The sequence below is a fragment of the Haliaeetus leucocephalus genome, unplaced genomic scaffold, assembly GCF_000737465.1.
Source record: "Haliaeetus leucocephalus isolate CR32 unplaced genomic scaffold, Haliaeetus_leucocephalus-4.0 Scaffold162, whole genome shotgun sequence".
Lineage (NCBI taxonomy): Eukaryota > Metazoa > Chordata > Aves > Accipitriformes > Accipitridae > Haliaeetus > Haliaeetus leucocephalus.
In genome coordinates, this window is record NW_010972598.1 from 7,487,314 (window position 1) to 7,559,402 (window position 72,089).

The 72,089-nt window shown below is 43.2% G+C and overlaps 1 protein-coding gene across 1 annotated transcript; it reads right to left on the bottom strand.

Moving 5' to 3' along the window:
* Positions 1-8,847: 8,847 nt before the first annotated feature.
* On the bottom strand, positions 8,848-44,758 carry PGBD5 (piggyBac transposable element derived 5). Its single transcript, XM_010562671.1, has 6 exons — positions 44,336-44,758; positions 35,619-35,753; positions 23,916-24,096; positions 16,911-17,108; positions 10,872-10,977; positions 8,848-9,353 (listed from the first exon to the last, which is right to left on the bottom strand). Exons 1-6 carry the CDS (start codon positions 44,747-44,749, stop codon positions 9,158-9,160), a joined length of 1,230 nt encoding a protein of 409 aa, XP_010560973.1. The 5' UTR covers positions 44,750-44,758; the 3' UTR covers positions 8,848-9,157.
* Positions 44,759-72,089: the final 27,331 nt, after the last annotated feature.

The following is a 72,089-nucleotide window of genomic DNA, read 5'->3' on the forward strand; positions in this document are numbered from 1 at the left end:
ACTGGCCAAAGGAATATTCCATACCATGGGATGTCATGCCCAGTGTATAAACTAGGGGGGGTTGGCCGGGGGGTGGATCACTGCTTGGGAACTAACTGGGCATCAGTCGGTGGGTGGTGAGCAATTGCATTGTGCATCACTTGTTTTGTATATTCCAATCCTTTTATTATTATTATTGTCATTTTATTATCATCTTTATTATTTTCTTCCTTTCTGTCCTATTAAACTGTTCTTATCTCAACCCACAAGTTTCCCACCCTCTCCCCAATTCTCTTCCCCATCCCACGGCGTTGGGGAGAAGTGAGTGAGTGGCTGCAAGGTGCTTAGTTGCCAGCTGGGGTTAAACCAGGACAGGTGTCAATTCAGCTACCTACATGTTGAAAAGATTTCTGAGATCTTGGCTGTGTTGAACATGCCAGATCTTCCTGCCCTCCCCTTTTTTTGATACTAGCTGAGCAACTTAAGATAAATAGTCACCTCCTAGAGACTGGGTCCATGGAGATATTAAATAGGTCAAGGGACTCGCTGCTGGTTGCTTTTCTTCATGTTTTATTTTCCCTGAAAAGCTGGATTTTTCTCTGGACAACTTAGATGTAAACTAAATTTCTTCCTGTGGAAAACACAAATTACTACAAAGAAACACCCTGAGCAAATTAGACTGAGATCGCACAGCAAGAGGTCAGTGTTGAGCCACACCAGCACATACCTGGAGGATGCTCTGCAGCCTGGTCCCCGGCAGACGGCTCTGCGGCCACAGGAAGGCATGGGGGACATCTTTATTGTGTTGTTGGCAAAGACCCACTGTAACCCCACTTACGTTTTCTCCTGCAAGGTTTCTGCTCCCTTTGTGGATTAAGGTTTAAACCAGGCCGTAGTAACTTGTTGACTCGGAGCTGTGAAACAGCCGTCATCTGGAGGTGATGCGTGTCTGGTTTTGCCTGCAAATGCCACCTATTTGGCATGCAGGTCATGGTTTTGGTGGGTACCACCGATAGCACAGACAAACCTTGCAAGGAAGAGTCAGAGCAGTGAGGACAAAGGGCCGGTACCGTTCAGCAGAGAGAATCTCTGAGAGCTGGGACAGACGCCTGCGTCCTTGTGTCCACCCCTCCCTGCCCCGAGATGGCTGGGAAGCATCGCTTGTGCGTGTCGGGGGGGGGGGGGGGGGGAGCTGTCCCCTTTCCTAGACCACATTGAAACGCTTTTTAAACTCAGTTCTTGCTAAAGAAAATGCTTTTGTACTCAGTGGCTGGATAAAGATGTCAGGTTTTTGCCTCTAATGGTCTTAGAGTGAGAACCTGTAATTTCTCTAGCAGCATTTTCTCCATGTCCTTTCACCTACACATGCAGAGGACAACCAAACATCTTCCCCAACCTATTCCAGAAAAGAACGAGACAGAAAAGCAACCAGTAATATATCTGACTGTATTTCAAAGTTGTTGATTGTAAACAAACTTTGTTGAAGAAATAAAATCACATGACAAGATATCAGAGTGATACTATAAATCCATTTTGTTATTGTTGCCACACTTCACATTTTTGGAACTCGGAATTTAGCTCATGGTGTACAAAACTTGTAAAAATTTATTGCAAGCGTGCCTTTGTGTAGAACAAAACTGGTGTCACAAAAGTAGTTCCCTGTCCCACCCAGAAACACAGTTGTGTATCTCTTACCATGAAGAGGTCACACACCTGCATTTCCTGAAAGACTTGGCTGTTACAAAATTGCTCTGAGAAGTTTTTTAAAAAAAAAAAAAAAAGGAAAAAAAAAAAGCAATTGCAGCGTATGCTTTACCTCTGGAATTTACACTTCCAATGGAAATCTTTAGAATTATAAAGAACATGGAACTTTGCAACAGAACTGCAGTCGCTGACGTTGTGAGCACAGCCCAATGGAGTCGTCCCGAAAGCACGCGGCCAGCGAAGGCCCGTCGCTGCGTTTGGTACCGTCGCTGCATTTGATGGAATGTAAGTTGCACATATTGGAAAATAAATGAAAATTAATCCCCACTGTTCCTGTTTCTACTGTGGCACTTCCTCAGACTGTCGCTTCCATGCTGTGCCGACATGCAGCAGTGCTTTGACTCCAAGGTTGGTGACTACTGAACATGTATAGTATAAGGAAAGGCATGGAGTGAGGCTGGTGATGTAGCTAAAGCAGGATTTATGTTGCTAAAGCAGCTGTGCAGACTGGTTGTGTTAAACATCAGCCTTTTCTTTTTAATTCAAAGGCAGCAGGGAGCGGGGTACACATGCTGGGAAGATGAGAGTTAGGAGGGATCGCCTGGCTCCTCTCCCTCTGCATGCCCAACCTCCGAACTTTCCTCTGCCTCCTTAAACCTGCTGTTCCCCTTCAACTCCTCATTGTATCAGACCTCACCTATGTGGGATCAGATCAATATCTGGCTTAAATCTGAGTTTTACTATCTTTAATCTCACGCCAGACCATGGGGTCAAGTTATTTTTAATTTCAGTACTGAAATGCCAGGCAAAGACTTGGCTTACAAGCAGCAGAAAAAGCCAGCTTGCAAAAGTAAGTCCAAGAGACCTGGGATTTGTTTTCCATCAAAGGAGTAACTCTGTTTCATAGAGACATGTGAATTGTTCAGCAGTCACATTTTGCATACACCTTGACACAGATTAATTGGAGAACAAGACCACAAAGTTACTTTGACACCAAGCGGGCTGGGGTTCTGGACAGATGAACCTAGTGTATTGGGCTTTGCTTTTTGACTTCTAGGCTTTTTTTTTTTTGTAACTAGTGAAAATAGGACAACATGCTCTGTTTGAAGTCCAGAGCACACTGTAAATACTTGAAGAGGGAAAGCATTTGCCAGCTTCTTTATCTCAGACATGGAGTTGCCAGGGCTGGGAGCAAACTGTGTGGGCCTGCCATCTTCCCTTCCCCAGTAAGACGGATGAGACTAGCTTGACTATGAAGTCTGTTTGTTCGAGGAGCTTGGATCCCACACTGCACTTGTCTGTCCCCCTCTTTGTTTATTCAGTCAGGTCCTGCACACCATGGCCCTGCAGGACGGGGTTATGGTCCTTTCCCACTAGGTTCTTCAGCCAGGTCCCCCACACATTCAGGGGTTGTTACAGTTACATCAAATGAGCACTTTTGCAGAGTGATGTTTTCATGGATAAGATTTTTGCACTACACATCGTGTGGACCACCTTGACATCTAATACAAGCAATTATTACTTCAGAAGAGGGATACAAAAGGGATTTACCACTTAAGGCCTTTTCGTGATAACTAACAGCTGTTCACCAGACCCATCAGAGTGGAAGGGTTTAAAAAAAACCCAAAACACCAAAAAACCTCCCCAGACCACGTCAAAGGCCCCTCTTTGACAGCGATCCAGAGCTGAGAAACGTTACAGCCATTCCGATGGGAGCAGTGGGTGTGGTGATGCCGACACCCGTTTTGGGTCCGTACGAACCTGACGGGCAGCACTAATGGGGCAAAGCGGGCAACACCGTCACAGTGACTGCCATTAGTGTAGGCTTCAGAAACAATACCCTGTTTCATCTAAGATCTGTGAAATAGCAGAAAGGATCAGCAAAGTAATACCATAGAAGTAAACTGAAAGGCCAACTCTGTGTTGTCACCTCTTCCAGACTGACCAAGAACCTGCGGGCTGATTTGCATGTGCTCTAAATCCACGGAATGAGGGAAGCAAAGGAAAGCGTAGGGCAGGAACCTTCTCCAGGGCTAGATTTCTGAAGACACAGAGCTCTCTCTCAAAAGAAGAGGAAGAGACCCTTTTTGTACAAAGCACAGATATTCTCAGCTGTTCCGCAACAGTGAGATGATGGCACGGGGGCTTTTCCAGTGCCAGTTCATAATGCTTCTGGAAACAAAGGTAGGTTTGGGAAGAACTGTTACAAGGAGGAACATATATCAAGTAGCACTGGTGATAGGCTTGGATTTGAGCAGATGATGATGTGATCTGTCTGTGCAAAATATCCCAGTTAATGAGAGGCCAAATATATACATGTTTTGAGCTTAGAATTCCTTGCCTTTGTAAAGTGTTGCTAACAGTCCTTTGACACTTGAATGTTCTCAACCAGATTGAGATGAGCTCTTGTTTTACAAACAACTAATCTTACATCAGTTCTAGCAACAAGAAAGTGCCATGGCAAACTCCAACAGAGATGGATGGAAGACTTCATATTCCATCTGAGCCTCAGTGACTTTTCTCAAGTCAGTCTTAGTAATTATTTGACTGAATTTCACATTGATTACTGGACTATAGTGGAGGTTCAGATTCTCCATTTTATCTCTTCTAGGCAGGTTGGGCTGCTATGTTTTATCCAGTTTTCTCTTGCCTTCAGTGCAACTTGGTTTTGACTCATAGCAAAGAGAACCTGTGCTGACAAAGTCCCACAGACCTTACTTCAGGGTGGAAAAACGTTCAGCATGCTTTCACTTCTAGTTTGGAAAAGTGCATTTGAACAAGAACTAAGTCACTGAAAATGCAGAACTTAGACTTAAATCAGCAGGAGTGCAAACTCCACTTTACAGTTTCATCACCCCCTTACCTGTGCTGTGCCTTGGTGTCTGATTAGGAAAGGGGAAGCTCCTATTTGAGGAGCTAATGATGTCTCATGAGTGTCAAGGTTGTTAAAGCACTTTGCCATCCTTGCATGGAAAGTAGCACAGATGTGCAGAATTATCATCACCCCACTCATCACTAAAATCAGCTCCAGAACTAGGGGACTAAGACATGTAAGACTGAGATATTGGAGGCTTCTTTCACTACTCGCCAGCTCAAGACAGACTACTAAATAAATTTTGGAAGGAAAAAAACCTCTTCAGCCAAAAAAAAAAAAAAAAAAAGCCACAGAAGTGTAGCTGGAGGAAAAGAATGGGAATGCTGTTTTGAGTTGCTGTCCTTAATGTCAGTCTGGAAACAGCTAAATGTATTTCTCTCTAGAAATTGTCTGAAGAAAACAACATTGTACCCATTAGGGACACTGAGACTTCTATAAATTGGGATTCTCGGACTACCTTGTAAATGTAGAAGGGTTGGGGCTAAAGAATAGAAATGGAAAACAGAGATGAGATTTCTTTAAATTGTGCCCTAGTGTCAAGTGCACAAATGGACTGAAGTAAAAAGTGGCAGTTTCTGCAAGCCCTTGAAGCATTTTTCAACTGAGATAACAGCAGTGGAAACCATTTCACAGTGGCTTCTAAGCTCTAGTGAGTGTTCTATTACACACCGGGAAAAGAAATGTTTTCCAAGAATAGGTCGTGGCACGACAGACATTTCTTGAAAGCAGTACTGTGCATAGAAGGTGGTCAGTATGTCCTACTGATGGTCTCAGTTCTTTGAAACAAAGTTTGCATACCATAAAGAAGTAATTTTCAGTTTTCAGAAGGTTTTTTTTGTCTGGAAAAATTTAGAGATGTGACCTCTGTGACCTGGTTGGCATTTCCACTGCACTTCAGCTACTGCTGAACTTTAAGATCTCTTACCCAGATTGTCTCAAGGCTACAACCCCCCAAACAACCCAAACTTGCTATCATTTCACAAGCCATTGCACAATTAACACACACGTGCACACTATAACTAGCATCCTTGCACTACTTTGAGACTAACCCACCCCCCCCACACCCCTTTTTTTTTTTCCCCTTTAACTAGGGGGAAGCCTTAATGTTACAAGCAGGTAGGGAAACAAATCTGAGTAAGCCAGTTTGCAGTAAAGGAAATGCTACAGAAGCTGAGCTGCAGTTAACAAACTTTTGCCTTTTAAAAATTATTCAATTTCTTCCTTAATTACTTTGCCTCATTTGTATTAACATAAAGAAAGTGCAAGATGCTTTTTCAACAAGGAGAAATCTTAACTTTCCCCAACCCTATCCAAATGGAGAAGATGAGGTGGTATAGTCATCTATGGATACAGACTACGCTTTGGTGGCTTTTGCTTGTTGGCTTCGAGAGCCAAAATTCAGGCATTTTGTACATATAAATATATATAAATATTTTTGCTTACTTATGGAATGTTTGTGCATGTTTAGGGCACCAGTTCAAAATGATGAGGGATGGTTAAGGCTAAGAAAATGAAATTCATTGCAAAGCTATAATTTTGTCTCCATTTTTCTCCTTTACAAAGGAGACTAAAGCATCTTCCCTGTAATAGTTAGCCACTGTGTAATCCCCCGTTAATACCAATTCTAGGGAAAACTACTCAGGACCCAGTCCCTGAGGCAAAAAGCTAGGACCTCATGATTTTAGCTCAAGTAATCCATATAAATAACAGCATACATTAGTGGAAAATTAAACATTCCAAGGCCTTGGACCTACTGTCACCTGAAAAAGAAAAGGCATTTTCTGTACGGGATGGCCTAGATCCAAGCCTTTAAGCATATATAGTAATGTAACAATTGGCCAAGGACTCCAGATCTATCTCGGGGGGCTACGACAGAGCTGGAGAGTGCTGTGCTCACTCCTCAGAAGAGCCAAGTGGCTCCGAGGACGTCCTGCAAACCTCCCCATCTCTGCTGGGGGTATGTGCACCTTGGAAATGCTCCACCACGGCAGGGCAATGCAAGGAAGCTGGGCTCCCAGCAGCTACTGTTCATTCAAGCCATCCCACCAGCAAAGTTCCAGCCAGACCTTTCCTTTCTGCCCCAATTTTGACTACTGTATAAATTCACAGGACGTAATGAACTTGTAGCTACTCTTCCTATTGCAATATAGGCTGGCATTGTCTGAAGCAAGGAGCAATAAGAACGCCACATGCCTTCAGGTACCTCTGTGGAATTCCCTAAAAAAAGGAAACTGTGGGCTTATATTGCAGAACATTTGTTTTTCATGCCTCATGCTAGCTCCTCTCCCCCTTTGAATACTTACAAGACTGACAAGACCCAGCTACCCCACATGCTCAGTCTGAAGAGGGGTGGTCTCCATCCTCTGCAGTGCCAAGAAGTTTTGAACTCATCCTTGGGCTCCTATGCAGCTTGGCATTGCCAAGGACTAGAGTGGTACAAACTCTCCTTCCTTTTGAGGCTAGGAGGTCTCGGTGCACAAGGTTATGTCCTTTCTGCCACGTTTCCTGGGTGGAGACCTTGTGGACTGAGAAGTGAAAAGGGATGCTTAGGAAACCCACTGCTGTACACTGTGCAGCTGGCAGGCAGAGCAGGCCATGGGGGAAACAATGCCCAGGGAGAGAAAGGTATGAAGTTGGCCGTCCCCTTACTCTTCCCCGAAACCAGGTGGGATCTGCTTCTAAGGCTATGCCAAAAAAGTAAGACTTTGGTGGAAATAGAAAGATGGCAGCGCAAGGATGCTCTTTGGGCTAGTCAGTCATTTACTAACCTCTGCTGGATTCTTCCTCTGGTGTGATTTACATGCTATGCATTTGCATATCACATAATGATGAAATCTGGGGAGTTCTCAAATTTGTATTGGTTAGCCTTTATTGCCTCTTGCCAGACAGACACCTATAACCTGGTGAGGTTTACACTGATAAAGAAATCAAGCAATCAATCACTCCGTTCCTCTTGAATCAATCAACCTAAGTCATTCTTAGGTAAAACTTTTCAGGCTTGGGGACCTAAAACCAGCTGGTCCTCTAAGCAAGATGGTTTCTGTCCTGTAAGTTAATGCAATTCTGTTTGTGTCCATCACTGCTAACCTTTAGAATACAGAGGGTTTTGCTGATTGAGTTGTAGACTGAAATCAATAATGTGTAGAGGGCAGGTTAGTATTTTACCTCAGTGTTGATTCTCCCCTGTTTCAATCATACCTCTCTCTCTCAGCATTGTTTTCCAAAGCTTCAGCGACCTTCAGATTCCACCAGCACCAAAACATGGCATTTCAGCCATGGACCCCAGCTCAATGACGATGCTTGGCCTCTACAGTGTTACTCAGAACAGGAGAACTCTTTGGGATTGCTCTGGTTTTGTGAGCTTTAAGGGCTGGTTGCAACTGGACTTCTTTCTTGTTGTAAAACACAATGCTATGTTATTTTGCTAAACATGTAATCTGCTTAATTACAACTACTGTGACAAGCCCCGAACTCTAACAAGAAGAATTCCTACAGAACACCCTGCAGTGATAATGGGAAACACACTGCTATTAGTGACTTATTTTTTTCCTGCCAACTGTGTGCCAAATGAAGTTCTAAAATGGACCAAACAAGTCTTGACAGTTACAAAAGGAAAAAGAAAGAAATTGTTGTTCCTAAGAACTTAACAGTCCATTACATTAGATTTTTAAGCAACATTTAAGATACAGTTGAAATCAAGAAAAAATATCATTGTTATACTCTGATTTCTCACGTGTACGCTGACTGTGGCAGTTAAGAAGTCAGGCAGTATTACTTACTCGTTTACTCACTGTTAATACTTACAGTATTATTCACTGTTTGTTTGCGTACAAAATGTTCTGTCCTGGTTAAAAAAGAAAACCAATGTAATATATTTCCATTTTAAATTCACTAATGTATTTGCTTTCTCCTAATTTTGCTGTGTTCTAACTGGGATCAAATTGCTTTACATTACATTAATCAAAACAAAGAAAAGAAAAAAAAAAAGACAGAAAGAAAAAGTCTTAACTGGTCCTCAGTTCCTGGCTGCCTGCCTGCGAAGGTTTTGTTTGTCAATACGCTTGCTTCAGTGTTCGTGTATCTGAACTGCTTCGTTTAGCACACTGGGAGGACAGCAGCGAGGCCGTACAGGATGGCAGGCACTCTCACCCACAGCCCACGGTGTAGACTTACGTTGTTTGTCCCAGGATTGAATAACTCCAAGTAAGGTACGGAGTTTTCTCTAACACCCGCCTAGGACTGCTGAGCTACGTCAGCTTATGACAAGCTCTTAGCCCAAGAAGAACTTTACAAGATGACCCTGTTGAACAGATAGTATTGAGATGATGACTAACTTGAGTCTGTTTCTGGTGTACAGATTCCCACAGGGCATTCACATATGCAATTCTGTGTCAGCTTTTCCAGTGGCACTTTCTGCAGGACATGTATACATCCAGCTGCTACTAGGAACAAAGTTTCCACCTCTCTAGTGGCATCACTTGGCATTTTTGGATAAGGACAGCACTGGTGGTGTCACAAGTTCCTTGCTTTGCCGTTCCAGGTGTGGTATCTTCTTCTGCTTACCCTCCGCTCCCTGCCTACGCCACCAAGAACAATGCATCAATGGGAGGGTGAGGTGTCTTCCAAGCCCAGAAGCTCCTTTACAAGTCTTTCACCAAACTGTGCGCGGCTATACCTTGTCACATGGTAGGCCTCTGACATTTTGTAGAGGATGTAGGCATTGTTTATAGCGATGCTGATGGCAAACCAGAATACTTGTTGCCAGGTCTTGTTTGGTTTGTGAGAAATGAAATACCTAAAAAGTCAAGAGAGAAGGGGAGGTAGAAGCACTGTTCAGCCAAACACTTGCAGCTGGGATGGAAGAAATAATCCCAGACAAAGATTCTGCGGTCACAAAGGGGAAGCAGGCCCAGGACTTAACACCTAGTGCAAGCATCATCTTAAGAAATTTTGTACAATGTATTGGACAGTCATTTACAGTTAAGTTGCTTAAATTTGGAAATTTCTAGTAGTCTCTAAAAGAACAGACTTCCTTGCTCTCAGAAGCAAAACCTCAGCAACACTCTCACCTCTGTACCACTCCACGTAAGTAAGACTACCAATACAGAGTCCTTGAGCTTACCCATGACAAACATCCACATGATGGGAGCTGTGGGTCTGAATCCCTTCAATTTTTAACTAAAAAAAAAGCCTCAGGCACGTTATGTTATGGTTTAGGGAAGATTGCTGATGCTTCTCCTCTTGTTTATCTCTACTGCGAGCAAAGAATGATTTCTGCTGCTGTCAACAGTAGGTGGGAGGATGTGGGGGTAGAGCCAGAGCGTGCAGGGCTGGTATGTGGAGCACCTCTCCATAAGGCAGAACTAGGAAGGACTGACATCCTTATATTTAGGTACTGACAAATTCTAGGACTGCCAGAATATTCACTCCTCGGTCATAAGATTTCCCACTTTCCTACTTTCACTTTTTTAGTAACCATTTACATCTACTACCTTACCTCTTTTTCTTATTGATTTCCTCAGACCAGATCCCGGCATCGGTCTCCAGCAACCACCTCCTCCTCTTTCATCTCTCTACTGAATTCTTGCTGCCTTGCCCAGAACTGGCTTGAAAAATCCGTGCTGCTTTTTCTCTCTCCTCAATTTTAATGCTCAAAATTTTCTGCACCTCATTGCTATTCCTACAGCCAAGCTTCACCACTGCTATTCTTACTCGTTTCTGTTTCTCCCTGCTACATTAAGAGCTAACACTGAGGACTCTAACTGGAATTCAGAAGCCAAAAGATCTACATTCTGCTCTCCCAGATCATCTAGATCAGCTTTACATCCACAACTGAACCATCCTTTTCTTCTGGCTCCAGGTGACACGAATATCACAGGACAGATAATCACCTAAACACCACCTGCTGATAGAGGTGGAGAGCTGAGCTAGCTTGCGAGATTTGTGGGGCTGGTAGACCCTTGTTGAATTCTCTATTTAGCCTTAATTTGATGCGGCCAAGAACATCAGCCTGCTGGCTCAACTTCCCAACACTTCTTAAAAGTCATTTACAAGATAAGAACATAAGTCCCAATTTTTTTTTGACTTGTGGATGGGTAGATAGAGCCAAAACAACTCTAGCAATACAGCTCCTGCCCTTGTGCAGAGCCAGCTTCAGATCTTTGACTGAAACAGGAGTTTTGTCAGAAATTAATTCCATGAAAGCAGGATTGGGCCCTCAGCTGCAGCTCAACATGGAGAACTCAAACATTGTAGCAACAGAGAAGGAGTGAAAGAAATACAAACGCACAGGCACGCTCATATTCTTACTTACTTGCTGTATTTGTCATCGTATTTGCAGATATAGCTAAGGTGAGCAGCAAAGGCTTCAACTGCCAACGGGCATGGAATTTCTCCGCTTTTTCTCTTAATTATAACTCCTGCATCAATTAGAAACATAACAGTTTTAAATCCACATCATAGGTCTAGCAATTAGAAGATACAGTTTCTATATATGGTTTATTATAAAATAAACCTTATTGACAGTTTCTGCCCTAAAACTGGGAAGTTATCTGTAACAGAGATGCTAGTTTCATTATTTTTTTTCATTGGTTGTACATTGAGCAAGTGGAAGGGGAAGAAGAGGGATGATTTTTCAGCTGGAAATGAAAAGCGTTAGACACAAACACTTTTACCATCTGTTCAGAAAAAAACCATACATTGCCATAGTCCCCCAGCAGCCCCCTGCAGCCAGGATTAGTCTCTCCTCTGTTGGTTCACAAGGAGTTGTGGTCACCTCTAGAGCTGTGACTTGCTATTTTATGCTTTGAGTTCCGAAGGTCCCGAACGAGTCCTCTGAAATTAAATCCTTTGCTTATCTCCACCCATGGGGGCCAAGAGCAACAGTACCTCCACTCTATTGGGTGCAAATTGACAAAGAAAAGAAAATACAGTAAGAAGGAGCCAACTGGCTAAACCCAGTCAAGACAGCGGTGATGCTGGTGGGTGAGTTGAAAGAGCCACAACCACAATATCTTTGAAATGAGAAACAGGCTGATTTGCTGCAGTAGAGAGCCAGAGCTCAGATGTACGCTTAGGTTGCTCAGTGGAGCTAAGCACACATTTCTCTGCCTGCAAGTGATGTTTCCTGCCCTGCCTGGTCAGCTGGCTAGGTAATTCAGCTCACCACGGGGGATGATCATCCTGCCTACTGCAGAAATCTCTGGTAAAAGGCAACAAGTTCCCTGCAGCTACCTGCCAACCACTCTTGGCACAAAGATGTGGTGCCTAGAGCAGGTTACTCCAAGAACGGGCCCCATTCCCTCACGTGGTGCATCTTTGACCTTGCCTTCTCCAACACTACAGCAGTATTTACGAGTCCAACGCTCTCTCAAGAAACTCCCCTAGCTCTTCTCTGATTTATTGCTCCCGTCCTCCACGTTTTCCCTAGCTGGGGCGGGGGGAGCTCCTTGTAGGAGGGAAGGATGAGTAAAACAAACTTATAGCATAGGAGTCTGTTCCCTAACTTTTGACTTTATGTCCCTGCAGGGTTTGATGGTCAGCTCTCCAGGGTATGGACCACCTCTTGCTCCACGTCTATGGCACACTGTCTAGTGAGGATCCCTGCTCTCTCCCAGGCACAATGCTATTTTTCTCCGGGTCTAGAGAAGCACAGACTTGGTCGCATCCTTTCTCAGCATTGTTTCAGTACAGGTACAATTCTGGGCTTTCTCATTTCTCAAGCCTTCAAACTCTCATTGCCTTCCTTCTGCTAACTCTTTTACAGTCATCCCTAAAATGCTCCTCACGTTTTGATTACAGACTTCACCATTTCATTCCTTCAGCTGGAAGTCTCATTCCATCCATTATCTCTGTCAAGCCCCCTGTGCTTTCCTAGCTGGCAGGCTCTATTTTGAAGCAAGACTTATGACACATACTAAATGTCATGTTACAGCTGAGCCATGCAGCAATTTATTTGGGGTCTTTAAAGTCTGATTTTTCAAGAGTCCAAAATGATATCACCTCTAAATTGTTCAATACACTCTCCTTTCACCTCTGCCTACCCAAGCTGAGTGTAACTGTAGCCCAAGGGGAGGGGAAAAAAACCAATCAAATAAATAAATCCTTCATTACATTCACATACTTATTATAATGCTTTTTTTATCCTTTTAATGAGTCCTAGAAAAATCTGGCCAGCATGAGGTAAAAAGGGCTGATATACCACCAGCCTGCTGCATCAGTGCTGCAAAATCATTTGCTGTCCCACCTGGGCAGGTCAGGAAGGGTAAGGATGTTCCTGGTGCCAGCATTTTACAACAAAATCCCCTTCTTTCTCCTCTTTCTCTCCTCTCTTCCCCTTCCCTTCCTTTGGAGGATTTATATTTCCTTTGCATTTGCTTTGTATTCACAATCCTTAAAAAAAAGCATTGCGGTAGCAGCCATGTGGGTACCCTCTCATTTTCTATCGTATTCCACGTAACATTCCTCTCTTTTGAGAATATAAATTGCTTTATAGGCAGATTATTTTTACAGCCTTTCCTAGGCTTGTTTCATAGCCATAGGCCACCTCTCCAGGGAAGACAACTGCCAGAGCCGGGTCGTTCCTAGCTGCGGGTCTCTGTGGCAAGCGGTCCCAAGCCAGCTGACTCACCGGCACCATCCGATGAGCTATTTCCCCTCCTGGTCCTCCCCCAGCATCGCTCTGTTCCCATCCCTGGCAGCACTCCAGGGAACACACCGCCTGCGCTGCAGCCGCGGCCTGCCTTTGCCTGCGTGCTGGAAGGGGTGCTGGCTGCCGGCCTCCATGCTGCCACTGTGGATGGGCATCAGCTTTTGGGTTTGGGGTTTTTTTTACCATTTTTTTGTAGTTTTTAAGCTGTATGCTCGTCAAGCAAAGCTTGGGAAATACCACCCCAAATGAAACAAGCAGAAAGATAAAGGGGTATATTAGTTTGTTTCCCCAAAACCCTTATTATAAGCCAATCTGTGATTTTTAGGAGCTAGAATCATGTTTTTTAAAAAATGGAGCCTCAGTAATACTAGCACCTTGGCAAACACTGAGATTGCATAACATAATATAACCGAGGGGGCACTGCATGTTCCAAGTGCTATATGGCTTTTCATCAGGACTTAGATTTGTTACAGTTCTTTATCAGAATTGCAGACAGTCAGCACTGTACAAAGTCTAATGTTCCAGGTCTTCCCATCAGAGTCCTCTGGCCCCATCCCCATTCTCACCATACTTGGACACAACCCCCTGAACGTAAGGGTCACAAAGGACACATGGTTAAAACCCTAAGCTTCCCTGTCCTAAAACATACTTTATAACATTATACTTCTTTCCCCAGTCTTTCCAGTCCTGGGCCAATCTCACAAGCTGATTTTTTCAGGAAACTAGACTGTCACTGGACACTCCTCACTCCAGCTTCTCCTGGGCTAAGAACTACACAGGGACTTACACAACTGCTTCATACACCTGTGATGCCACCACAACATCTCCCATCTTCTCCCAACTCACTTGTGAGATGCCGACAAGGCATTTGCAGCTCTTTAGTCCTTGCATATGTGACCCAAGCTTTGTTTTCCATCCTTAGCTATTGTACATTTAGCTTTTAAGTAGAGCTGGTTGGTGAAGAGCAGCTGTGAAAGCTCTTCTCAGAAAGCAGCTACTTCTTAAAAAAATCTTGGGTTCAACAAGTTTTTGCTAAAGATGTCATTCTGGTCATCCTGCTGTGCAGCAAGTGAGGTTGCTGCCTGCTCCATCCTGCTTCATGTGGAATATAGAAAAGATTGTAGTTATTTCTAGAATATATTAATGGAGATGCTGGGAAAGTGGGCACCAGATCTAGAGTGGAAAACCAAAAACGCAGCCTTGTCCCACAGATGGGGAGTACATACATAACCTGCTTTAGAATCAGGGTAACTTTTTACTTTCTGGGGGTCCCAATCTCTTTTGGCTTCTCAGTTCTTCTGTAATACAGGCACAAGGAAAAATTAAACTCAAGTTAAAGCTTATGGGAAATTAAAAACCCCAATGAATTTTGTTCTAGGCAGAAACTTCATACTGGATAGCAGAGTAAGCAGGACATTTTTGCAAGACTAAAGGAATAAGACTCATGCTTTAACATCTGAGATGATGTATTATGGCATGTTGGTTCAAAACATCCATAATAAATAACCTGCTGCACCTAAGAATAGTATTCATAGATCAGCTCTGACAAGTGTACTGCCCTCCTGGTGCCTCTGGCTTGGGTGGGATTTGCACTCCTAGTACAGGCAAGATCTACCTTCTCGACTTTCCTTTAAATTGCAATAGCTCATTATTAGCTACATCCACCTCTTTTCTCATCCTAAGTTTTGTTTGGACCATCTCTTGCTTTCTGTTTTTAAGGTTTTCTCTTCACAGCCTCCTCCACCCCCGTCAACATTTACGCTCAACCAAGTGCAAACACCCACCATGCATTGCCAGGCAATCCCACTGGTACCAGTCTCTGTCCAACTACCCGGCGTGGGTTTTATTCCCCTTTGTCCCTACCTCCTCTCCCATCTAAGACATATGCTCAGCAGCTCTGTGCTACAGGCTTGCCTCAAGGAGCATGGATTCCTCCTCTTCCTCCTCTATATTTGCATGCCTTAGAGGAGACTTTGGTGGTCCAGCTTCAAGTTGGTTTAAACCAGCTTTGCTGCACTGCCTTCAGAGATGCCAAATTAGAGGCAGGCAATCTGGTCTTCTGCCTTCCTACCGAGTCTCCATCTGTTCCCAGCTCTCTACTAGAGACTCTCTTTTCCCCTAGCACCACTCTTTAAAAAGCTGGTCTCTGTTTTCTGCTCTGATTCACGGTGAACTATGATGTCAACTGTCCCAGCCAGCATTTGGTGAGCAATGTGTTGGGCAGGTCTTGCCCATCACACAAAGGTCCTCATCACTGGACGTTAAGTTACCTCACACAGGCAACCCACAATCCCATCTATGCCAAAACAGACCCAAGGTCAATCACAAGCACAACAGCTCACAGCTCCGTGTGCTGCTTGTAAAGGACGCTGCCAGGGCAGAATCTGCTTTCTCTCCTTCTTTTAACGGGGCTGTTAACACTGATGTTTACAAACAGTATTTTTCTAGTAATACTTATGAATTATAACCAAATCGTCCAAGCTAGCCTATAAAACCCAGGTGACATGCAGTGATAACTCTCGTCCAGTTAGTGCAGTCGAATAATCTAAATCCAGCAAAGCGCACAAGGGGAACAGCACAAATCCTGACGGTGAAGGCCCCTCATGGGGAGCAACACTGCTCCAGGGACTGGCTTCAGCAGGGTCCCCAAAGTGTCCTATCTCCTTCACGTACATATTTTCAGCATTTGTGCTCAGACACCAGTCCACCTGAGTCACCAAGTCTTCGTTCTGCTGGTGTGCCCAGCAGAATTCTTTGGGATCAGCCATGCTTTGCTAAGGTAATGAGCCTTCTGGCAAAGCATTGAACAACACACAAAGTCAACTTCTCAGCTTACCATACAGTAATTCAAGGCCTTAACTTTGCTTCTGTAGCCTGTACACATGAGAGAGTCACTCAGGATTCAGGACATGAGTGTACCAAGATGCCTTTGAATTGGTGGCTTTACATTTAAAGGTTTAGGTTATTCTTATTTGTCTCAGGCAGCTATACATAAATCTGAATAATAAAAATGAAAAGAAACTGAAACAATTTTTTCACTTGAGGACGAATTTCAAAGAGCCAGTTAATCATACTGCATCTTACAAAAGTTTCCAAACCTTCCTAAAACTATCTGTATACTTTCAAAAAGGAAAAGATTTCAGTATCAAGAAGGTCTTGCAATTATTTGAACTATCCAAGTTATTTGTTTTGGTTTCTTTTCATCAACTGCTAAAACCAATTTAACATACAGCAGGAAGCCTTAATCGTATTCACTTCTGGCAAAAAGACATTTGTTTGTGACTAAGTTTTTACTGGATAAGATAAATTAATTGTAGGATCTGCTCAGAGTTCTAAGTACACCATGACATTTATTAATTTTTCTGTAGCAGCAATCCTACAAGATGCTTTGCAAATGGGTTATACAACAACCATCTTCCCTGCTCTGACCATCAGTAAAGATATAATCTTTATACCTAAAAGGATACTGCCTCCACCAGCTCAGGCAAAGGAGGCTGCATTAGCAGTAGGCTTTTAACCTTTGTATGGGAAAAAAGAATAGCTGTAGGAGGACACAAAAGGGAAGTAATCACTACTGCTACTGTTTATCTAGGATATTATGATCAAGCTCTTTGTTCAGGCTTATTATCAAACTCTGACTCATTTTGCCTTGTCACATAAAGCACATGCACTTTTGAGATGAGCAGTAGGAATGTCGCTTACCTTGTTGAACCGGTGAATAGGCATTGGTCAGAAAACGAAAGTGCCCTTTATTGTACCAGCAGATCAAGGACATGTTTCCCTTCATTCTTATTCTGTACTGTCCTCTGGACTGGGGAGTTTCAGGGTTGTTCAGCATGGATGGAGGTAGGCCTGTGCAGTCACTCTTCCTGGTGCTCAGCAACCCACAGCAGTAAATCTCTGCATGTGAACAAAAACATTCCCTATCAGCGAGCCATTGCACGGACCCAGAAAGCAAGAGTAGTGGAGCAAGTCTGAATGACCTGACTAGAGGAAGAGCTTGTCCTACAACTTTCTCATCCAACAGATACATTAGCCAACTGTCCTCCTGTAATACCAAAGATTCGTGTCCTACATGAATGTGTCTGGAAACTGAGACAAGTGCAGAAAGCCTGCTCTCTTGGTGAAAGGTACTGACACCTCCTGCACAGTCCTGATGAAATGACAGGGAAAAGAATTCAGGGTATCTTGCTAACAATAACATCTATAATCTGTGTAATGGTCTTCACAAGCTTAAAATTGGACTGAAAAAACCCACTGACAGTGATATGTATTATGGAACAAATCAGAATTTATGATGCAAGAGAGTCTTGATGTTTAACAAAGAGAATAAATCGTGGAGGGAGCGGGGAGGTAGGGAAAGCTATAGCATCTTAGATGTTAGCTGAAATAAATTCTCCTACATGACTCCCATGATGCTTTTAATCACACTATACATAGCTGACAAACTCTGGTTTAATCTACTGCTTCACTGTGCTGCCCAGTTCTTGAGTTTCACCTCACTGCTCCTTGCACCTGCATCATCTGGTTAGTTAAGGAAATGCTGCTTAAGCAATTAAGAACCACTGAAACCACTAGTTGATTTAAAAAACGCATGTGCCCGAAGGATGGAGAAGATGGAAATACAAGTTCAATGAAAACAGATTTTAGGAAAAGGAGATAAACCAAACAGTGCCCTAGCTGAGTGAGCACTGATCTTGTCCTGCACAGACATCAGAGGCTCCACAGGCAACACATTCTGCTGTTCACAGCTTCTTGGCCTTTTCGTACATGAAAGAGGCAATGAATAAAATCTAACACCACAAAAAATGCCTCAATGCAGCCAGGTGGGCACAAACATTAATAACGACAATGCTTGAATTTGTCATTAGACTGTGAAATAAGAATGGCCTGTTTCTGTTAGTCCAAGAGAAGATCTTCTTGATCAAATTAATTGAACTCAAGGAAATCTTGGATGGAAAGTTCCTCGGTCTCCCCAGGTTAACCCACCTGAGTGGAAAACAACGATGGGCATGGAAGCAGGTGACATCTGTGCACATCTTTCATATGAGGCTGGTGGTAGTTGAGAGCTCATCTGTCAGCTAAGTCTGATCAAATTTTTCATTGTGCTGAATTTCGCACATTGCATAACTGGATATCCTTACAGGGGAAATGCTAAGTCAGACTACAGCGTCTGGCTTCCCCTGAGCGCGTTACCTCTGTTCTTGGGTTTCCATTTATGTGGCTCTTCTGCCTCTGTCTTTCTGGAATGACCGAAGCTTTTAAGTGTAGGTGCAGCCTTTGTCCTTGGTTCTCATAGCGCCTGGCATGGTGACCATCCCCTCAACAGCTCACAGATACTACAGGAATACTAATATGATAATTGCTAATACTATAGATTGGTCCAGTTGCTATGGGTGGGTCTACAGGGAGGTAAGGCTCTTTCATCAGAAATTTAAGACACTTATGTCAGAAGAAGGTCAACCAACACAGCAATAGGGCAACTTCATTCTGAAGGAGTAAATCTGCACTCCATCAGTTATTTCTAATTCATATATCAGTCCCTGGAAATCTGTACATTCCTTCCACAAAAGACAATGAGAAAAGCCTGATGGCAACAGGCTTACAATCAATATAGGAGAAACTGCACCTCCAGTGGAAGGCTTTTTTTAAATCTTTTCTTGCTAAGAGGAACACAAACAGTGTAGGTCACATACCTGCAAACTTTGGCATTAACATAGCAAACTTTTAGAAAGCTTTTTTCTAGCCAATATTAAGATCTTCCTGCTCTGATAACAAACAAGCCTGAGAAGAATTTCCTTAGCTGTCTAAAGTTTATGACTCACTGAAGGGTGATACTTACTCTCTCCAGGAGACTGCAATGGTTTAAAACCAAGCTAATAACTACATTATTGTGCTAGAGCTTCAAAATAGCAACAGCTATCTCTGAGATCCCTTAATAATTAATTGTAGCCTTTCCTTTAGCTCAGGCGATAAGCCTGCAGAAAGCTTCCAGCAGATGCTTCACTCCTCATACAGAATAATGGGAACCATTTCCTCTCTCAGGAACACACTGTGTAACGTTCCTGCTGTATAGCCTAGAAAAGTGCAGCACTTCTGCAGATTTACTAGCATCTCTCATCATGGATGATGCCCTTAATCTGTAAAGTTTTTTAAAACCACCCAGTTACTATAGCAATAGACGCAATAAAAATTATGCCCATCTGGCTCAATGAAGTTTTTGTGTGTAATTAAATCGGAATCACAACAGGTGTTTGCCACATATACAGGAATTGGTGGAGACAGGTTGTCCTCCCCTGGCCTTCTTAAACTCTAACTGCAATATAAATGCCTGCACCTAAACTAGCTTAGCAAAGATGAGGAAATGTGGTGTAGTCACCCAAGATTCATTCCCAGGGTCTCCAGGTCCTGCAGAGCTTCTGCTGAAGCCTGCTTCACCACGTATTCATTTGCAAAGGCAGCCACGCTCGAGCTAGTTCAGGCAAAAATACACATTCTGCAATCATTTATCCTGGATGCAATGCTGGGTCAAGTCAGAGCTAGGGCAACGGGGGATCCTGTTGTGGGAAGGAGATGAGAGCTTGCTTTAGTCCATGTGCTGGAGTTGCAGGATCCTGCAAAGCTTGTGGGAGTGCCATGGTTGCCCAGGCTGGCAACTCCTGCAGCTTTGCCAACCCCTGTGGCTTTGCCAACCCCTGTGGCTTTGCCAACCTCTGCGGCTTTGCGGGACAGAGCCAGCTGATCCAACTGGTTCAAGAAAGCACAAAAGGGACTTTCGGGGATCATATGTTTAAGGGAAGCATGGGACACAGGGCTTTAGGAGGTGCTGTCCTCTGTAATGGAAAACACTAATGCTTAGAGGAGGAAAAAGGGATATGCACTATGAATGAATGTCACAGCAAATAATGACAGCTGTCTGCTGGCAGAACAGAGAATTTGGGACATTTCAGTGCAGGTTTCCAGTTCTATTCAGAGGCCAGAGAAAGAAACGCTTTGTATGTCCCCTGAAAAATAAAAAAGAGGTCTATTCAGGTTTTGGGTTTTGAAAAAGATCAAAGTGACTTGTCTTATTTTCTGAAGTTTTCTCAGCTCTGGGTATCTTCACAGATCTTAGAATTATGTTCACCAGCATCCCTTTATATTACTAGGCACTTATTCTTTCCTGTGGTACAGTGAAGGTGCTACACAGCAGGCTTTCAATAAAGAACACTGTGGGTTTTGCAGTAATGCCTGTGTGGGTTAGGGTTAGGAAAAGCAAACGATAGTTAAGGTTCCACGAAAGTCTTCACAGGATCACAGGATCCTATAGATTAAAGGATAATTCAGGTTAGAATGCAACTCAGGAGGTCTCTAGTCCCATCCCTGCTCAGAGTAGGGTCAGCTCTGAGGTCAGAGCGCTGCTCAGGGCTTTATCTTGTCTGGTTTTGAAAACCTCCAAGGACAGAGACTGCACAACCTGTCTGGGCACCTTGCTCCACTGCCCTCAGGAAAAACCTTACATCTAGTCTGAACTTCTTTTGTTTCAGCTTATGTCTGTTGTATTTCGTCCTTCCATGATGCACCACCGTGAAGAGCCAGCTCCATTCTCTCGATAACCTCCCTAGGGTAGCGTAAGGCTGCTGTTGGGTCCCCCCAAAGCCTTCTCTTCCCAGGCTGAACAAGCACAGTTCCCTCCCCATAGCAGAGCATGTGGTCCAGCCCCTGGTCAGGTTGGTGGCCTTCTGCTGAACTTACTCCAGTTTATCAATGCCTTTCCTGTATTGTGGGGGAGTGTTGTGCAAAACTGTGCTAAGTAGGAGGCAATAATCACCTCCCTCGACCTACAGGCTACCCTCCTGTTAACACAGCCCGCGGTAGTGCTGACCATCTTTGCTGCCAGGGCACGTTGCTGAGTCATGTTTGACTTGTTGGCTACCAAGACCCCAGGTTCTTTTCATCAAGAATTCTGAGAGGAACTAATACATTTTTAGTGGGTGCCTCTTTCTAGATTTTCCAGAATTCCCTTTAGTTCCCTTAAATATCAGTTTAGGTTCCCAAAAAGTTTACAGTTTCTAAGCATTGGTTTATTTAAATCTCCCCCTATTTCTCTGTTGATAGTGTCCCCCGCCAACATAAAGCAGTTAAGGTCAATACTGATTGCTTTTTGTTTTCAGTTCTCAATGGGATCTTTCTACCACTGATCCTGCTGTAGCCCAGAAACTATACTTTCTTGAACGAGAAAAGTAAATTCGTCAGTTTAAGAATGGGTCTTGAACTGTCATGAGCACCTGAGCATAGATGCTTTTCAACAGGCTCTCATGACACTTCTTGGTCATGGTGTGGCCCTGTTCAGATTTAGTTGGCTAAGCCACATACCAAAAAAAGCATTAAGGTCATAGCTGAGGGTGACTGTGGGATACATTAGGAGAGATCTCTCTGCTGAGTCCAGGCTTCTCTGCCTGCTTGTCCCCAAACATACTGCTAATGCAGTAGGATCCCAGCAAGTGCTGGCAATACATTAGCCGCTTTGCGGTAGAGTCAATAAACACCATCATCTCCTCCGGGGCTCTTAGTGAGTTCATCACTACTTGACATCTCTAGCATCTCACCTCTCCCAGCGTCTCATAGGCCTTCCAGTTCAACATCCCCCTGCAAAACCTCTGAGCTAGCTCCTAGTAACTCATGGCAGACACAGACAATCCCATGGCCTTAGTAAACAGAAACAATTTCACATTCTCCTTGTGATCTTCTTTATATAGGAGTGCCACACTATTTTGCAAAGCCAATAAACCTGCTAGCTTACTGACGTCGTCCCCCACCCACCCCATAGCTTCACTCCTAGGAAGGTGATGGTGTGTACCACATCTGAAATTTAATTTTGGAAGCAGCTGTCAAATATCATAAAAAGTCTCATGAAGCCATATAACAAATCATGAAGCAAACTGAAATCTCAGTATAGCATTAGCCTATTTGATCAGATAGTAAGTCAAAAAACATGCTTTAAAAAGACATTACTGAATTTGCTACCTGCTAGAAACTGTTAATTTGAATGATCTGTTCAGTGTAAAGACCATGAATAATTCACCTCTGTGAACAAGCGGACTTATCTGTAAGTAATAAACACTCAGCTCGTTTAGTAGCCCTGCATCTTTTTCACTGGGGTTATGGACCAACTGGGTCATGCCATTTTGTCTTTATCCTGCCCCAGCTGAGCATAAAGCTCAAGTTTTTGTCTGTCAGTCTTTACATTTAAACCTGACACACCTCGGGTACTAGGAGCATGTGGGTTATCCTCTACCTTTTTTTGAACCCGCATTTTGCATCATTGCTTTGGTAGTCTTAAAAATGTAATGCTTATAATCAGCTGTGAAAAGAGTCATTTACTAAAGAACAGTCTCTGCTCAGAGGAAAAAACTCCAGTACACTATAAATATGCTTGACTTCTTTCCCATTTGGCTATTTGCAGCATTTGGGAAACCATGACTCTTTTGTGAGAATATGGCAGTATTCCACTGTACCCTGTGAGCTTCCAGCTTACCTAAAATAATATAGGAGCTAAGTCCTGCATGGAGCTCAACAGAGACAGCCCTCAGTGCCAGCACAGTCTAAAATGCTCCGCTACAGCACTGGTGCAGCTCACTGGCGTTCTTATTCTAAATGAGAATCAAGATATTGTCTCAATTCCCAGTCTTTCCCCCCGCTTTGGGCCATGTTTCATTAATATAATGCTTTAGGTGGGTTTAATTTTCGCAATGCCTAAAAGCCATGCCAAAAGCAAAGCTTGGTCGTCAGTGGTGTGTTGAAAAGGGAAATGGCCCCGTAGCCTTCTTGTATGTGATGCATAATGGCAGCCTCCAGTCTTACTGCTACGAAGGACCTATTCTACACACCACACCGAGTCTGAAAGGCCATGCTGACTGAAGAATGAGTGGAGAGTTACATTGAGATGACTTAAAACTGTTAAGAGTGCAGGAGCCTGTAATTCAAGGGGAGTCACAAGTCCTCAGCATTTCTGAAAGCAAAGTAACATGTGGCTTTTCCACACCCAACATGAGGGGGCATTTGACACAGAGGATGACCTGGGATTACTCTCTGCACTAGCAAGAAACTGGCTGGGAGAGCCATATCGACAGACATTTTGCTGGCAAGTGTGTTTTTGCTAATGTAGAGTTTATTATGCTTTCAAAACTAAAAACTGCCCTCCCAAAGCATGTTGATACCAGCAACTAAAGCAAACTTTGCTAAGGCTTTTGCAATGCCATAAAATGTCATCTAGAGAAGTCACATCTTTAACAGGTATTAAAACCAGCAAGGACTTATAAGACACACCTTTAAAGATTCATGCCATCCCTAACTTTCACCACGGGAACAGAAAAATCACAGGCAGCTAGGAAATCCCTTGAAAAGTCCCCCAGGCCATATAGGAGATTAGACCTCACATTTCTATGGCAAAGAACAAAAGCAAGGGCTTTAATAACCTTATTTAATATGTTTTTACATCCTCATTTTGAGCTTCAAGAAGGCTTGAAGAGGAAGATTTAAAAAGCAACTTAGAAAGCCCTCTGTATAGTACCTTCTCATGAATGAGAACTTTTCTTAGAGATGACCAACTTATCTACAGAAGGAATTGAAATATCAGTGAAGTCTTTTGGGAGGTTTTTTTAATTCAGTGGCAGGAGGCCTCTAGGTCTGTCATCAGTAAAACCCAGTGAGTCACCCGATACACACCTTGCTTCTCAAATTCTTCAAAGAGATTCAGGCTGGTAATGCTTGGGCCAGTGAAGATGATGTAGTTCTTCCCAGAGGCGTTCTGACAAAGGCTTTTGGCCACCATACTGTGAAGCTGCGGTTTGTTCTTCAAAGCATCCAGCCCGTCAGCACCACTCCCTTCTTTGAGGTGGACATAAATCTTAAACAAGAAATGGTAAGAAAAGTCAGAAGGTTATAAGGAATCCAGAGGGAGCAGATGCAATTGCTAACATACCTGCTCAGCTCAACTGGAGACAAGCTGAGAATGAAGGCAGCAGATACTTTTTACAAACTGCTAATTAATCTAAAGTCCCTTTCAAGGGGCTGTTACTTTAAAACCACCTCAGGTTAGCTGGCACAGCTACTGATAAATACCACGTCCTTTGCCTCAGCTTAAGGGCTTCCTGAGGTCCTTGTCACTGTTGTGCAGTTTGAAGATTGTTTGCTTGGCAAGAAAAGACTCCAGTCATAACTGAGATTATGTGTTGTACTGAATCTGCATAGGCTTCAATGCTGCCAGCAAAAGGAGAGCATGGGAACTTCAGTTTCAAGAAAGGCCCCTACAAGATGACCAGAAGGAAATGGCCCATTAGCTTCACTGCAGTAATGTGCAGTTTTATTTCTGTTGGCAGCAACCCCTAGGCTGTGATGCAAGTGTGTGTGCACCCCCATAAATGAGAGGAGCCAGCAATACACATACCCAACCAGCCAGAACATCCTCACCAAACTCGCCAGGCACAGAGCTAATTCTTAGATCCTTTACTTAGACCACAATTTGGAGACAACCCACCAAACCAGACTGAGCCAGGAAGCAGGATACAGCACGATATGCTGCTGTTAATAGAGAACTGCCTGGCTCATTTGTAGCAGGCTGCAGTAGCTTTAGCGTGTATCCTGCTGCAGTACAGTCCACATTGCTATGCATTTCAAGAGAGCTGTCACCATCATCTGTAGCATCTGTAGGTGGACATACATGTTTGTGTTAGAGTGCAGGAACATTTATCCCTTAGTAATGTGACTATAATTAACCAAACACCGTCCCACCAACTGAAAGAGCACTGAAGTAAAGCTATTGCTTCATTCCTACAAGTGATCCCTCTAGAAGAGGAGTCTTCTGCATTGTCATGCAGAAGGAGAGAACACATCACCCTTCTTTTGTACACAAGCCTTTGATTTTATTTCACTGACAGTATTTTACAAGCATAACTTTCACCAGAGTTGAACACCTATTAAAATCAACTAGGCATCTGACCTTCATCTTGTTCTAAAAGTCAGCAGAAATAACCTGCTGGAAAGAGAAAGGAGAAGAAGCAGACACTGTGCTCAGTCACTCAAACACCCATGGAGCTTGTAAAGATTTAAAACCACACACAAATGCAAATTTTCTGAAAAATTTGCTCAGGCCTGCCTTCACGACTTTGGCTCTGAAATACTCAAGTCTTTTAGGAATTCCAGAAAATTTTACCTGTCAGAGAAAAAGCTGAAACTTGCTCAGTACTTAGGAGCAGGGAAAAGGATTTTTGCCTTGTCTGTTGGAGTGATGGATCCACAACGAGCTTTTCTTAAACTTGTTTGAGACTTCAACCATCCAGAACATACAGCATTGCTTTCCTGTATATGCACCTGTTTCACTTACCAACACACTCCTTCATAAAGCAAAGTTCATCACAATGCTCAGAGAACAAAAATGTTCATATTTACAGTAGCACTCCCAGTAATTTATCTCAATGATCTTGGAGAAGAAAAAAATTCAATTAAACAGCTTCTCCCTATTTTAGATGGTGTATCTCCTAGCACTGGTATTCTAGGCATATTAATGTAATATTCCCTAGCAATTCATGCACCGTAGAACAGACCCCAGAGGAGTGTGTTATGTAGGAAATCTCTGAGAAATGAGACATAATTTGTATTTTGAAGTAACTGACATGCTAAACAAAGATGTTGGTTCAAGGCGAATGCACACTAATTCCAAAAAGAAGTACAGCATATATAAAAGAAAGTCTTAAATATACATTATTTATCTTAAAAAAAAATAATCTCTATTTTGATAGAAACAGTTTCCAGATGAGGACAAAGGCAGGAATGTTTGTAGACTCCCTGATCGTGCTCCACTCACTTTTGACAGCTGTCAAATTTGTGCTTTCCCCAATGCTAAGGCTGAGGACTAGCTAATTATGATAAGTCATTTAGGTTATTAATTAGGGCTCCAGAGAGCAGCTTAACAGTGGAACGCATACAAAGGGCAGCCTGTTCCAAATTTACAGAAAAGGTATTTCATGATTATGGGCATCGAAATTAAGATTAGGGTACTAGTATGACAGCACAGAGACCACACATCAAGCCCTTAAAATCTACAGACAAAGCAGTGGAGACAAAAGATGCAGACACATTAGTTTTGACCTTGGACTCCCACTTGAGCTGAAAACAAAGCAGGAACCTCTAAGTCTAGGAAAGTGTCTTACACCTTCCCTCCCCTACTGCAGTAAGTCTTAGCCAACCAAGAGTCTCTCCTGCTCCATGCTCACTTCGTGTTCCCCATAGAGTATCCCCCAAGAGATGAGACAGTCTGCTGGTGAGTCAATTGGTCCCTCACCATGGGTTGGTTTGGGTCTGCAAGCACCTACTTCAAAGCACATGCCCACCATGCAACTTTCTACTGAGATATCACTATTTTCCTACCAGGAATCTACATACCCCATAGGTTTTGCTAGCAGAGTTCCCTGTGCACCTGGCACCCTCCCTCTACGCTCTGCTCTCTCTCTAGGGTCCTTGTAATGGCCACCTTGTGATTCTCATCCCTCCCTTGCTCTGTTCACCTTCCCACTGCCCTTTACTCAAACATCCATACCCACTGCTGAACCTTCCCTCCTCCTCCAATGTTAAATATATCCCCTTTTTTTCTCCTTGGGCACTTCCTTGCCTATCCAAGCACAGCCTTTGTTCTTGGCACAATTTTTCTTGTTTTGGAGAAGCATCATTCAAAGCTTTATCATGCTCTGCTCTATTGGGAAGATGGGTGACGGCAGCATAATGTTGGAAGATATAAAGGCTGCTGTGAAACAGCGGCTGGGTACAGACAACTGGCAAAGGCATAGCTTCAAATATCCTTGCAAGTGCCTAGGATCCCATATGGCTTTTATTTTCCCTCTCCCCATCCTCTCATCCAGCTTATTTCGTTCTACCTCAAATCATTAAGATCCTGCCCACTGAAGCCCACAGCATTCCTCCCCATTCTGTAATGCATTAGAAGTGGTATTTAACAGTTTGCAGTCTGCAGAAAAAGCACAGAATTGCCAGAAAATGGCTGCAAGACTTTCACAAGCACAGTCAGAAGCTACTCCCCAAAAACCGTTTGTTAAACCACTCACCAGAGCTCCTGGTTTGCCCTGTGACAGCGTTAGAGCTTTGTGCCCTTTCCATGTGCTCCAACAGCAAAATGTCATCAGAAGTACAGGCTGACAACTGCTGCTGGACAACAGATGGAGATGTTGGCAGCAACATCCTCTGCTTCTGCGGGTGACAGTCAAAGCAACGCTTCTCGAATATCTGCAAAGATCACTTTTACTGTGTATCTTTTTCTAGTGGTTACTGATCCATTCAATCTACAGCACCAAACAGGATAACTTCTATAGATGTGACATCGTCTGTCTTAGCAGGCAACTACAGGCTGAAGCTCTTTATCCTGCAGTGCTGGGACAGAAACGGAGCTTTCTGTAGTCATGCCTCAATTATTTGTGTCTTACCAGAACAGCTACGCATTCAGTTCTGCCATCTCTCTATCTACTGCAGCCCTACTGCACCAGATACTTTCAATCCAACATGTTTTAATCCCGTTCACACAATACCAGCTCTCTCTTCTCACACCATTTAACCCATCCCTCAAACCCTCCTCTCTTCTGCCTTCAGTCTCCATGCAGCATCCTAACAATCTCTTCCCTTTAAAAGCCTGACAGTAAGAAAAGATCTTCACAGTCTCTGGCTCATCTTTTCTTCCACCTACAACCGTTTCTGCCTCCTCCCATTGCAAATGCAAAGGTAGGTATCAATCAATATACCGGAATGCCCAAGCGACAGGGTATGGGTGAAGACTGTGCTGAGCTCTTCCAAAACAAGAAAAACAGTGCAAAGTGGCCCGGAAAGACCATTTGCCTACACAGAGACAATCCGAAAAGACATCGCATTTCTGAGCAGGAGATTTCACATGTTGACAGATGAGAGGCAAGCCAATCACCTGTCATTCAGAAACTCAAACCAAGCATGTTCAGCTACAGAGACAAACTGCTAGAGAGAGTCTGGAAGGAAGATCTCAGAGTAAGCATCTCTGCTACAAGCCGACAGGAATTTCCTTGCTCTGTGCTAGCAATTTATTCTATGGAAAATTCACGTGGAAGGTTCGTAAGGTCTCACTAGAAACTGGGTAAAAAACTGAGCACTTAGGAACAAAAGCTGCACCTTGACTGCACATTTAAAAGTGCCCTAGAAACTAAAATATTGGCGATTCTGCTTATATTCAAAGCTCAGATGGCAAGTTGAAAGCACTTGTGAATAGCACATCCCAAATACTCCACATTCATGCATAATTGAAGCACCCCAGGGTACAATTCTTAAACAAAATAGGTGACATTTGGAAGAAAAAAAAGGGCAAGGGTATTAATAAACAAGAGGAAAATTTACATTGTGCAAAAAATCTCACAAAGGGCAGACCTAAACAACCACAAAACAGAAGCCAAGTTTTTAGTTATAAAACAGACACATTATAAAAGCAAGATAACAAAGAACGGTACTGTCATAGTTTTTGGATCCTAAATAGCTATCGAAAAAATAACTTAATTTTTCTATAGACTTCACAGCCAAATACTCAACTGCTCATGCCCAGCACCACTCCCCAGACACTGCTTCACTCTGTCTTCCCCTCTTATCCTAAACCTCATCTCTGTTGCTATTACTGTCACCATCGCTGTTGGGAGATCCTCCTCTCCAGTCCCACCCCAAACCTTCTGCAGCCCATATTCCCCCCTTCTTTAACGCCCTCTTCCCAGCCAGCTCTTAGATCTAGCTCGTCCTCAGCAGCTGTTGGCACCACTAATGGTGTTCTTATCAAGACTGGATCTTTTCATTTGCTTGAGCCTCTCTTCATTCTCTTCCTACTCCTCTAAAGGCTACTTTGAAAATGCATGCAAGGGACATGCAGCTTTCCCATTCTGTTCCCAGCTAGCTCTTGGGGTTCCCTACAGAGCTCTTTCCTTGGTCCCCCTCTCTTCTCCCTCTGCCTCCTATTTTGAATGAGTTCAACTTGCATTAACACACAGATCCAGCTAACACCTTTGTGTTGAGGACTGGCAAATCTCTGTTTTGTCTGCACGTGTTCTTCAAATTTTCTTACAAGATGTATTGGGTCTGCGTGGCAAGATTTTGGTAGCGGGAAGGGGTGAGGGAGTGCTACAAGGGTGGCTTCGGTGACAAGCCGCTAGAAGCTTCCCCTATGTCTGACAGAGCTGATGCCAGCTCATCTCCAGCTTCTCATCCACCAGTACACCCAAGTCCTTCTCCGCAGGGCTGCTCTCAATCCCTTCATCCCCCAGCCTGTATCGATACCTTTCTTGGAAAGGATGCAACCCCCACAATGCAATTGCTAATCTATGCGCTGGTGCTGCTACTTTGCCAGGCTCCCTCTGTGTAACTGGCAGCTCCGGTCCACGATGGAGGCCTCGCTCTGGTGGCACACAATTGCACGGCCTTGGTTCAGTTTTTCTGAGAAAATTACTGTTGAGCTATAGGAAGGTGTATAAGTGCGAGTATGTAAGTGAGAAGGTGTAAGTGATGCAAGATAAAAGTAAAAACTATCAGGAGTGCTGTAACTGTCGAGGACATAATATTTAGGTGCTCAAGATAATATTTAGTTGCTCAAGGGAGAAAATACTTACATAAAAAGCTATAAAATCTTAAGAAAAAAACAGAAGACGACAATTCAGTAACACCAAGGACCCAGCTCATTTCCAAGGAGGAACAAAGCTGATGACCGCCTGGCCTGCGCAGGCTCAGCGGGAGCAGGGAGTACCCTGGTGCCTAGCCAGCAGTGTGCTGGTCCCAGCAATCTGCTGTGTGCATTACCCAGTAAACACTGCTGTACCACCCTGCCTGCAGAGTCTCTGGGCAGCCGAAAGGTGCCCGAACTAAAGGGACTGGCTGTAGGAGACTTACGCCTTCATCTTGCATTTAGATGCTGAGCTTGCTAGGGCAGGGATTGTCTTTTTGTTCTGCCTACAGCACAAAGGGATGGGATCCCTGAGGGTCGTTCCTATGGCAAGACTATTAAGTGAGGAAGAGAGGAGGCTCTGGTGCTTTTATCCTCCTTCCTCAGGCAGAGCTGCACTGAGTGAGAGCAGCTGCAGAAAGGAGACAACTACGCAGGTAGGAACTAAAAAATAACCTTCATTTCCACCTGAAAATAGACACTAAGACTGCATGTAAACTCACAGAGAGATCTTTGCATTAGGTCACATTTAGATGTTTGTTTTTCCCATTCATCTGGAAACACTGTAAGATTGTAAACTCCACAGAAATTAATGGGGCTGGCCCATCACACATCTGCAAAACTACCTTCCCACTTAATACTGGCAAGCAAGAGGATAATTGACTTTTAATCAAGATCCGAGATTCTCAGATGCTGACAATACAGAACTGCATGCATTAAAAAGCCAGGGCCTGGTGGGAGCCAGAGGAAGAAAGCAGATAGGATTTTCCAGCCACCAGTGACTGACAAATGAAGGCGATCAGATTTCCTGGGATCCCCTCGCAGCCAAAGCCTGACCTTGAGAACCTCCTCAAAGCAGCCGCTACATCTGTGCATTCCAGATGCAACTGCTCCAGCAACAGAGAAATTATCAGGGCACTGTTTAAAGAAACCCAAGGGCTCAGACTAATCTCTAAACAGAACTTAAACCAGGCTGAACACCAACATTTCTGAGCAGCTTTATTAAACAAATGCACAGATGGCCAACTCTCCTGCAACTCTGACCTTGAAAACAAAATTCACTCCAGGCTTATTTACCCCTCCCTTTCCCAGTGACTGAATGCACTTATGTGGTGTGGTGTGAAATTATAAATTCTTTGGGGCACCATCTCAGTTTCCCTAAATTCTGGAAATAAGTTCTTACTCTGTAAAACCAACAGGGTTATGAAGTATTCAAGCTGACTGTACTTACCCTGTTTGAAAGCAAGAATGAGCTACAGCATTTACTATAAAAGCATGGTGTTTACATTGGGGTTTTTTTCTGCAACTGAGAGCTCTGCCACTGATCTATGGAGAGACCTCAGACATCTCCCTTCACTGAGAGTGCTGCTCTTTAGGGAGAGAGCCATTTCTTACCCTCTCATGCAGGGGCCACCCTGATCCAGGTTGCAGTCTTTAAATACTGCTATAGTGCAAGTCTCTGACCATTCAGTAAGGTGGGAAGACTCAAGCTACAGAGACACAGTCCTTTTCCTTAATCTGTTGTGACTCATCACTTCTTCAGGGTAAGCAGTGGAAGGTGGAATCTCAAGTTCAGTCCCAGCACAAGGATCTAAAGGACTTCATAAATCTGAGGAGTGACACATTTCACAGGGATATTAGTGAAAATGAAATGCATTATTGCAAGAACTTTCTGCCAGTGAATAAAAGCGAGTGCAGAGCCCATATATAGTTTGGGGGCAGGGAGGGGGTGTGGGAAGGGAAGAGCATCCAGAATAGCCTCAGAGAACAAACTTCATCCCAAGGAATAGGAAAGGATACACACATCCATAAAGTCATTTCTTCTCCACCATATCATCACAGGTTTGTTAAGTGAATAATTATGTTGATGAGCTAATTCCATTACCGCCTATCATAGTGATTAATATTGCCTGACGGTCCCTTTGCAGTGCTCTCTACCATCTACATACTGCCTTCCATTTTGCTGATTGATGGCTCTTTGGGTCAGGGACTGCCTTTCGGGTTATGTTTGTGCCACGGCCCTGTGGTTCAGGAGGAGGCACTAAAGGAACAGCTCATCCTGCCCGACTCCCCGTGGGGTCCAGCGCATGGCACCAGCTTCCTGCGCTTCCTTCTCCTTCTGCAAAATGACCAGAAAACCTTCTTGTGCAGGAGAACAAGGACTAGGCATCACTTAGTAACAGTTACCCAAGGAAAAGAAAGAGAGAGCATGATGTGCCCTGCCAGGACAAAATAATTAGCCCTGATCATATTTTTGGGAACTCTCAGCAGTTTTTTTATGAGCTTTATTGCTATATCTAAAATGATGAAGAGTCTTACCAATCATATTTATGAACATCTTTTACAAGCAAGTGTTCCAGACTTTTTGAGAGAAAAAGAGAGAAGTAAAACTGACACAACTAGAGTTTTGATTTAAATAGGATGACTTACTCAGCAAATACGCTAAGAAAGAAAGAAACGCTTCTAAGCCACTGTGATCATTTAAACTGCAATCAAGATATTAAAATACTGCTTCAGAAAGTGTCTTAGCAGTAACACATTTGTAGGGAAATATATTGGAGGGAAATGAGGAAAGCAAAGAGAAGATGGAGCAGAGACGGACACCTGAGGTCCTGCAAACTGAGTTTGCTGTTCTCATTGAATTAGAAAGAAAGAAACAAGAAAGCCCAAGCCCTCTCCTGCAGCAGCAGCTGCTGCCAACTTGATGTCCAGCATCAAGGATGGCTGAAAAAAGCAATAGCATCAGGGCAGTTTTGCTGCCTGCTTTGCCAAAGTCAGCTCTCCTGGAGCCCTTCTAGCCCTCTGAAAGGTTTTGTTCATGTTCCCAGCTGCTGTAGACGTATATTTACTTTGTTTGAATGATGTGTCCTTCCTGCATGTTCCCACTCGGCCAGCTGACCGTGCAAAGATACTCAGCAACAAAGCTATTCGCTGCAACAAGATGCTTTGCTTGAGGAATTCCAAAGCAGAGATATGATCTGAAATTGTGCATCCATCTTAAAACAGAGACTTAACTGTCAGTGTGGAGCCAGGTTATCTGTATTACAGAAAAGCAGTCTAATATATACACATTGTTTATATTATGCATATATAAGCCTATGCACCTTCTTATATCCACAAGCAATATTTGGTTTTTATGCCACTTCTGTTCCATGAATGGCTTATTGGGCTGGATTTTTAACCAAACAGCATTTGCTTAAAAAAGCAAATGATGAGCCATCAAACAGAAGTATTTACTCTCCCCCCAAAAAGTGATTCAGAGTTTTTTTCATGAGAACAAGACGACAGAGGAATTTGGGGGGTCAAACAGCTAAAACTACTAACATTAACAACTGCCCTATGAGCTGCCAGTCAGGAGCTGTTCACGGAGTAGCTCAGCATGTGGCTTCAAAACACTGATATCAATTTTACATTAGGAAAACAAACGAACCAACCCTTTGTATCGTGGGAAAAGCAGATCACGGGGAAAATGGGGATGTCCTCAAATGGACATTTTTCAACTCATCATTCAGGTTCAGAGGACCTTGCTTCTGGCCAGAAGCATCACAGCCTTCTTGAGGTTCCTTCCATTCCTGAGAGCTAGTCATATGTAGCTCACTTCCCTCTTCTGCCTGGGCTGCCTCACCTTTTTATAGATATTATTCAGACTTTTGAAATCGAATTAGCCTGATTTATGAAGTGTTTATAGTCATATATTATCCAGAATAAAATGACCTTGATGTCATCATGTGGAAACAATGAGGGAGGGAATTCGTCCAGACCATATTACAGAATTTCTGCATATTTCCAAGCAGGTGCTGTAAGGTTTTTCTGACAGCATACTGGTGCTAGACCAGTCAGTCCTTAACTACCAGGCAACAAGTCTTTCCTTCATGATGGCAGTTTCACAAGAGATGGAGGGGAAGATGTGCACACGAAGGGGGAAAACATTGGATTTTTTTCTTATTTAGATCAATTCTCTCCATATGTTAAACACAGTAAACACCCCCTTCTCTGTTTTAATACAGTCAATACACCAAACAACTACCAAGTAAGTGCTTTGGATTCTGCAAGATCCCTCATAAGTGTGACGGATAACTGAACGTAGCATTTCAAGCATACCATATTTGAAGACCCCCATCCTCCCCAGAAAAGGTTCTTCCATTTTAGCATGAATGTTCCTGTTCCTGTATATTCTTTTTTCACTCTTCCCCGAGGTCCCTCTCACCCAATCATTTTAGCATGATGATAATTACAGCCAACTCATGGAATGAAAATAGAAGGCAGCTGGTAAGATGATCCTGGACGTCATCCGGATGCAAGTGAAGCATGAGTATTTAATTCATTAAGGGAGCAGAAGGATTAGGGTGGTGCTGAGCATCCATTCTGTCTAATTTGACATTCCATTAATTTACTCTCTCGATGGACAGGACGGGAGGCGCAACGTAATTATAGCTCAGAATGTGAAATCTCTGGCATGTCTGAAGACTTATTAGTTTGGTGGCAGTTGGCTTGGGGGAGCATGGTGAGAGAGATCAGCAAACTTTGTGCTCGCTGTACCCATTACTCTTCAGTAATAAGCTGCGTGTGGGACTGGCGGAATTTACCTTGGAGATTAAGGACACTGCCTCTGTGTAGCAAATGACTTTCCAAAAGCCTTGAGAGCAGAAACTTCCAAGGATGCTTCACAAGGTGAATCTATTTTGTATTGGACGAAAACAACTGCTTTAAAACCTGGATGGAAGATGCATGAACCTAATTTTCTTCTTAGAGTGAATAGCATTACTGAAAATGCAAACCCCTGTTCCCAGCGAGCCTCTTTTCTTGCATAGCTACTCAAACAGTCATAGTGATTCACAGATCAAATTTTACTGTGAACAAATGTTCAACCACAGCAAATCCACAGGCCCTGCAGTTTTGACATGCATTCAGCCTAAGCAGGCAGTGTGCATGTCCTACCTGCACCTCCAAACCACTGCTCTGGAGCATGCAGGACACGTTTTCACAGAAGCTCTTGGGAAAAAGAAGTTATCAGAAAATATCTGCCCTCACCTCTAGGTATCAAAAAGAAACGGCTGGATTTTTCAAGAGCTCTCAAAATACATCAGCAATTGGGGAATCCAAGAATTTGAAAAGTTGTCCCCAATGCTTTACAACACTAAAAACAAATCTTTAACATGTGTCCCACTCAAGCTCATATCTCACCTTGAAGTCACATCAGATTTTATTTCTTTGGTAGAGAAGTAGAGGTGTGAAAAGCGATGCAATAGGAAACCCCGCTAATGTTTCTCACAGAAAAATGGACATCTTGATACCGTATTGATTTAGTCTATTGGATACCACTGGCTATCACAGATGCAGCATTATACTTAGAGAAGCTGACTCATTAAAAATTACAGAAGTCACAGTACCTAGACATTTAGATAAACTTAGGATGTACAAACAGACAGACCCTTTAACTCCATTTCAATTTAATTAGCTCAGGGCTGGCAGCCAGATGGACAGTATTAGAGACAGGCACCCTCAGTTAAATCAAACAGCAAACAGAGCATCAGGAACCTGTCATCACTGTCCATCGGATCTAGTATCTGCAGCAGTCAGAGGCCTGCTGCATTCAGACTGTAGCCCCCAGCAAGGCAATGAAGAGAAGTGGCTGTTACCTTTGGTCCTGCAATACATTTAAGGGCCTGCTGGAACTGGATCAAGACATCGGAAGAGGTAAAACCCACCTGGCAGATGAAACCGGTGGATGAGCACTGCCGAACCCAGAGACTGAATTTCCTCTTTTTCCTCTTGCGCAGCTCCCTCTCTGTGCATGTGGCAATGAAAACAGGATCTTCGTCAATCAGGGGCTCATGTAGTACCTGCAAGTGGCAAGAAAAGAGGCGGGGGAGAGAAACAGAAGAGTACGTGATTGCTGAAAAAAATGGTGCTTTAAATTCTTACAAGGAAATACAAACCTCGCATTGTGCTTGTGTGCATTACCTCATACAAAGGAGCAAACCCACTTTTGTTCAATGCTACCATCCAACAAAAACCAAAAACCAAAGCCTGGTCACAGTCCATTGTGGATGGCTGCTCCACACGTGCTTTGCAAACATTGCAAGGCATGGCTCTCACTTCTCACTATCAGCTACAGTTTAACATCCCTCCAAAATGTGACCTCTACCTCCCACTATCAGCTACAGTTCAAAATGAGGCAGGGGATGGGGGTAGGTGGGTAGAGATTGTTAGCAGCATCCTTCTCCAAGCTTCCTCATCAGCTTGGTCTTGTTTGGCAGAATGTCTCCTACCCAAACATGCCCTACAATATGTTGTAAGGTACACTCCTTGGTTGCAGCAAAGGCAAACACACAGCAGAGGGAGAGAAGTTAAGGGAGAAAAAGATATCTTCTAGTGCCACTTAAGGAGGTGGTGAAGAGACAGAAAACATTTTTCCTGGTGGCAGCAGCTTCAGGGAAGCCTCTCTTGCCTCAGGAGCTGAAAAAATTGACAAAAAGAGACAGAAAGATAAAGGACCAGAGGCAGGAATAGAAAAAGACAAGGCAGACTGGAGCAAGTAATGAAAATCTGTGAAAGTGAAGCAATTTCTGCACTCTGCATCCAGATGATATAAGCGGTTCCCTGTTCCTTATAGCTGTTTTGTTACACTTCTCTCCATTAATTCTGTAGCAAAGTCGCTAGGCTTTACACCATAGAACCCACCTATAGAAAGCACTACTACCTCCTTGCAGCTCACAGGTAGCTATGCATAACATGCACATGCCTGACTGCATGGTGTGTGAGTTGTCTAGCAAGTCACTTGTGAGAGTACAAACGCTTGGAAACTGTTGAAAAGTCTCAGCTGATGAATGCTGATCAACTTCAGACCTCTACATCTAAATTAGAGCAAGCCACTGCCGGCTCCCCTCCTAGTACACCAGGGAGGAGCAGTCCCAGGAAGCCATCATTCACACCCTTTTAAAGATGTGCAAAATAAGTCAGATGGGTTATGATCTAAAGGAGCCCATTCTTTTCCAGTGACCATCACTCAGATACAGGTATCCACAGTGCAGAGGCTCTCACCCTCAGACCAAGCCTTTCCACATCTGCATGCGTGCTACTTTTGTGCACATCTGCACGCAGCCAGTGGCGGAAATGAGAACAAAGCTGCATTAAACCTGGGAGCGATGCTCGTAGGAGAGATGTGGTGGGTAAGCAGTTAAGCACCAGTGACGAGCAGCTGCTGGCCTCCTGAATACAAGACGTTTGTTGAACATCACTCTGTTAGCCCAAAATAGGCACCCGTGCCCTCCCGACGCAGTGGCGGCTGCGCACTTTCCTTTATACGCACTCCACTTCTTAACAGCTCATAAAACATTCACAGGACCATCTGAAAGCACTCTCATGAAATGTTCAAATTATACACCAAAATGCAGATGCGAGCAAGGAGAGCTGCACACAAAGCTATTTGTTCTTAAAGCTGCAGCTGCCCCATTTCCCCAGTGAGGCCAAATCCTCTTCCCCTCTCAAGGTCCACACGAAACATGACTCTTCCTTTCTGAAGGCCACCTGAGGCGTTTCACACTTCCACCTCAGGGAATTCTGACAGCGTTTTGCAAATATTAAACGTGCCCTTATTTGCTTTTGCCTTTCTGCTTCTTCTGTGCAGAGGGGAGGACCACATCCTTTGGGATGGGGTTGGATACACCGTTAAGAATTCCTCAGCTTCTGGAAAGGCTCTCTTACGTGCCAGATCCCACTGAGTGGTGTGGTTCAACTGTTATAATCTCCCCCGCTGTAGGATGGAAAGCAGCAGAAAGAAAAGGCTGTATAAGCATCACTTGAGGACATTTTTTACCCTCTGTCATTAGCTCAGCTCCCTCCCTCTGCGCCACAGCATCAGCTCTTCTCACAGCAGCTCTACTGCATCCTGCTTACCCTTCACACTCTTTTTGCCTTCTAAGACATATTAAGGCCTGTCAGCCTTAAATTTAGAAAACAAATCTGAATTTTTAAAACCTCTCCCCATCTTCCTCTTCTCCCTGCCCACACTCAGCCCTGCCTTCCCCTAGGACCCAGAGCTTCCCCTCCTTTCCCCTATCGCGAATGTTTAAGTCATTCCTATTTCTCCATAAGAAGACTAATGCTCCGCTGAAGTCCCTGCTGAACTGCTGGGAAGCGGGAACAAAAATGGAAACAGAGTAGGGCAAGATTTGCTTTTGCTGCAAAGAGGCAATGTGGACAGGCAGGGAAACTGAACTGAAAACCCTGGATCTTGCTCTTCTTGCTTCCTCCAGAGTGGGTGGGGAGACAACTGTTGTCACCCCTCCATATGCAACCACTGCTTCAACAGCTGTGAAGGACTTTGCAAGCGAGGCACTGTCTGGGCTGTGCCTGCTGCTGGAACAGCTGATCCCCATCTTGTTTTCAAAGGGGGCAATTTGTTGCTTCTGGCACTGACATGGTTTTCTTACGACAAAAGTTAGCCCTGTTGCCACTGGCCAGGCCTATTAGTTTGTTCACTCTCCTCCATTCTCAGCCTCCTCGCTCCTCCTGTAATCTCAAATCCACCTCTTTGCCAAATCCCCATGCAAAGTGGTATTTGCTCCTTCCCCATTCCCCATTCTTGCTGTCGCAGCAATGACTGCTTTTCCTAGAGTGAGCTTACTGCCCCCATGGCATATTCTTTCCTGCTTCTCATCTTCCTAGATAAAAATCTACTTCCAGGCTTAATTGACTCCTACACATATTCCTGGCTGCCTCTTCACCATCTTTGACTCACTCCTCAAGCCCTCCCCTCTTCCTGTTCTGAATTCCTTTGATGCAAGATATCTTGTGGATTTCTTCATAGAAATCATCCCCATGTTCTTCTCTCACATCCCCAGATTTGTTCAGGTCTAAGAAGCTCCTCATCTAGTTGCTTTGCTCCCCACAGCTATCCCATTGCTTTTTTTTCTCCTCTTCTTTATAGCCATCCTCATCCCTGCTAGATCTTCTTGCCAAGCTTTAACTCATTGTTTTCCCCTCAATATGTACATACATTCCAAGTGCTGGAGTCCCATCCTGGAGTCTTCCCTCTCCACCAATTGCTCCATCTCACAACATCTTTCATTCACTGAACAAAACAGCTAGCCACTGTCAGGAGTGCCTGCCTGCCTTCTCCATTTTAGATCACCTCTGAAGCTCTTTCTACTCCACAGTTCCACCCATCCTGCTCTCACCACAGCCCAAATAGGCTTGTAGGCAAAGCCCAGAGACACTAACTCTTTTGTACTTAGACTTCCTGGACTCCATTGCCTTAGATAATGAACCAACATGTCCTTGAGATAGCTTATCTTCTCTTAGCTCCATGGCCAGTCCCAACACAGGCTGTCTCTTCAGCCCATCTCCTGGAGAAACTGCCTCAGCTTGCCTTGTCTCTGGCTTTTGGTGGGTACCATCCAGTTGCAAACAGAGTCCCCTGGATGCACCTTCATGCACAGATTCAGGCATTGCTTCTGCAATAGTAGCTTGTGCTTTTGCTTCTTTGCTCCAAAGCTCCTCCTGTCTTAACTAAATTCTCTGCTAGTATCTGACATCTCTGCGTGCATATCTAGTTGTCAGTTCTGATTTTATTACGCTGCATTTGAGAGCATCTCCCTTCCCTTAAGATAACCCCTTACTATGTCTTTTTTTGGTCATTGCAGACATCCCTCTCCTCCTGCTGCAGTTCTCGCTGGCCAGTGAATCTGAATGTCAGTCTTTACCTCCAACTCCGTGCAAGGTCTTCTGAGCCAGGCAGTGCCTGCATTTTCCATGCTTTCTGAGTAACAGCTCTAAAATGTTATTCATTTGAGAGTAACAACCCACCCACTGAGTCAGGTTTTCATCCAAGCCCACAGCCATTCTGCAACAGCTTTCCTTTTGGCCTCAACATAAAGCAATCTTGCCCTACAGATTGCTGCTGGAAAGCCATTCTCCTAGTCCATCACACCGGCCACATCGCTTTTCTTTATTTCTCTCTGACAGCTCTTCTTCTCCAATGTATCAGACAGATTCTTTCTCTTCACTTTCAAAGACCTGTTTGGTCTATCCACATTTTAGTGATCCCCTTTGCCATCATTCAAAGGTTACCTCCCACCTCTGATGGGGCCATGATTTCACGCTCCTCTGCCCATTTGTTCAGTCTTCAATTGACTGTCTTTAAAGAAAAATCAGTTCTTACAGCACTCCATTACCATTAGGTAATTTTAAAATAGCCATAAAGGTTCATCATTTTCTGCTGTCAAACTCTCCCTAAAATCTGGCTTCACCGGAGGATCAACCAGCCAAGAGCTACAGGACATCAGAAATTTACCTTGCTATTCAATATTCTTATTGCTCCTCTGTCTGCCTTTCTCTTACTCCATGTCTTATACTTGGCCGTCGTCCTCTGAATACTTACGTCTTCGTGTTATACTCACAGAAGCCCTAAGACAGAACAGTCCTGGTTTGGGACCAGCATCCTTACTCACAAAGAATCATTCTGAAAACAGTAAAAGTGAGATATAGAGGTGTAACTTGAGCAAGATCTTGTAATTCGGAAATGCCCAATACCAAATCAACATCTAATGATGAGGACACAAAAGAGCTACGAGTTCATCACCCTGTTTTTGCCCCTGTGTGTTTTGAGAGAAGCTGTTGTGTCATGCTGTGAGCTGGTTTGGAAGAACTATGTTGAAACTGCTTAGCTGTACCCTATGATACCCCCAGGAGCGAAATGCAAACAAGCCCCCACAGTGGCCATATTTTAGCACCATGCCTTTGGAGCAAGAGGTTAGAGTTATGTCTCTCTTTTTGCCAGGGAGTTCACTGCTGCCTGAGGTAAGGACTCCAGGTGGCTGTTCCCAGCTGACATTTCACTGGGCATACGCAGAAATGTTTGGTTCCAAAATGCTGAGGAGAAGGTACTTTGCAGCGAGAGGGAGGGGGAGAGTGCCCTGACTTGTACTCCTGACCTCTCCCACACCAGTCAGGGGCAGCCAGAGACAGCGATCCTGTCTAGTCACATCCCACTGACAAGCATATAAATACTCAGCAGGCGCAGAAGGATATTTGCGCACTGATGTTATTTTCCTGAGCTCCTCCAGTTTCTGGAATTCATGTATATCCTTGGCGGGTGAGTACCCATGAATTTGTTGCAGTATACCTCCCAAGCTCAGGCAGGGCATCTTCCCTGTCTCCAGGCTTCCACTCGTCAACAGCAGCACAGCTACAAAGCTATGTGGACCTCAGCAGCAAAGAGATGACACTGATGGCAGGAACCGACCCAAACCTCCGCCTCTTGTCGCTCAGGTAGAGGCAGAGGTTATTTATACAGAAGATGCTGGGGAGGGATAGGATGCAGAGGATATTCCTGTTGTTCTTATCCAATCTACGTCAGAACACCATTTTTTTTACTTCAGAAATTGAAGCTAGCACTGCTGATACACAATTATAATGTTCTGGGCTTTCAATACCTTCATAAGCTGGAGAGTAATTATTTCCTTTTGTTTGCTCAGTATATTTAGCAAAATAATTATAATTCACTAGACTGTTTTCTTTGTTTTGGTATATTGGCATAGTTCTCTCTTTCCCTCTGCTTCCTTTCATAGAAACTGTGGTGTCATTTCTGCATGCACATTTTGGAGCGGGGGAGGGGAGGTTACACACGAGAAAAAAACCCTAAATATTTTCTGAGACAGAAATTCCACTTAAAGAATCTTTTCCAGCTCTCCAAAAGGAAAATATCAAATCTGTAGAAGAAATAACTGTGAAAGCAGGTGCTGCACTGCCTACCTGACACAAATTGCCTGCTCTGTCCATAGGGTGAGTGAAACATGGCATCTTCCTAACCCACGTTCTGTGAGTCCACAGAGGAAGAAAATCAGTAATAAGTCTACCTACAAGCCCGATGGCTTTGCTGCATTCAACAGCAAAGAGTCCAAGTCATTCCTCTGCTTGATGCCACTTACAAGACGTTAGCCTAAAGCTTGAGCATAGATCACAGCTCAGGCACAAACCAACCAGATACCATAAGTCTTATGTTTAAGATACAGGTATACCTTCAGCAACGAATCCATTTTGAACTTGGGATTCCAGGTATCCCTGATCACAGAAACCTGGGCCCCTCTTCCCAAAACACGTTCAAGATGCAGCACATCCAAAAGCCCATCTGAATGGGTCTTTCCCCTTGTCTTTTCCCTTTGTTTCTGTGCAACTGGGTTATTACTTTTAATTATTTCTATTATTTCTCACTGGGCCTGACATTCTGGGTTTGATGTTTACTGCAGTCTGCTAATCTGCACTCAAGGCAATTTCCAGGGCGAGGTCTTTCCTGTTGTTTTGAGCAGATGGGTCCACGTCTCCTGAGACAGGTAGCGTGCAGCCCTGCCTGATGGCACCCAGGAGGACATTAGGCACAGGGCTCCTTTCGGGAGGAGGCCTGGAACATCCCCCAGTAGGCTACCATCGCTACACTGGAGTATTTTTAACAACAGATTCAAATCCTTTTTCTTTCTCACAGGGTTATTTTTGAAGCTGTATTTTAGTGCTTTTTGTTTCGCTCAATACCACTGAAGCATGCTGTATAGAAATCACTGATGTAAACACTGAAAGGGAAGAGAGAAGTGGAGAGGGAAGCAAGAGAATTGGGCTGTCACTTCTCCTTCTCCCCTCGCCCCCCCCCCTTTTTTTTTTTAGAGTAGCATCTCCTTACCAAGCTCAGCACAAGCATACATTTTGCTTGTGGAGATTTAGATGTCTTGCCACTGCAAATAGGATGCTATGATTTTGCCAATTCAGTTCTCAAACTTTGCTCGGGAGTGGGGAAGGGAGAAGGGATATACATGCAAATCAAATTTTATCCTTTAATGGATTTGCACTCACAGCATGTCCCACAGTACACCATTATAAGCATTTACATTAGACACAGTGATCACATTTCTGAAGCCTTTATCTTCCGCCTATTGAAGTCAGCGGCCATAAGGATTAGATTTCATATCTTAATGAGAGCTTGGTCCCAACAATACCGTGTCTCTCACTGCCTGTTTTGTCTTGATGGAAATGCACCTTGCTGGCATGGCTTAGTGAGAACACTCCTCCCTCCTCCCTTCTCCCATCTTTACCGTAACAGCTTTTTAGACAGCTGTGTTGTCCTGATTATACAGGTATGATTTTTATTGTCTATAAAATAGAAAAAACCTGTAATCACTCCCAATTTACTTTAGGCGCACTTCAATGGATGTGATGCATCTATGTCTTTATTAATTTTGTGCAGTGGGCAAAAATGTGATGCTTCAGAAGGGAAACAGGAAGAAAAAGAGGAAGATGGACACAACACCCTTTCCAAAGGTCTAGGTGAAATCTTTATACTCTGAAAACAGAGAGTTGATTGAAAAGTTATTTCAAGTAGTAACATATTTCATGCTTATTCCTTTTTCTTCCCAGACTTCTGAACATGGCCAGTAGGAACAGCTCCAAAAGGAGATCATTTATAGTGGAACAAAGTTTAAACAGTGTATGATGAATATTAAGAAAAGATTTCTTTGCACTTTTAATTAAAAAAAAAATTATTCAACTGTACAGCTGCAGTCAGACAACCACCAGCTACATACATTTCTATGTTTAGCTCCTTACATTGTCTGCCCAGTCTACAGAGCAGTCTCCCTACAGAATGGCCTTCTGCTGTACCCGTAATTGTATCTGGAAATGAAAATTCATCGGAATCCTGTTCACTTTTATTCCTGGTAGCCTGGAAATATTTCCAGTTCACTGGCACTTTGGTTGCAAATCCACAATCGTTAAGTTCTTCCATAGAAGCATCGCACATCACTAAAAACCAGGTCTGGCACAAGGCACAGGCAGTGCTGCTGAGGGCAGCTGACAACCGCAGCGAGAGAAGGCACTTGCCCCCCTGCTTATTTTCCCTTTGCCCAGCCATGGGGAGGCAGCTGTGCTGCTGGACCATACGGCAAGCACCTACTGCTAGGGTCAGGGCCAGTCATTCCTAGCAAAGTCAGCTCCTGCGTCCCACGCTCAGCCTGTCGCGGGAGCAGCTACAAGTTCTCCCTCCAGCCCAGCAGCACCAGCTCTGCCCTTTCCACTCGCCCTCGCAGAAGCAGCCTGCAATCTCCCATCCTCAGGATAGCAAAACCCGGCGGTGCTAACCTCACTGAGAAGTCTCCAGGCTTGTTTGGACCACTAAAGCAAACAGCCCCAGCTCGCAGAGCATCATTCCTATTGCAACATGCCAGGTACCTGCACTGCAGAGCTGTAAGTCAAACATTGCTGAGCACTCGCATAGGACAGCGCTGCTTTCCCTCATGTTCCACGGAGGCACCGCAGCACGGCTTCACGCTGTGAAGCCGCAGCTCTTTCTTCCGACAGCTGTGCTCTGCGATTTCAGTCAGCGAGACAACCTAGAGCACGTAGGTTAAATGTTCCCCGCCAACAGGTTAACTCTTACCTGGGCTTGCGAAGGTCTGAAAGCGGAGTCAAAGCCATTCTGCAGAGAATCCAGAAAAGGCTGGATTTTGTAGAGGCCATGCGTTGTCTGGCTCGAGCGGAAGGCCACAATGTGGAAGTACTTCAGGATCTTCTCAAACCGTGATTGTGTCATGATAAGTGCAATGCTCTTGTTGCTGTAGAAGCCGCTGCTCCAGATGCTGAGAACGGACTCACAGTGGTGGATGCTGGTTGATATCACGTAGCCTAAGAAGGCCTTCATTTCCGTCAAGGTGACGTCAATCCAGGCATCGTCACTACCAAACCTCTCCTGGTACTTCTTGGCATACATGTTGGTTTGGACCACCATATTCTTTAGTACGTTGTCAGGGACAAAGAGTTGAAAAAAGTCCATGGCACTGGCAGTCAGGGGCATTTTTCGTGTTGGACCTAGGACAAAAGCAAGAAGGGAGGATAAGCTCACTCCCGATCGTCACAAGGCATGTCCGATACCAGCAATTTAAAGCAGGATTAACTCTCCTAAAGCAGGAAAACAAGGCCAAGGTGATGGCATGTCAGCTAATTCCTTTGAAAGTGTACCCACTGTCTGACAGATCTCATCAGGAAACTCCCCCCCTATATTCTCTGTCTTCCTCCGATATGATACAAATACAACACACTGGATAGTTTCTTCCTCTGCTCTGCACACTCATTAGTTTGTAGTATGCAGGTCTGTGAGGCAGCATGCATTTCATTTTTCCACTTATACACTATCTGTTTTGTTTTGGCCTTTTTCTGGATAGTCTTTTACTTGTCCATATGCATGTCAAAGCAGTGCCTTTCTCCAAACAGCCCAGAAGGAAGGTGTCCAAGCCCTCCAGAGAGAGAGTGCTGTCCCCATCCCAACTGACATGATTCTGGGCACTAGAACCTGATCCCACCTTTCCTTTTGCACCTCCAATTCCTGCCCAGTTCACTGTCATTAATCCTGTGACTTTCAAATCTGCTTCTGCTCCACACACAGAGCCACGCAGATCATGTCTATGTGCTTTTGAATTCTGTGTCTCTGCCACCACACTGGAGCCTTATCCTGCGTTCTGACATCCCCAAGAGAGCACGTTACCAGAACAAGTCAAAGACACCACGTGGCTACTGTGGCCGTCCCACATCACAGGGAATATTTTTAGCATTACAATGCATACGCTGGTCCTCTTCCTCCCATAATGTAATAAGCCTTGCAGTCCCATGCTGGCATTACTTTAGCTTTTCACTGATCTTACACCTTCTCTGCCAGTTTCAACTATTCCATAAGAAAAGGAGGGAAGGCTCTAAGGGTTGGCAGCACTGTATCAGTGTAACAAGGTTATCCAGTCAGACACCAGATTACATTAAGCTGTATTAGGAACATCGAGCCTGCTATACCAGGGATGCAGACACCAGTCCTTACAACCCTCTCTCCTCTACTCCCTTCCATAAGCTAATTAAGCTCCATTTTAAAAGTAGTGTTTTTCTTGCTCCCACCCTGTGGCAGTGCTTTAGTCACCAGGTGAGGACTATGGAGACAGGGACATTCTCTATTCTCCTACCAAAGCAGTGAAAATCCAATGGATAGGGCAATGATTAAGAGCAGTTCTACATCCCTGTGCAAAAGATAGCGTCCTGATTATAACCCCAAACTATGAGTTGGATCCAATAAATACTGCACCTTAATTTAACAGCCTTCAGCCTTGGGACTGTCTGAAAAACAGTCCTCCTGATCAAAAGCAGGAGGCACACAGCTTCTCATTTGAAGTTCTGCCTAACAAGAGTGAGTCTTCATTGCACTATGTGGCTGCTTGGATCTCAGCGTCAGCTCTCCCAGCTGAATCAGAGCACGAGATTTCCCATTCTACAGTGTGGCCCTGCAAAGATCCACTACTGTGTTGGTCAGGTCACATTCTCCAGTTCCCCTGTATCTCAGGGCACATCCTCAGTTACAGCAACAGCTATAGCTTGCAGAAATTTTGCATGAAACAGTATTAAGAGGAACTACACAAATACTGTGGTTGGACTTGCTCTTAAGCCTTAATGTTTGGGTGCACTCTGGTGAACTCAAGCTATTAGGACAGCAAAAATAGCACCAAGACATTGAAAGAGTGAACCTTCAGATTGCAAAGAATGCCAAAAAAGCAAATAAAAGTAGTTGGGTTTTGTGGTTTTTTTTCCGAGTGCAGTGGGGAAAGAAACATACATTTAAAGATCACTTTCCAATTTTAATTTGTGAGATTGAGAAACTGGAAGTAAACAGTTCAGTTGAAAGCACATTCCTCTATATAGCAAGACCAGAGTAAAGAGCCCCACACAAACCATGTTCTGGTAAGGACAGAGCAGAAAATTTCAGCTTAAATGATAAAAGGTTTTCATTATGAAGTGAAAACTATCAGGTTAGAATAGATATACTTACTTAACCTTAAATGCTATTGCAATAAAAAGTCTCTTAACAAAGACTTCTCTTCTTTTGATCAGATTTTTATTCTGCTAGCACCCACTAGACTGTTATAGCTGATGTAAAATGCTCCACAAATGATTCTGTATGAATGACTTACAGCACATCACTTCCTTCTTCCCCACAACTTAATCAAGTTTTGACATTCTACAGTAGATATGGCCTTCTGATAACAACACACTGCACAGAGTATATTTCTAGTTATACATGAAGTCTTGAGTAGCTACTGAATTCAACTCCAGTGCCCAGGCAACCTTCGAGGTAGAGCATAGAGATAGTTTGTAAATTCTTGCCTTGAGAAGCAGAAGCTGGGAGTGGGGATAACATTTTAAATCATGCCTACAGCAAACAAGATGCATTCATAAAGCATTAAGTCTTACGAAGTTAAATACGTTGGTCGTGAGACAGCTGGATATGGACAATAGGTATGTGCTGGACTCCATCTTTAGGAAGTCAAGAGTAGTCAGAAGCACAGAAAGGTACTTTTGATGTAATTAAATTTCCAGTAGCTGCACAAGTTTACCTTGAAAAGTAATTATGGAAAAATGCCAGGTATACTGGATAGGACAATCCTTTCTTACCCAGCAGTTCTGCTCTAGCCACACAGAATCTCCTATCTGCTCTCCTTCTCGAAATCAATATGCAAGATTTGTATCCCATTGGTCATGCAGAACCCACACAGCTCTAAAAGAGTGAGCTGAATCACTTTCTGACTCAAACATCAACCTAATTGTTGACTAAATATAATTCTGAAAGCCCCTGTATAATCTCATTGTCTTAAAAAAACAGCCTTTATTGGCAAAGTGAGCACAATTGATTCATAATTTACTGATATGCAATAAAACAAGAGTGACTTTGAATTTCTGTAGGAAGATAACTGAATTTTTAACATGAATTGGGTTTTGCATAATTAATGACTAGCCTAAAATAAATTATTTAAATATGACTTTCTATCTAAGTACACAAATATATCCCATATATAGAGCCAACTGCATAAGAAACTTAAATAGCAAATTTGTACTTTTTAAGGATTTTTACATTGACTTAAACGGCACTTACCCAGAAAATACTGATATGAAAAGAGTTCAGTGTCCCATACATGCACCGTTTACCTTTCAAAGCTTTACTCGGTCAAATAAAATAGTGGCTTTGCCTAGACTTCCATTCTCAGAATGAATATACAATTATGACTGTATGTAAAATTCAATTTTTCTCTCTCCTCTGCCCTAAAGTGTGTGCATGGAGAATATATTTATTGACATAGAGTTTTTTTGCTTTAAAAACCAATCAGGATCTCCAATATAAGTTATAGAGTCAGAGCACAAAAGCACTCCTGGAGTTTCCAAAGATGCAGCTAGACCCAGCATTCTGTGCACACCGACGGTGGGGACAGAGCTCTACTGAGTAACCTCTGGCTGGGCAGCACACACGCCAGCACTAGCACTTTGCGCTTCCTTTAACGGACTCTGCAGAACATGGAAAATAACATAAACTTCCTCTGTTACGATACAATGTGCACAGACAAACTCTCCTTCTCCCTTCTTACCCTGTCTATCAGAAAAATCTGCACGTGCAATTGGCAGCAATCACCTTGCAAGTCACTACTGCTACTAGATCCTATTTTGACCAGATTGGTTCCATTTTCTTTTTGTACTCGGAAGGAATGTCTCGCCCAGAGCCATAGCTATTTAAATTGTGAGAACAGACTCAAAAAGCTAAGCAGGGAGAGCCACTTGTGTTTCCGTCCTGGAGATGGGATTGTGGAGCGGCCGCTGGCACCTCGCCCTCCGACTGCGCGCACTGCAGAGCCCGTTTTGGCTCAACTCGGCTCAGAGCAAACTGCAGCAGCCTCGCTGGGTCCGATGCCTAGTGAGACAGCAGGCTGCACGCTCAATTTCTCAGCAAACATACACATTGCAGAAAAACCAGAAAGATTTAAGAAAAAGTTCACAGGAAACTTCTGCGTAACCATTCTTCGAGCAGACCCTGTGCGTCCTCCTACAGATTTTGGTCTTCCCTGTCGGACGGATCCCCACCACTCACATTCTTCCCCCTGCTCCAATCCCACCCATGTTTCCAGCCTTCCTTACTGAGCAGCACGTTAGGAAAAAAAAAAAGAACTCTAAGTCAATTAACTGCTTTTTCCTTACTTAACTGGTTTGCAGGACTAAGTAATTTGAGTACATTTTTAATAGGTTAATTTATCCTTTTCCATTGTTCCTGTTCTGATTAGCAACCTGTTATTTAGTAGCTCAGAGTTCACAGACTCAGAATAAAAGATGGAAAGTTTCAAAACCTACTGTAATCTATCAGTGCTTACAACATAACACACAAATCTTAAGGAGGACAAAAGCATTGTCATTTTGAGCAGGATAAATCAGATGTGTAAGAAGAAAATGCAGCAGAAGAAAATTCTCCTTTTGCTCTGCTGTGCAAAAGACTTAGCGCTCTCATTCAAAGTGTAACTGAGGTTCATGATAAATTATCCCATTATGTTGATAGGTCTAGGTATTACCATATGTATGGCAATCCAAATTGCATGGTTTGGAAACAAATGTTGTACAGAACTAATCCAGGGTAGACTTTGAAATTAATTTAACTTCATTAGCAACTGGGCAGACCCCAATACCTCTGAATGAGGCACAGGAGTGGTAGAAGCATCAGTTTAAGAATTTAGAAGTCATTTTATTGTCCTCTTTGAGCAAAAATCTAACAACTTCTAGTCACGCATGAGGGTAGCACATTTAGGTGTATTGTATACAAATGCAAACCTAAGAAAAAACTATCCAGAACCTGTTATTTTTTGGCAATTGGGAAGTATTTTCTCCTCTGACATATGGCACAGCTTTCAAAGACCAGGGTTTGAAAAGCCAATTAATTCCTTTTTCCTAAGTCCAAGCAGTTAGAGACTGTTTGATATTCCTGAGAAGTTACCTTTCCAGAAGTACACAACATGATTCTGGGGCCTTGTTTAAAGAATATCAAAAAATGCTGACAGAAGATTTGTGTCAGAAAATACACATTCATCAAAAAAATCGTGATGTTTTCATGGAAAGTGTCAATTAATGAAATATGACAGACAGTGTAAACAGTTTTTCATCCTTCTCAATGAGTAGAGACCAATACAAAAAGCTGAAAAAATAGCAACAAAATGAAAAACAATGTTCCAGTATTTCCCAAGTGAGGTTTTTCAGAATTTCGGTTTCACACTAAGTAAGTTCCCTCCCGTAAGCTTTGGAAGCACTGGAGATTATCTGGCTTGCCAGAAAATCAGTTTTCATATCAGCTCTATTCTTAATGGCCTGGAAGAAATGTACATCAGACCATTCTCAAACCATTGCCAGTTTGACGGCCTTATGACAAGCCTGTCAAGACAGCTTGAAGTAAGTGCATGTAACAGTTCTCTTCTGAATTTTATTCCAGTTTATTTCAGATACTGCTCTCCTGTAGGAACTGGGCAGCAAGTATCCAGGTCTTTAAGGTAGGATATTATGCTGCATGTGTTTCGTTCATTAAAAAAAGCAACCAAAGCTTCAGTGACAAGTCTATTTTGCCAAGTCAAAGGAGTCATCCTAATTTATACCAGCTGTGGTTCTGACCAATATTTTAGAGCAAGTAGATGCTTGCTTTTGTTATTTTGGTAGGTAATCTAACTTTCCTTTAGGGCTGCCTAGCACAACAATTCTATATAAAAGATCAAAACATGAGCCATCCTGTGCAGTTGCTTGGAGCTCAGAGACAACCTACAAGGATGCAATAAAAAAAACGCAAAACAAAACAAAACAAAAACCACAACTCCCAAACAGACACTTTATTGGCTTCCTTACATGAGAAAGAAGAAACTGGACGTAGTCCTTCCAAAGATGGTTCTCTTCTTAGACCATAAGGGCTCTCTCAGCAGCTCATGCTTCTGGGTAAGTTTTTACCAGGTCACCTTTCCCCAGAAGCTTACTTTGCTCCCTTGCCTGGGCACTCAGTAGCACACATTTTTGCTCGACATTTGGTTTCGGTTAAGTTTATTCCGAGCTATTTAGCAAAGCGTGATTTGACTGCACTTTTCCAACCTCTATAAGTAAGCCTTTCACAATGCCTCCACGTCTGTATGCAATAACCGTAGTCACAAAAATTGTTCCAAACAGCTTCTGTGAAAGGGCACTTTCTCTTCCCTCCCCAGCATTAAAAAGGATTGTTTTCCGCACAGCGTCAGCAATGAAGTGATCCACACATTGCAATCTGACTTCTATCCATAGAGATAATTAAGAGCTGGGTCTAAAAGCAATCCAAGGACAAATGAAGGAGGACTGAAAATCAGCGCACAGCTGCTCCGTGCTGACTCTGGTCAAAAGGGTCCCTGGCCTCCACACCAGACAGCGCTGAGTTATGACAAGTTAAATAAAGAACTTAGTAAACCAAACAGTAAAATTTAAACTAAATGGTAAAATTTAGCAAAGTATTTAGTAAACTAAGGAACTTCCTGCAGTTCAGCTTGTTTCCCTGCTGTACACTGCATCCAGATTCTCATCTAGCTTTCTTCAGCATTATAGCAAAACCCTTGAGAGTCAAGTCTAGCATGTCAACCTGACATAGGTCAGGGACAAGTAACGTACCTGTTCCCACCCAACACAAGACAGTCTTCCCATTCGACGTGACAGTGGCCTCTGAAGGCCCAGGGTGATAACCAAAGCGCCCTGCCCATTCCTCCTGCCCCATGCTGCTGTGTGCTAGCTGGCAGTTCAGCCCAGAAAAGATGAAGAACTTCAGTTGAGCACCAAGAACAAGACTGGAATGCCAAGGGTAAAGAATTTTGGCTGTCACTCAGCAGCTTACCATGTGTGATAAGACACTGTACGAAAATAGTTACATTTCTGGGCATTTTCAGGGGACCAAGCAGGCAGGTCTTACATCTTTCCCATTGACCAAATGTATGCTGTGCCACCAACAGCATTGGTCTGAGAATGAGAACACATGAGAGATGTTGCAGCAGTCTTCCATGGAAGTGTGGCTTCTTGTAGATTTAAGCCATGGTCAAAAAACATTTAATTAAGAGAGTATTCTTCGTGTTTACCATCATGTTTTAAAGCTACAAAGCCTTCAAGCTGTGACAAGTGAAGTAGAGAGAATAAAAAGCCCGCTGCAGGTAATGTTGACACCTTTAATTATATACTTAATTTCTGTGGCGAGATCTTACAACCTACCAATCACCATTATCAACATCCAACAGAACCTTGCAAACACTGGTACAAGATCCTTACGGTTAAAATAATTAAAAAAAGCCAAACACCTTAAAGCAGCAGTCAGCACTGAAACAGTACCGTATCGCGTCAGCTTACATAATCCTTTGCACATTATTCATTTGGCTGTGGGACTGAACACACTTGTCCCTCGTCAGGGGAATTCCTGCTGCAGCAGCTTCCATAGCAAAAGTCCATTAGACTTTCTTTTGCCACTACAGTTCTCTGTTCACATTTTACTGCACTCGACCATCAGAGCAGATTGGCTGCTCCTGGCAGTCCAGCTGACCCTGAGCACATCTAGCAGGTTAAAGACAACCATCAACATGCTGACTTCATACATATCTGTACTACAGCTTTCGGTAGACCACAGAGGAGTTACACATCTGGCTGTAGACACAGCTGTGCACATTTATGAAATAACTCTACAAAGCAGCATGGATAGTTTTATGTCAGCACAACTTCCATTACCAGCTGGGTGACCCTCATAACTAAATCCCAGAAGGCTGCTTTGGGGTGGTCCCATGGGGGGATCCCCCTGCACTGGCAACTCTTAGACATGCAATCCACCTTTGCATCTTTCTCTCCCGGGCTCCTGGTCTGTTCTAGTGCACACTGTTCACAAATACCATTACCCACATGCAACTTGCTCCTTTCCAGCAATTTAAAAATAAAAATCCACCTGTATAAGTATTAGCAATATTTGATGTCAGGACCCTGCCTCCAAACGGAGGGATTTTGCATTTGAAGAAGTGAAAATAGCCTAGTATGTTTTCCAGGCAAATCATCATGACATTTAATTTATCTTTTGTAAATAAAAGTCAATAAGCAAGTGACCCAACTAATGAGATGCTGAAAGCCTTCACGTCAACTCCCACATTTGCATGCAACACATATGTCATTGAAAAATGAACCTCTTATATTTGAGCAAGTCTCATAAGGAAATGGTTTTCTGCTTTGTTCAAAAATTGATTTTTTTTTTTTAAAAAAAGAAAGAATGTATCAACTGGAAATTCAGACAGTTCAGTAAGAACAGTTCATGCAAGAACATTCATTTCAGTACAGAATCTCCTAATGATTCATCTCCATTCTACAAGAGCTAAGGTAGCTACAGTAGTGGTCTTTGCAATTGCTTCCCAGCAGCTACAGCCTTTTCTGGAGAAGACAGAGAATAGTTGTTAGGGTTAAGCACATAGTCCCCAAAGCGTTTGATGCTACTTCCCATGAACAGAACTAAGCACCTACTGCTGCACCCACTTGGGAGAGGGTAATGAGCAGGGTGCTCTTGCTGCAGCCCAGCTAGAAGAGCTCAAAACCCAGAATCTGCCCAAGGAAGTTGGTGCCAGGAGCTCCATGGGGATTATACTCAGGCTTTTTTTCCAAACCTGCTTCCTTTGGGTTGTAACAGCCTCCCTTGGATTTTACTGCTTGCTGTAGGAAAAGTGTGCACGTGCATTTCTAGGTGAGCTTCACGACCTGCCCAGTAAGACAAGGTTTCTCTGCTGTGATCACCCCAGACTAGGATGCAAAGGAGCTCTTGTCACTTTAGAGATCATAATAATAAAATAAATCAACACTTCGGTCACAGGCACCCTCATTTGAAGGCTGCACCACCACTATCAAAGAAGATCATAACGCATCTGCATTTACACAGCTGCTTTTAAACTTGTAATTTCCCTGCTTTATATTCTCCATGTTCCTCCCCAACACCCTCAAAAACCTTGGGACAAGCAGTTACAAGCCACACGTTCCTCACTGGTGCATTAGGCTTAGGGGCAGATGAAAGCCTAAATATTTTCTCAGGACACCTAAGATGCAAGTGGAGGTCATGTATTTGCAATCCTTGCTAGGGCCAGGGCTCCTTTACACATACACAGGATGCACTTTCTGCTCTTTTACTCCTGCCCCTGTTGTTAGACTGCCTTTTTCCATCCTTGTTCTGCCTGCCCTTAGAAGTGACCAGTGCCACAGGCTGTCTGAACATCTGAACTCAAAATAGCCAAGCGGCTGGAAAGTTCAATAAATGACTTCTATATACCATGCACATCAACATCCCTAATCCTCTTACCACATGCAGGATACATGACACACTCCACAGCACTCCAACTGCTTAGGCTTCCTAATAACTCATAAATGCACAACTTCTCAGTTTTAAGAAACCAGAGCATTTCTTCAACAGCAAAGTGTGAAGAAAAGAAAAAAAAAAAAGGCAGTCATCTGTGCAAAAAGGTGGATTTATTACTTGTACTGCCTGTGTTACCTCCAGGGTGATGCAGACGTGTTTACAAACCACTGTACCCCCAGGGAAGGCTTTTAGGGATTTGTATCTGCACAGAACAAGCCAGAAGCACAGCTCGGAGCTAGACAGCGCATGAAGTCGGAGTGGGATGCTCAGCAACACAGCACCGCTCCTGCAACTTCTGCCCAGCTACTGTGTGCAGCCAGCGTAACTGCTCAGCACCCAGCAGCCAGTTCCCCCCACGGCCCATGCCGTGCTGCACAGCTCCCAGGGTGCAAGCAGACCAGGAACTAGGTCATGGAACTAGGTTTGCAAAGAAGAGCATCATGGGTCTTCACCCATAGCCTTCCAGGAGAGATGCTTGTTACTTTGGAGCCAAAGTCCATCTCCTCAAACACAGACTTAGTATGCTGCACTCTGAGATCAAGCAGGGAAAAGATTTAAGGTCATCGGACAGGCACTGCTTACTGGTAGCCATCCATCACACCAGGTCACAGCTACACCTGGAGGTCATCTTCTCCACGCTTCTTGGGGGCTGCCAACATATGAACCAACAAAAGCTGAAAGACCTCGTAGGATTTAATCACTGTAAGAACATACCTCAGCTTACAAAATGAGGAAGTAGCTTGTATTTCTCATTTTGGACCTAGCCGCAACAGAGATTTCATACAGCAGAGACCTTCAAAGAACTTCATGCTGTGCTCCCATAAAAAAATAAAAAAATTAAAAAAAAGGTTGTTGGTGATGAAATCTGGGTCATATTAAGTAGTGGAGTGGAAGACAAAGCCAATAAATCTTTCCGCTACATAAAAAACAGGCCCAAACATCAGCTCCTTGAATCTGCAGGTATAATTATACAGGATGCATCTGCAAGGTGAATTTAAATGAATAACATGGGAACAACCACTGCAAAGCATGTCCTTCTGTTTGCCAAGTGCCAAGCACTTCACATTAAGGATTTCTACAGAGGCTTCTGGGCATTATCACAACAGAAATAATAGCTTCCCATTCTGTAACCACGGATTAGGACATTTATAGCTCAAGACCTCAGTGACTGGAGCTTCACATTTCCTAACTATATTCTTCCTCTTATAGAAGAAGCGCGTAGTCTTCACAGTAGGATTCAGAACAGATCTTTGGATTACTATACCAGAGCTAAATCCTCCATGATTTGGAAAAATCTGTCTGGAACAAAAGCCTGTGACTGATTAGAGGCCATAGGCAGAGTCAATGGCATGCTTAAGATAATGTTTTACTAACATAGTAATAAGGAAGTTTCTGAGTATGTTTTTTGCTCTGTAAACCCTGGCCCCATGTCCTGTCCTGCATGCTCTTATCTACTTACAGACTGATTTTCTTAAAGGGGAAAGATGCAAGCTGCTGTTTTCGTATCAGGCTGGCTTATGACTTCATGATATGATGAAGGAATATATTTACTCGGTCACAAGTAACTGGAAAAGTTCCCGTTTAAATAAGGGCTGTGAATTTTGACTGGTGCTCAAAGACAGAAGTAGTGCTTCCCTTCCAAACTGCCTGCCCACCAAGCCAGAACAAGTATTTCCTGAGTTCAGGAACTGGGAGTCAGCCTCCCTGAATGTTTTACTCTGTGACTGATATGCTCTGCTATCTTAGGCTAATCGTATCATCTGTGCTTCTGGCTTATCCATGTCTCAGGCTGGCACTGGGACCTATGCCCTGTTTTCCTTTGCTCCATTCTGCACATTCCCAGCCTTCCCCAGCTGCTTGCTGTTATCTGACCATGACCTTCCCCACCCTTCCTCCTGCGTTTTTGAGGCACTGCCATACCTCAAAGTTTCCCATTCTCTTGGCATTTCACTTAAGTGATGAGATGAGGCTTATGTTAGTATGAATTCCTCAAGTCTACAACTGCTGTTTCTAAGGATACATGTTTTGAGACAAGGATTAGCTGTCAGATAAAAAAGGTTGTCAGCTAGGTCAGCATTGGTTAGGAGCGTGTCCAACTGTATGTTATTCAGTTGTAAGTCACAGAATAAAGATCTGCGCCTGTGGCTGCTCAAAAAGAAAAATTAAGATGTCCCAACCCCCTCTGGTTCCTGTCCCACTTCTCTCCCTTGCTCCCAAGCACTGGCCCATGTGAATTAACACAGTCCTGACATCTACAGTCATACTTTCATACATCATTTTTCCATTAAACCCTTTCTGGCAAGGCATACCTAATTAGCAGGTAAGCACAGATCAAATGCCATAACTACTGGTGAAGGAGGTCTGCCACTGGAGACTTTTCGCCTTCATTTTGAAGACAGTGTAATGTTACATGAAAGTGTTGAAAGTTGTATTCCCTGCCTCTTTTCCTACAATCCACAGGTACAAGCATGCTGTACCTACATCCTCCTCAATCATTCTCAACATAATATAAGCAGCATTGAAAATCTTAAAGTGTAGATTCAAATTCTGTGGGCTTAAAAACAAAACACCAAGAGTGACGTACATATTTCTGCAAGTGAGCAAAGGCAGAAATGTACTCTTCTGTATAGCCTAGCCAGCCAGCCCACCAAGATCAATTTAATTTCATAGCAGATGTGAAACGATTCACATAGAGATGCTGTTGCAAGTCCCTTTCTTGCCTTGGCCAGTCCCTGCTGGCAAGAAAGTGCCCAACATCTGTGGAGCACATCAGTGTTTATTTTTACATTTTCTACAAGGAAGACTCAATTCTCTAGATGCCTCATAGCCTCCACTTAAATTACAAACTATTGAGGGTTATTTAAGCAAGTCACTGCTCTTACATGGCAAAACTCTTCTTCCTTTTATTGCTACGGACATCCAAGCATCTTTGCCTCTTTACTGCTGTGTTTCTAGAAAGCTGAGACCTCCCTTCATGCCCTCACTGAGACGCTACCTCAGTCACTGTTCCTTTACCAGAAACCCCAGTGTCAACTTGCTCTCTGGGAGAGATGAACCTATGCTGCTGCTCCAGTCAGGATAACAGCATTGCAGCTCTGGCGTCAAGAACACTTCATCTGCTTCCAAACCTTCTTTCATTTTCTGATTTGCTTTTTAAGTGCTCTTTGAATATGGAATCCCCCAGGAAAAGAAGTATCCAAGAACCTCAAGTTTGGATTGCTAAGTCTCTTCCCCGGTCTCTCAGCTCTGTGGGCAGGAATAGCAAGGCAAATAGAGAAGAAGAATATGGATCTCCACAGGGAGCCCCCTGCTTCCTAAGCCTTCCAGACCTAACTGCTAAAGCTGGTTTTATATTACAGACAGATTTGCTCCTTTGTATTACCCTACCACTTCCTCAGCCACTTGTTGCTGTGTTCACAAAGGCCTCTCATTTAAGCAACGTGTCCCTCCATTCATTCTTTATTTATGTTGACCACCTCATAAAATAAAATTAAGAAAAGTAAGAGACCTGTTGCGTCTCATTCAACCCCATCAGTTTCTTCCATCATCTCTGATGTGGCTCCTTTCCTCCTCACTAACTGTGAATGGCCCTGAATAGGTAGCATTTTCCCTTCCACATCAAGAATTTATTACATTCCTCCCTTAGGGCCAGATTCTACTAGGTTCTAATTGCTATAACCCCCACTGATGTTTTAGGTGGGGGGGAAGCCTTCAAATTATTAGCAAGGCTGGGCCTGGAGTGTTTATAACCTTGTGTGATCAAAACCTCAAGCCTGTTAGGCAAGCTAGAATGTTATTTATTTGAGGAGGAGAGAGAACACAGCAAAAGCAGGTGAACATACTGTTTCATCACAGCTAAATATTTGATCTGGGTCTGGTAGTACTCCTGGCCGATAGAGCCAAGCCACTTTACAGAAATTCTCTTTCTGGGCCTGGACTGCAGCAGTCTGGCAGAGCTGGACACAAATGAGCACAGTCCTACTTGCCAGGCGCTGTCTGCTTGCCCATGTATGAACTTCATATCAAGATCCTTTCATAGGTCCTAGCACAGTGGTTTCCAACATGGGGTGCCAGGGAGTGCACAAGACAATCCATTGGGGTGCCAGAAGAAAATATTTTTTTGTACTGTAAATAGATACAAAGATGAAATAAACACTATTTAAATTTTTTATTTTATCTTATCTTTTTTTAATTTCTATTTTTGTGTATGTTTTATAATGTACATAGAATATTAGTGCAGTACTGCATGTATATAATCTATGAATCAATAAATAAATATACATAGATTGGGGGTACCTGCTCAAAAAACTTCTACTGATGCGGTGCCTGATCAAAAATGTTTGGAGAACACTGCCCTAGAGTTCTTCAGTAATTGCATTCAGGACTGAAGCAGCCTAGCAGACACAGTTCACCCTCGCTCTAGCAGAGAGCTGAGTGCACACTCAAATCCTTCAGCTGATCTACCTGTAGGTTTTATACCAGTATAACCAGTTTGCTTTGAAAAGGAGTCATTTCCCTAGAAAACTGTTCTTGTAAGAACAGGGGAGTGGCAGTATCAGTCAGAGGTACTTTTGCATTGGTGTAACAGTTTTCATGTCACTCTGCCTTATACATGCAACAATTTACTGTATCATTAAAGTAGTATCACATACACATTTATTTAAGCATGTGCTTATATGCTTCTCTGGATTCAAAGGATAATGTACTATATTAGCATTCCTCAACACTCACCTTTGAGTTTTAATTTGCATCACTCACAAATCAAAAGGATGTTTAACAGCCTTGTGTTCTTCTCTAGTGGAAAGAAGTTTCCAGAGCACACACTCACTGTGCAGTCAGCCATGCAAATTATTAATCCTATAAGCAAGGCTGAGTCTGCAATATGCATAGTGGTAGGAAAGGAGGAAAATGTCTTTTTACTATAAAAATGCACTGTAGCCTCTCCTGCAGCCCCACTGTCCTCCTTTCAGGGCCTTACGACTACCACTCAATAGATTCTGGTTGCTCTTCTCAAACCTTGGCAAGTGAATTGAAACTGGGTGTTCTTCAGGGAACATGGGTTTTTCCTTTTGATCATGGGTCTTAATGTTAGTTTCTACCACTTATACTCAGATCTGATGCCAAACTTACTACTCGTCTACGTATATAAAATGTTTATTAAGACCTAATTAAATGCTATGTTTAGGGAGCAATCCAGTCACACAACTTGCCATTGAATTTTAGGTATATAGCAATGTCAGGCATTTAAGTTCCTCATATAGTGGAAGCAAACAGGTTGTGCTTTCAATAAACCTCAAAAGGGATCTCTGAAGAAATTTTTGATGCTACAGTTTGGGAGTTAACTGACAACAGTAATCTCTTCTAGGGTCTCTTAGGCTCCAGTCCAGCAGAGAGCATTTGAGGCAGGTACTTAACCTTAAGCTACAGTGATCAAATTATTCTTAGGCACCAGGGCAACACCACACGGAAGCACATGTTTTTGAAGTGAGATTACACATTCCTTATAGCCCAGGGTTGCTCCAAACAAATGACTTAGTGGTATAAGTATTATAATGTCAAGTGATGCAGTCTGTAAAAAGAACAGGAGTAACTACAAAACAATGAGTACTGAGAAGTACAGATTCCTCAAAGACACAGCAAAAGAGCCGCTTAAAGACTCTTAGAAAAAAAAAACTAGCTTTTTTTACTTGAGTTTAAAAGCTTGCTTACTTTCTTCTCCCCCTTGTAAATTACAGACAAGGTGACTTACAATGGCTGTCTACAGCAGTGGTCACAGAAAGCAAAGCTTAAAATATATGGGTGCGTTTCCTTTCTTTAGGAAGCATTCAAGCTCCACCAGGATGCAGAACAGTGAGTTCAGCTAGGCTCAAAGACGAAAAGAAAAGCAACAGCTACACCAAAACTGCTTAAGCAAACATAAAATTTGGTCTTCTTGGTAGAAATTATCACTTGGTTTTGGGCACATCCTCCTGCCTCTAGAACCAATGTCTGGGGGATAAGGGGCTCCAGAGTACACTGTGCAGGTGAGGGAAGAACCAGACATAGGGGACCCCATCCCCACCCCCCCCAACAGAAGTCAGGGAGGAGAAGGGAGAATATTCCTTAAATGCTTGCCGCAAAGAATTGGGCCCATTACTCAGTGCATTAGCCTCTAAACTTCCATTAGTCTCTTCTGCTAGGCAGCAGGAACACAGATGCATTCACACCTCAGGCCCAATAAAATGCTCACTCAAAACTCTATACACGGGCAGCTGACACCCCCAAAAGGCAACCTTCATCCAAACAGAAGGTTGATTAATCATGGGATAACCACACCCATAGATAAGCACCACTCCTGTTAGATCTGAAACTCAAATTTTGAGCTGCACACTGCATTCCTTCCAGCTTTTTAATCCTAAATTTGATGTTGTAGTGGGTGTGACAGTTGTTCACATATTGCATCTCCCACACAAGCAGATCTGGAACATCAGCTGTAGCGGGTGTGGGTGAGCAGCGTGGTCAGGGGCATCTGGCCATCACTTTGGTATGTTAGAAGCACCAGCTGTCATCTTTATGTGACACTATGAATGCAAGAACAGGCAGAGGCTGGTTTCACATAGCCTTGCCTCTCGACATCAACTAGCTTTTTAATCGCTGGAGATTCTGTTAAAGCCTACAGGCTCTTCTCACTACAAATGTGCTGTCTAATAAGGATTGAACTCAAGCAAGCTATCTTTCAGCAAGGGCAATTCAAAAGGCTGTCACCCCCATCAGCTATTTTTGCATATGGTAGGTGAGAACTCAATACTTGGAAGACCTTTACCTTCTCCTCCCACAGGACAGACCTGGGCACATGGGGCAGAGCAAAATTGCAAAAAGCAGCAGAATTTGAACAATGAACCCCCTGCCCCAGACTACCTGCAATTTTAACAGGAACAGTGGAGACACAGTGTCCAGCAGAGCCCAGAAGAATAAAAAAAAGGAAGTTCCATAATGACCAAGAACATCATGTTAAAATGCGAAGTATCGGTAGGTTCTATATTAAGTCGTAAGAGAAACGTTCATTTTTATGACAGCAAAGGATTCTAGGATTCTAGGAAGTGAAATACAATTAGAGAAACTAAATGCTGTAGCAGAGAAGAGCAGGTTAGGAAAGGTTATTGTACAGATTAAAAGGATTCAGCAGAAACGGAAAGCTTCAAAGTAAAGTTTTGAACAGCTTTTGTTGTATTTGTTTCTTGGTCCTTTTCTGATTAAAGTATTGTGCTGAAGCATTCTCCCTTTAGGTGCCCATTTCAGCTTAAAAAGAAAGAATCCCATCTCCCTTTTATCTTAGGAAGAAAGCTGACATTAGAACAATTGGTAGTGCACTGCTCGATGTCAAGCTGCTCCAGGTCAATACTCAGACCCCTCTTGAGTCAACCTTTCAGCAAAAGACCTGAAGAAAAGGCACGGTTTGTATTTTAACATTTCACTCACTCTACTGCAATATCTGCCCATAAAATGGTATCAAATGTTTCTGCTTCAGCACACAATACAAATGGCTGCTTTTAGAAAGAAACTAATGCTCACTTAGTTTCTTTGCATTGATTCAGGGAGTGATAGCCAACAGCCAAAAAGAAAAGAAAAAGGAGTTAAAAACTGGTACAATCTCAACAACAGCATTAACAGTGTCAAGTCCATTTCATATTCCTAGAACAATTTCATATTCAGTACCCACTTTGACAGTACCAATTCAAAAATATCCATAGCTGAATATTTTACACCCACCATCTGTCCCAGAAAGCAAATAGGTGCTTGCACTGTAATTTGCACTTAACAGAGCTCAACATGGTTTGTATTTACCCCAGTCTAGTGGGACTGCAGGATTAGGTACTTCTGGCTATACTCCCACCCCTCTTAACCAGAAACAGCTGTGCCTTGTACAGAAAGATCCAAAATGCTCTTTAACCAAATAAAATGGGGATGAAGGAGAAGAAGAAGAAAGGGAGGCCAGTGCAATTTTCAGGACACAGAGATACATAACCTAGGCGTGCTTCAGCTGTCAGGGCAAGGCTTTTGCCTTCATTTTCAAGGCAACTAATGAAGTTCATAAGAGAGTAAGTTTATTAAGTCCAAGGACAGGACACCAGAAGCTGCAATACCTGTGGCAGAGACAAAGACACAAAAATTTCAAATCTTGCAGTTTAGTATATATTTTTGTTTCTAATTCTCAAATACTAGGAGCCCCATAACAAGAACCTAAGTGAATCCAAGTTCAAGGTAACACATTAAGCTAAGAGAAGAAAGACTTTCAAAGAGAAATAAAAGACTTGGTGACTTTAAACTTGTTACTCTGATCTCAATACTCCTCAAAGACTGAATAGATTTTGGAGGAAGGACTAATCAAAGACATCAAAACAAATGCAGACCATTTGTATCATAGACAGGTCACCTCAGAATCATTTTTAGTGGGTAAGCTTCTAAGATATTACTTACAGGATAGCTGAATTTATCTGTTCTGTTTCTAGCTAGGTACTTGTTCATTGGCAGCAACAGGGATGAGTAAGAGTATTAATGTCTCCTCTCTACCCACATCCTTGACTGAGAGAGGAGTTGTCTGGATGAAGGTAGGTGACTTTGGGAAAGAGATTGTTTCATTTTTTACTAGAATATGGAAATAGAACCGAGTGTATGATCAAGACACTAACAAGCAAAGCTGGGCTGATCATCCTACTAGATAGTAGCTGGATTTGTCAGCCAAAATAAATCTTACAGACCAATAATGAAAGTTTTCTCTCTAATTATCTGCTCAAATCAGAGACAATCTCTTATTCTGTAGAAAAGTGATGCACAACTGACTTCTAAACCAGTGGTTTTCTAGGTAGCACTAGGCAGGTTTTTAGTTATCTTTAGTGGAGATAGTGACATATTAGTACCTTTGAACAAGGAATCATAGATCTTACTTGGAAACCTGTGCAATTTGCCAACAAAGAGTTGATCCTAAGCTGGGAAAGACAGAGAACTACTCCTAGAAGAAGTAGAGGTGTATTCTTGCAAGGGAAGACTGTGAAGAAACCTGTTACTTTCTCATTTTTAGCCGGGGCGGGGGGAGGAGCAGCAAATCTTTTAAATATACTTGAGGTAAATATCAGGAAAAGAGAAGACCCAAGTGCCAACAGTACTCTTTGCAAGATGAAACAATTCTGCAGTGCTCACAAAGAAGTGAAGAAACAACCTTCTGATACCGAGTCCATGAACTGGAGAAACATGGAGTAGGCATTCTGTTGTCCTTTCTTGCCAAGACATCTGTTACATGGTCATCGCTCATTGCAGGCATCTGGACTATGACTTAGCTGGGCCTGTTCCAGACCTGTGCTTGTCTTCCTCCACATATCCATCCTCATGGTCTACAGAGGTTTGCGTTGGGGTTCAGCTGCAAGGAGACTCTTCATACCTCAAAGAGTCATGGACAAAGGCCAGTAAAAACCTAGGCACCACTGGATGATGCAGTAACTAAGTGCTTCCAACGTGTAGCATTGCTAATCTCACAAGTATTTGGGTAGTGTTGTATCAGACATCCCTGGTATAAGATTAATGTTTTTAACACACAGAAGGAGGCTCAGAATCAGTCATGTGAGCAGAGATACAAGATTCATGGATACACAACTCATTAACTTAGAAGTGAGGCTGAGAACAATACCCTAAGTAACTGTTAAGTGTGCCTGGGCCACTTTATCAGGGCAAAGGGAAGGAGGGAGTTTCACCTTAACAGATCAGGAGGCCATCTGCAAGCACACAGCTCCTTCCTACAAGCTATACAGCCATCTTCCTGCTTCCAAAGCTGACGCACAAGATGCAAGTAGCAAGTCTTTTGCATAGCACTCCAACACACAACCTGCCACTAAGCAGCTTCCCTAGTGTTTGCATTTATCTTAACCAATCTAAACCAGAGAAAAGTGCTGGAAGGGACCTCAGGAATTCCTTTAGTCCAGCCCTCTAGCCCTGTTCAGCACACATACTGGGTGTTAGTCTATCGCAACAGGTTAGCACCACTTGCTCTTAGGTTTCCAGTGACACACCTCATGTCTTCTGCAGCACTGCGCTGTCTGTTTGAGAGTTTCTATCGTGTCTGATTTAATTATCCATCAATTCAATTTATACCTGTTATTCCTTATATTCAGTGTTCAGAGCAGTTATGGCAGATAATTCCCTTTCCTACAAAAGCCCTTATTTACCCATATGGCCACTTAGCTTAAAAACAGAATACTGAAAGGTGGTCCAGTTAGTAGATTTTCTGCTCCTCAGTCCTTTCTCTTCACATTTGACTATTTGCTTCTCACCTGGGTGGGGGACCCAGAATATCCCTCCTAAATGGCAAGCCAGTCTCATTGCAAGTCTTGCACACTCTATTTAAATATCTCGGGAGGATGTTTGCCTTTTCACAGCATGACACTGAGTCACATTTGTCTGGTGTTCAGCTTCAACCTCCAGTTCCTTTTCCACCTAAACAGTTCATCCCCTCCATTTTCCACTTCTGCTGTTAATCACTACTGCCTTCACACTAAGCATTTCTCTCTTGCACCATGCCATTTCCCCCTCCCCAGGCTATTTCAGGCTGTCAAGAACCTTGCAAATTCTCAGCCTACCCTCCAGTGCACTTGGAGTCACTCCCAACTTCATGTTATCTAAAAGTTTAATAAACAAATTCAGTAAGTCCACCTCCATTCAGGAAGGCAGTTTCAAATTCTCATTAAATTTAAAAAAAGAAAATTCTTCCATCAGAACATTTAAGCTTTTGCCAGATCTTTATGCAATACATTTTTGGAGATACTGGGCCAGACCTTATCGAATTCAAATGGAGACAGAAACAGACATTTGCAGTAATGACAATTTTAGTGAGACTACCTGACAGAGACTAGATGGTATTTATTCAGTCAGATGCTTCTGCACCTGCCGGCTTCTCCCCCCTATATATTTTAAACTCTGCAAGGCTCGTTGCAACAGACATAGTATAACACAAAGCACAGTGTGAAACTCAGAGCTAGTAACGCAGAGATGGTTCCTGCCTCAAGAATTTGCCTCCTATTCAGTACAGAATACAAGGAGGTAAGTCTGACGGGGCACGCAGTGACCATGGCGGGCCCCCGCAAGGCTCAGGTAGCTCCTAACTATGCACAACCGCTCCAGGTGCCAAAACCACCACCACAAGCTGGTACCTTGTTTCAGACATGAGAAACAAACCACCAAAAGTAATCTGAAGCAAAAGGAACTTGCAGGGCACTTATGAAATAGAAAGGTAATGAGAAGACAGCACTATCTCCCAGTCGCTCTGTGACAGGGTAAGGAGAGCCCAGAGCCACTGGGAAGTGGGCTGGAAGAGCGGCCCAACCGAGCACCGCCAAACTCCTTCTCAAGACCTTTTTTGTACAAAAGGCATTACAGAAAGTCACGGCTTTTGCCAAAGAGGTGGTTTCAAGGAGCTGCTGCCAGTGGCCCAGGGGCACCACCATGCCTGACTGTCCCTGCCCAGCCAACCCGGCCCAGGGCCCGGTGGCAGCCCCTGCCCCAGCAGGGCTGGCCTCCAGCCCGCCACAGCCCTCCTCTGCCCAGCCATGGGCCCGGCCGAGCTGGGCCCACCCGCAGGCCCACGTCCTGACCCGGCCGCAGCCTGTCCCTACGGAGGGACATCTCTGATGTCAGTTTAAGCGTGAGTCATTACCCAGTAGTACAGAAGCAGATGATGAAAGGCCTTTTTTTGAGAGGGTCATTCCTTATTTATCAAGCACAACCCCCGTCAAGTGGAAAGAGCAGGATGTCATTCACTCCAAAACCCATCGCTCTTTTCCCAACGGGGGAGATTTGCAATATGCTTAAAGCCACCTCCTTTCCTTGCCCTTAAAAGAAAAGACTGTTTGCAGCAATGTTAGCACCATGAAAATAGCTACAGATCTCTCAAAGGCACTCTAAGTCTTAGTGCTTAATTTCTTTTAATCTTGAAGCCAATGACAAGAGGGAATTCATGCAGATCTCATGAGTATAAATCTTCAGACGTCGTATTTTACTTCATCTCAAACCAACCAATAACTACACAAAAGGACAAGTTTATAAGCAAGGAATAACTATGATGGCTAAGAAATGAGGAAAAGTCTTCAGTTTAAGGAGGTCGTCTCATTTAGTGATCCCGTTCAGGAATACAGTCCAGCAAGCCCTTTGAAAGGCTAAATAAGAATTTATATCCACATATGTATTTATATCCATAACGCAACATATCCAGCATGACAGATGTAAAAGCATCTTACATTTTTCAAGATCATCTTGGCAATCCCTCACCCCAAACCAAAGGCGGTTCATTTTCGCTAGGCCACTGCAGCAAGTGAAGATTTACGAACCACCACCGTGCCCTCTCGGGAAGGCTGGCCACCCCTTCCCTTGCAGTCCAGTTGAACTGTTTTCCCTGTACTGGGGCAGAATAAGTAAAACTAGATCCCCACCCCAAATACTATAAGCCATATGCATAAGTGCATACATGTATGAGTTTCAATACATATAACCTCTCCAAAGTCATTTTTCTGGGCATGGACTGACAAGATTACCATTCCCAAGCTGTGTATCGGCAGGGTGCATCCAGCAGCAGACAGCACAGTGACATCAATGGGAACAGCCACATGCCCAGAGCCACACACTGACCCCAAATTGCACACCTACAAGTGCTACCCTCCAGGAAGTCAGCCAGCATCTACCTTTCAAAAAAAAGCAGAGACGACTATACGCACTGGATAGTCAGACTTTCCACAACAGTGAATTTCGTAATTAACTTAAAAAATAGAAAGATATTCTCATTTTTTGCTCCAATTTAATCTTTCATACACACCCACCTCTCTGCCATATGTAATCAGAAATGAATCATGGTTATAACAGCAGCTGCTTTAAGTCTTTTTTCTGCTTCTTCTTCACTAGAAATAACACTTCCATTTGTGCTCACTGATGAGCTTGCTGTATCTTTCATCTCAGTCCAGTAATCTTCCCAACCAATGCACAACTAGTTCCCCCCATCCATACAGACAGACATGATATTCTTCGCTTCTGTGTCTCCTGTGTATCCCTCTCTGACATGATTTTTGCATCCTTACAGTGTTCCTCATGGACTACGCTTCAGTATGCCTGGTTTTCAACTGCACAGCTACAGCTTTGTATTGCTTGCTGAATACAAGTTGCTTGGTTTTGTTCTTTGTCCTTCTTAATGGCAAATATAGTTTGTCAATACAGGTCACGTGAATCCCTCATGCTGTCCAAGAAAGCAGAATCAAAAGCATGTTTTTTATCATGTGGCATTAATACCAGTTGTCTTCACAGAAAATCAGGAGATAATCCAGGAGTAATTTATACAGAGCCAAAATAAGCTAAGGAGATTTCCAAGCCTATTTCCCTCCAGTCCCTCAATCAAGGAACTCTGGCCTCATTTTGAAAAGACCCACTCAGTTACATGTCCATTCACTTTCAGATAGAGCCAGTGACTGATTAACGTCCTGTTTTTTAAGGAATATGAAGTGGGAGTTTCAATAAGCTCCTAGAAAGGATGCCTTGCCACAAGGAAGCGAGACATCAAATGCTAGTATTCTCGTGAATTTGTCTTAGCTGTGCACTCCTTTTGAGTCCATCTCTTCTGTTTTCTAATAACATGCCCAATTTTGGGCAGCATTCAGAAGGATGAGGTATTTTAGGGTTTATATTCCAATGACCTCTAGATGAGATGCATAACTGTATCCATGATTACCTTCCCTTTGGGTAGCACCTTGTATTTCCAAACTGCTAAATCCATCTACTCCAAAGTTTTGGAAGCTTGGGCATGGGAGGAAAACAAAACACCTACATGAACAAGCATACGTAAGAGAAATTTCCAGCTTCTTTTACCTCTATGGCATCCAGGACAGCTTCCTGTGGCCTAGCAGTCTGTACAGAATTAACAAGTCAACTCCACTATTAGCATCTTCATTAGACTCAGCAGAGAGGCTAATTTCCTCTCCGGGTTGACTTAAAGGTATGCAGACAAGGAAATTGTTTGCTGTACTGTTTCTGTCATGTTGACAAAGGGACATGAGTACCTGTAGGAGCTAATGTACTTCTTTTAAATGACCCCATTAATAGCTGCAAGGGGAAAGACTCATTTTATGCAGTAACAGATCTAGGAGTAAATATGCTTTTTCTCTGTAAAAGGCTAGACGGTGTCTATGGAGAAGACCTTGATCTGCAGTGCTTATAGACTTTCATGTCTCAAGTACTGACCGAAACTGGTTCTCTGTATAAAAGCAGAGAAGTACAGGGTTTTTTTCTGTGAAGTTCATCAACACTAGGTTATTCCCCAAATGCATGGTTAATAGCAGAGGAACAGGCAAAAGAAGGAAGGGAACACAGATAGCTAACTTACACTAAATTTTAGAATCAATAAGGCTGTCATGTTGTGCACTTGATTCACTTCAGTGATGATGGAAGCAGGAAAATGTGCTCTAAACCCAGTAAAACCACCCGAAAAGCACATTCAGATTTCGTAAGACATATGAGATATTAAGCCTCTGCGTAATTCCCTTATTTAGCAAAACTTAAAACCTTTAAGTCATCCTATAAAGGCTATGCAAAGTAATAGTGTACAACTTTGTGATGGATTTATCATATCTTCCTGGAAGTGTTGTGATGCTGTCATTATAAGTAATTTCTGCTTAGAACTTAAGAACAGATTGCATATAGATACACAATTTTTTGCCAGTATTTTCCATGGTTATGCAAGTCAATAGCAGCTAAATTCTCTGATGACATAAATAAGCAAGAACAAGTCACATCACTGGCACTTTATCCACTTACAGTCAGACAATTTGGTCCAGATTTTTCTGAAGCAGATTCTGCCATAAGTGACTAAGTAGCTTCCATAGCTTTTCTTTCACCTGTGGAATCTTCTAAGTATTGATCTCAATCTAATAAGACTAAAGCCTTCAGATTCTATTCAGGACTTGAACCTGATCACCACCACTGTTAGATGGTGGCATGTATATGGCCCTCTTTTATGGCCCAGCCTGACCCAAGAGCTCTTCCTCCAGGCTCCCTGCTGCCGGAATGCTGCTTTGCCATCTGCCTGCCCACACTCTTGCGAAGAAGAGTATCTGCATTGGATCTCCCCCTATATCCTGCAAAGACTTTCCACAATTGTCTGCCCAGTTATGATTCTAGCCATTCCAATAACAGCTAAAAGCCTTTCTCTCCTTATCTGCATCACTTTCCTCTCCTTTGATTATTTAACTGAATTGTTTAGCTCTGCTAAAACTATTTAGAACACAGGTCAAATGAACAACTCCATGCTATATCAATATATATTGTACCATATGATTTGCTGGAGACTAACCTGAAAGAAGTAAATTAATTTTCCTTATTTAACATTAATAAAATAACACTGCCCCAAAAAAACCAATCAAGAGTGAAGTCTTATCAGCTGACATGCAAACAGATACTTGTGATTAAGCATAAGAAAAACCTTTTTTACTGGGTGGTCACAACCTGGAATTTAAAGCTGTGCATTGCTTCCTTGACTTTAGCTGGAACATGCAGGCTCATTTAATCTCTCAGGTAACATACCCTCCCTTGTGCAGAAGATCATCTCTCATGTGGCAGCCATGATGGAATAAATGACTCTTTCCCATAACCTGGTCTTTCTGGAAAACAATATTCTCATTTAAAAAAAAGATTAAAAACTACTTTAAATATTCATTTAAACCTCTTCAAGGTGACAAGGAGAGCCTAATTGCTAGACATAGTCTATGCAACTTCTCCCTGAGAGCATGCTGTTCTACTGGAGTGTGTTCTTCAAAGATGGTAACTACGACACATTTGGTGTTTCAGAGAAATACTCTGGAAGTCCATAAAAAGCTAGTTACACTCTCTAAATGCAACTTGAAGAGGAGCTGCTATGCTCTTTCAGCAAGGAACATTCTTAACATTTTGTCCTCGGGTCTAGGCTTCAGAACAGGGTTTGGAGGGCATAGAAAATGAAGAAAACAGTAGCACCGTTTGGCTGTAACTTTGAGGACTTCAGCATTAACTTTTGCTCAGACTCCCCTGCTATTGCTGCCACCCTAAAACATTATCCCCAACAATAAGAAGTGCTTTTATATCTGCAGTCCAATTTTTTGGTCGCTGAACTGTATGTATATATAGGAAGCATTGGACGCTAGGAAGAGAATGCTAGCTACCCCAATTCAGGAACATCAAGCTGCAGCAATATCAGGATATTTGCACCTTCTCAGACCCTCCACGAAAAAAGACCAGAACCAATAATGCCTCTATTTATTATGGAACATTTCCTGGCCAGATTACTGAGCTAACAAAGGAAAGCACCACCCAGAGCCACCCCACTCTCGAAGGAATGAAGAGCACACCAATTAAGTCTGAGGCAGGAGTGACCAGAAATTAAGGGTTTGCATTGACTTAACAGCACTTACTAGCTTGTCACTAAGTAATAATAGTTGCTTGCTTTCTCCATTTCAGTTATGCTTTCCCTATCCCAGCAATTGCCTTTCCCAGCAATTTGTTCTCTTACTCTTTCTGCACTTCCACGACTAGCTCTGTCCTGCCCTCAGAGGAAGGGAAGCCAGAGGAGCCCCAACTATCTCTCCTTTCAGAATTAAAGCACTGTTTGGGCAGAGGTCAGACCTCCTTTCCTAGAAGCCTATCTATTTGTAGGTTCACTTCCCAACAAATCAGTTCTGCTCCCCCTTCACAGTGAGGTTTGGAGAGAATGAGAAGGGAGATGCCAAAACATGCCTGGATCCAACATTTGATCATGGATGCCATCATCCTTTTAAACACACATGACCCACGCACGGACCTGCTGTAGCCAGGCTCTCTTTGTGAAAGGAAGGCATTTCAGCAGCTGCCTCCAAGACCTCCAAGACCAAGATCCACTACTCCTATCCCAGTACCTCAGAACTCACATTACTGCTTTGGTATTTGTGATGGGCACTTGTTTCCTCAACCTATTTTAATCACAACTACACAGTGTCACTAGTTACCAGTTCAAAAATCAGGGCATCACAATATGGTTGGGATTTTTCTCAGCAACTAAAGAGAATGATTTCACAGAGTAGCTTCACTGGAAATAACACGAAGTGCCAGCAAGCCATCTGTTCTAACCTCTGTGTTAACTTTAACAGCTATTTTGGATTTCCACAAAGGAAGTCAGCTAAAGCTACTAATGTGTTTGTTTTTTCCCCCTAGGGAGTCTAAGCACCCAGTATTTTTATTAAATGGAACAACAGTAACTGGAGATCCCTGAAGAAGGGGCAGAAAACAAAAATCAGGGACACAATCAGCAGAGTGTTGCATAGCGATGCCATCCAGTAACTTCCCTCCTGACACAGAAGTCAATCCAGACCTTCCCCAGTTTGTCAGAACCTGCCACATGGGCAAGGCAGGTGTCACCAAACACACACAGTGACTGACTGCAGATTGAGGACATACTGAACCATCTAACACTGCCAGCAGCCCCCAGAACATCTGGGCCTCTAGTATATTTTTAAGATGAAGTATGAGTTAGCCTGTCTGTGCTCAGGACTATTTTTAAGGAAGGATACAATACTTTAAGATACCAGTTTAATATTGAGGCTGGGGAGGGAAAGGCAATATTAAGTAATTTACTCAAAAAAAAAAAAAAAAGAAAAAAGGAAGTGATACTATTTTCTGCTTGTAGTTAAAAGACCACAGGAGTTTTGTAAGTGGCTCTTCTTTTTTTTTTTTTCTTGGCAGCCTTAGCTCATTCTCATTAACTAACTTAAACCTTTTCCTCCTCTGCACCTTCCATTTCATGAAGGGGCAGTCTCCCAAACTGAACACCTTGACGCGAGGTTTGATCCTAGTCTGATTCAAAGATTTATTTCTAGCATGAGACTTCAGTCCACAAGGACATTTGTCTTCTGGCATCAGGTGACGTCAA

Bases quoted from the DNA above. Each gene is read 5' to 3' on its own strand.
- PGBD5 (XM_010562671.1), bottom strand. From the start codon at position 44,749: ATGCCCCTGACTGCCAGTGCCATGGACTTTTTTCAACTCTTTGTCCCT. The intron at 35,754-44,335 runs GTAAGAGTTAAC...TGCCACTTGCAG, and splicing joins TCAGACCTTCGCAAGCCCAG to GTACTACATGAGCCCCTGAT. The intron at 9,354-10,871 runs GTAAGTAAGAAT...TTGACTTTTTAG, and splicing joins TACGATGACAAATACAGCAA to GTATTTCATTTCTCACAAAC.